Source organism: Haliotis cracherodii, unplaced genomic scaffold (genome assembly GCF_022045235.1).
Source record: "Haliotis cracherodii isolate W230 unplaced genomic scaffold, xgHalCrac1.p SCAF_10, whole genome shotgun sequence".
Lineage (NCBI taxonomy): Eukaryota > Metazoa > Mollusca > Gastropoda > Lepetellida > Haliotidae > Haliotis > Haliotis cracherodii.
Genome location: NW_027266265.1, coordinates 58,413,323 through 58,473,617, shown reverse-complemented (window position 1 = coordinate 58,473,617; position 60,295 = coordinate 58,413,323). Strand labels below are relative to the sequence as shown.

The 60,295-nt window shown below is 46.4% G+C and overlaps 2 protein-coding genes across 2 annotated transcripts; both read right to left on the bottom strand.

Annotated features, from left to right (window-relative positions):
• Positions 1-1,601: 1,601 nt before the first annotated feature.
• On the bottom strand, positions 1,602-2,162 carry LOC139453938 (uncharacterized). Its single transcript, XM_071235379.1, has one exon. The coding sequence runs from the start codon at positions 2,160-2,162 to the stop codon at positions 1,602-1,604; it is 561 nt and encodes a 186-aa protein (XP_071091480.1).
• A 16,535-nt stretch (positions 2,163-18,697) lies between these two features.
• Positions 18,698-59,989, bottom strand: LOC139454583 (GTP-binding protein RAD-like). The gene is made up of 4 exons (XM_071236384.1): positions 58,943-59,989; positions 45,739-45,821; positions 34,811-34,994; positions 18,698-22,267 (listed from the first exon to the last, which is right to left on the bottom strand). The coding sequence occupies exons 1-4, from the start codon at positions 59,535-59,537 to the stop codon at positions 22,002-22,004; spliced, it is 1,128 nt and encodes a 375-aa protein (XP_071092485.1). The 5' UTR covers positions 59,538-59,989; the 3' UTR covers positions 18,698-22,001.
• Positions 59,990-60,295: the final 306 nt, after the last annotated feature.

Below are 60,295 nucleotides of genomic sequence, written 5' to 3'. Positions count from 1 at the left end.
TTTAAACCATCTATACGATACAGTTTGTTGTGTATCGTTTATGGTTTAAACCATCTGTGTAACATAGTTAGTGGTGTACACGTGTACAGTTTAAGGTTTAAAAATCTATATAATACAGTTTGTTGTGTAACGTTTATGGTTTAAACCATCTATGTTATATAGTTTGTGGTGTACACGTGTACAGTTTAAGGCTTAAACCATCTGTATAATACAGTTGGTGGTGTCCATGTTTTAACGTTTACGGTTTAAACCATTTCTATAATACAGTTTGTTGTGTAACATTTAAGGTTTAAACCATCTATGTAATATAGCTAGTGGTGTACACGTGTACGGTTTAAGGTTTAAACATCTATACAAAACTAGTTTGTTGTGTAACGTTTATGGTTTAAACCATCTATGTAATATAGCTAGTGGTGTACACGTGTACGGTTTAAGGTTTAAACATCTATATAAAACTAGTTTGTTGTGTAACGTTTATGGTTTAAACCATCTATGTAATATAGCTAGTGGTGTAGACGTGTACAGTTTATGGTTTAAACCATCTATTTAATATAGTTAGTGGTGTACACGTGTACAGTTTAAGGCTTAAACCATCTGTATAATACAGTTGGTTATGTCCATGTGTAACATTTAAGGTTTAAACTATGTCTATAATACAGTTTGTTGTGTAACATTTTAGGTTTAAACCATCTATGTTATACAGTTTGTGGTGTACACGTGTAAAGGTTAAGGTTTAAATGTTTCTGGCATGCGCAGGTTTTTTTCAGTAAGCACAGTTTAGGGTGTGAACAGTTTGAGGTTTATGCAACCAAAGTGGACATTCTTTAGAACACATAGCTGTTTGGAATATTTGGTTTTCGGTATCAACAGTTTTTGGAGCCTATAGTTCCCCTAAACACAGACTGTACAATTTACGAGTGTCTCCGTCGTCGTGCCATTTTCCCAGGCAGCGCTATCATCATGTACACCGATACCTCACCACACATACACGCGGCATGCGTCCAAAATAGACCGGAATACACAAAGCTGTCAAGTCACTTCCGATATCTCTGCTCATGACAGTTTATGACGTCATCAACGTGCTTCAGCTTGGGGCCTGGTTCTGAAATCCATGCACAATCTCTTAACGCGAGATAACAAATCGCCATATGTTTTAACGCTATTGGGAATTTAATCTTCAGATCACTAAAAAGCGACGCAATTGTTTTTTGGGGAACAAAACTATATAAATACCCTTATTAGCGAAAAAAGGCTGTTGACTTCTAGACTCGTGAAACTAAATTATAAGGCCGTCTAGTGTTAAACAGTGTTAGGATGAGTTTGTTGTGTCGACGGAAGATTACTGTGTGGAGTAGATGTTTGTTTAGGTATAACGAAATGATGGCTTCCTAGAAGTGTGAACAGACGTTTATGAAGACATTACATCAACCAGGCGGTCTTATCTTCATGCTTCCCACACTCTATCTACTTTACAAAAGTCAGTTTTGACAAACATACCCGTAGCAGGAAACCAGATTCAATAATCGCAAGGTGAAACGGCTGATCCAGCATCATTTCAGGCTGTTGACGGGAGGCTGTTGACGGGGGCTGGTGACGGGAGGCTAGTGACTGAAGGATGGCGACGGTGGCTGGTGACGGGAGGCTGTTGACGGGTGGCTGGCGACGGGAGGCTGGTGACGCAGGGCTGGTGAAGGGAGGCTGTTGACGGGAGGCTGTTGACGGGAGGCTGGTGACGGGAGGCAGGTGACGCAGGGCTGGTGAAGGGAGGCTGATGACGGGAGGCTGTTGACGGGAGGCTGTTGACGGGAGGCTGGTGACGGGAAGCTGGTGACGGGAGGCTGCTGGCTAGGGGCTGATGAAGAGAGGCTGTGACGGGCGGCTGGTGACGCAGGGCTGGTGACGCAGGGCTGGTGAAGGGAGGCTAGTGACGGGAGGCTGGCGACGGGAGGCTGGTGACGGGAGGCTGGTGACGGGAGGCTGTGACGGTAGGTTGGTAACGGGGGCTGGTGTCTGGAGGCTGGTAGTGGGAGGCTGGTGACGGAGGGCTGGTGAAGGGAGGCTGGTGACGGGAGGCTGGTGATGGGAGGCTGATGACGGGAGGCTGGTGATGGGAGGCTGGTGACGGGAGGCTTGTGGCAGGAGGTTGTTGACGGGAGGCTCATGACGCAGGGCTCATCATCGGGATGTACGTGTTAAAGGTTGGAATTCCGCGGATACTTGTACATGAGCATGGTTATCTGATTCCAACAACAGGAGATTCCATCAGTAATGAAGGGGTGGGCCTTGATGGCAGGGTAGCTGCTGGTAATAACTAACTACATAAGGTTAAGTGAGTGAGTTTGGTTTAACGCCAACAGTACTCCAGTTATATCACGGCGTGTCAGCTTAATGTGGGAGGAAAGCTCGAAGTGATCACAGACGTTTACCACTTTCGTGAAACCAACGAGCACGGTCTTTGTGCTGACAAACCTAGAAACATATTCGGGGCAAACTGGGATTCGAATCCACAATCATAGGTTTCGGGTGTGCCCAAGGGACGCAACTGTACACAGCGAATTGCGGCGCCTTAGACGACTAGGCCACCCGTACCCCCGACTATATGTGTGATATACATTATGTACTAGGTATATAACATCACATATCACCATACATGTGACATACATTTACATAACATCACATATCACCATACATGTGACATACATTTACATAACATCACATATCACCATACATGTGACATCCACCTACATAACACAACATATCACCATACATGTGACATACATCTACATAACATCACAAATCACCATACATGTCACATACAACTACATAATATCACATATCACATACATGTGACATACACCTACATAACATCACATATCACCATACATGTGACATCCACCTACATAACACAACATATATCACCATACATGTGACATCCACCTACATAACATCACATATCTCCATACTTGTGACATACATCTACATAACACAACATATCACCATACTTGATACACACTGCTACATTTACTTAACAATATACGTGACACACACACTAACATCTACACCAGGCATGGGGCTTCTCAAGGTGGAATTACATGACTTTAGATACTTGCCGATGGTGTTATCTATCATTTACTAAAGTAAACACTATCTTGAGGGGAGACGCGTGGGGTAATCATTCGTTCCCTGCCTCACCGATCAATGTGATCCCCGAACATCCTTTCCTTAAAAAAAGGAATAATCAAAGAGGGAATAAGAGATGCATACAAACAGTCAGTGATCCAGTGAGGCTTGGGGAGACACCTCCTCGTCATTAATTGGGTGTGCATGCCACGTCCAGTTATCCGTTGTAAGTGATAGTTCACACCCCCCCCCCCCCCCCCCGCCCCCCCCCCCCCCCCCCCCCCACACACCCCCTGGGTAAACCAAGATGTCACAAGTCAGGGGCTGGAAGTGCTTGTTGATTTGTAGGGCAGCAGGAGACTCCCACCACGGCCCCAGATGAAGACAACAGTAATTGACGTTCCTATATTGATGAGCTGCAAGTATTCATTGAAACTCATTTATTGGAGATAATTCGCATAAACTGAGGGACAAAAGAAAGAATGCTCAGGTCTTTTTAATATAATTGTTTTTATAAGTTTAATTTTTTTAAATCCAATAATTTTTTTTTTCAAGCTTAATAGGAGCATGTGGACTATTCTGTGATGTTTTTGTGACACTGGCCCAGCACTATGTAGAAAGTGCTGGAAGCTAATTAGACTATATAAGTGAAGCGGGGATATGCCTATCTCATCTCACATTTATCTCACATTTCATCTCACATTACATTAAGACCAGTTACATTACATGACATGAAGATCCCTTCTCACCCTAGTGTTCAGCCAAGGCTTATCTCGGAAACATGACCACTATTGCTGCGAGGTGGTTATTATTCCACTGCTCTCACTTTTTATGCTGCCATTGTATTGTCGTTAATTTTGTAATACAATTGTTGATTGTATACTAGTTGTTGGTTTCATACTTAATTCATTTACGTACATATTTGTGGGTTGTCATATTGTTTCAACTTCACGAAAAAATATATTATCGCAAATCAACTGAATGGTAAATTATATTTCCCCCTTTGGTTCACATCAGACAGAATGGAGGTATAACTACAGAAGATATCACAGAATACTTTAGCTTGCGTGCTGTACCGTATACCTCACGCTCCTCACGGCGGCTGTGGTGGGTTTTGGTCAACATGTGTCACAAGAGGTCATGTATCGACCAGGAACAATTCCCTATCAGACACTGCCACCTCTGCAATCTAACCCTAACAGTAAACCTAACCTAACCCTAACCCTAACCCTAAAAATCTAACCTTACGCTAACCCTAACCGAAAAGGTCATGTATCGACCAGGAACAATTCTCTATCAGGCACTGCCACCTCTACCATCACACTTTAGGCTTGTACCTGTTGTACGTAAAGTACTGTGTGAATGCGCGTGTGCAAGACCGCTGTCAACAATATCCAAGCCAATTGACGATGGCCTGTACATAATCAGTGCTGGAGAAATCTATACAGTCAACTACGTGATCGAGTCTGACCACCCGATCCACTTACTCACGAATCAGCACGTGTTGCTGGGGACCTATATGGCCTTCACAACTGCCCACACCTCTCACGACCAGCACGTGTTGCTGGGGACCTATATGACCTTCACAACGGCTCGCACCTCTCACGACCGGCACGTGTTGCTGGGGACCTATATGACCTTCACAACGGCTCGCACCTCTCACGACCAGCACGTGTTGCTGGGGACCTATATGACCTTCACAACGGCTCGCACCTCTCACGACCGGCACGTGTTGCTGGGGACCTATATGACCTTCACAACGGCTCGCACCTCTCACGACCAGCACGTGTTGCTGGGGACCTATATGACCTTCACAACGGCTCGCACCTCTCACGACCAGCACGTTTTGCTGGGGACCTATATGACCTTCACAACGGCTCGCACCTCTCACGACCAGCACGTGTTGCTGGGGACCTATATGACCTTAACAACGGCTCGCACCTCTCACGACCGGCACGTGTTGCTGGGGACCTATATGACCTTAACAACGGCTCGCACCTCTCACGACCGGCACGTGTTGCTGGGGACCTATATGACCTTCACAACGGCTCGCACCTCTCACGACCGGCACGTGTTGCTGGGGACCTATATGACCTTAACAACTGCCCACACCTCTCACGACCAGCACGTGTTGCTGGGGACCTATATGACCTTCACAACGGCTCGCACCTCTCACGACCGGCATGTGTTACTGGGGACCTATATGACCTTCACAACGGCTCGCACCTCTCACGACCGGCACGTGTTGCTGGGGACCTATATGACCTTAACAACTGCCCACACCTCTCACGACCAGCACGTGTTGCTGGGGACCTATATGACCTTCACAACGGCTCGCACCTCTCACGACCGGCATGTGTTACTGGGGACCTATATGACCTTCACAACGGCTCGCACCTCTCACGACCGGCACGTGTTGCTGGGGACCTATATGACCTTAACAACGGCTCGCATCTCTCACGACCGGCATGTGTTACTGGGACTTATATGACCTTCACAACGGCTCGCACCTCTCACGACCAGCACGTTTTGCTGGGGACCTTTACGGCCTTCATAACCGCTCACATCTCTCACGACGGGCACTGAGCTGGACATCTATTGTTTGATTCCACGCGGGCACAAAGTTGGTGTTCAAAGATTTGCAAATAAACTATTGTTAATTTATTAGTAGAGCAACAACAGAAAATTCGTTTGGAATGATGAACCAGAGACCATGGTCTCTTGTTGAACACAGTTTTTGAATCGTGATTGAAAATGTCCAACCAGAAAATCTTAAATATCATCAATTTCTGACTGAAGGTTCCAATAAAAAACAATAAATATTTCGGACATCTTTCAGTGACAACACTCTGCATTCCACAATACCAAGCGTCATTCCCGTGCTTCTTTAATTATTCTGTGTTCACCTTGTCCACTGACACTGCGTGATGTGAAAACATTAATGTAAGAAGGTTTTATATCTTAGATAAAAAATATGTTCGATTACTGGAGATGAGAGCGGAGTGAGTGAGTAAGTGAGTTGGATTTAACGCCGCTTTTAACAGTATTCCAGTTATATCGCGGGGTGTCAGCCTAATGTGGGAGGAACGCCCGAAGTGATGCAGGCCTAAGACGTTTACCACCTCGGTGAAACCCACGAGCATGGGTATGGTGCTGACAAACCTAAAAACATAATCAGGGCGAACCGGGATTCGAACCCACAATCATAGGTTTCTGGCGTGCCCAAGGGACGCGAATCCGCACAGACGACTGGGCCACCCGTGCCCCCAGATGAGAGCGGAATATTATGAATATGATGATGGGCGATGAGAAACAGATGAAGGAGAGCTGCGTGGTTCAGTATCGCGAGATTGACCTTAATGACATTTGAAATAATATAAACAAAACATATACGGCTTTTCCAGTCGACTACCGCTTTAAAACAACAGGTATTCAGTGTTATTACAATCCCTTGGGTGATTTTAAAATGGTAACCATTTAAAATAAAATTAAAAAATAGATGGACGTGATACTATATTAGGAATCGTCATATTGTGAAGCGATTTACATGACATTTGGTTATACTCATTACAAAATATTAAAACAAACATTCGAATATATTCATTTACAATATGTAATGTCATAATATATTTCTGTGCATCGTTGTACTTCAAATACAGCAACACAGTCCACACAACAACTTAGTCCAACTCAATCCAACAGCACAATCCACACATCAACTCAATCCATACAACAGCACGATGCAAATAGCACAATCCATATATACAACAGCACAATTCACACAACAGCACAATGCAAACATCAGGACAATGCATGCAACAGCACAACCCACACAACAGCACACTATATTCAACGTGTAAAGAACACCTCACTGACTCCACCTGTATAGGACACCTCAATCACTGCACCTGTATAGAACACTTCACTGATGGCATCTGTAGAGAATACCTCATTGATGACATCTGTATAGAACACCTCACTGACTGCACCTGTATAGAACATCTGACTGGTTGCACCCATATAGAACACCTAACTGATGGCACCCGTACAGAACACCCGTATAGAACACCTGACTGCACCTGTATGGAACACTTTTCTGATGGCATCTGTAGAGAATACCTCATTGATGACATATGTGTAGAACACCTCACTGGATGCATCTGTATAGAACATATGACTGATGGCATCTGTATAGAACACCTAACTAGTGGCATCTGTATAGAACACCTAACTAGTGGCATCTGTATAGAACACCTAACTAGTGGCACCTGCATAGAACACCTTACTCACTGCACCTGTTAAAAACACCTAATTGGTAGGACCTGTATAGATCACCTGACTGGTGGCACCTGTATAGATCACCTGACTCACTGCACCTGTTAAAAACACCTGATTGGTAGGACCTGTATAGATCACCTGATTGGTAGGACCTGTATAGAACACCTGACTGGTGGCACCCGTATAGATCACCTGACTGATGACACCCGTATAGATAACCTGACTGGTGGCACCTGTATAGAACACCTAACTGATGACACCCGTATAGATCACCTGACTGGTGGCACCCGTATAGATCACCTGACTGGTGGCACCCGTATAGATCACCTGACTGGTGGCACCCGTATAGATCACCTGACTGATGACTTCCGTATAGATCACCTGACTGATGACACCCGTATAGATCACCTGACTGATGACACCCGTATAGATCACCTGACTGATGACACCCGTATAGATCACCTGACTGGTGGCACCCGTATAGATCACCTGACTGATGACACCCGTATAGAACACCTCACTGATGACACCCGTATAGATCACCTGACTGGTGGCACCCGTATAGATCACCTCACTGGTGGTACCTGTATAGATCACCTGACTGGTGGCACCCGTATAGATCACCTCACTGGTGGCACCCGTATAGATCACCTGACTGATGACTTCCGTATAGATCACCCGACTGGAGGCACCCGTATAGATCACCTGACTGATGACACCCGTATAGATCACCTGACGGGTGGCACCCGTATAGAGCACCTCACTGATGACACCCGTATAGATCACCTGACTGGTGGCACCCGTATAGAACACCTAACTGGTGGCACCCGTATAGATCACCTGACTGATGACACCCGTATAGATCACCTGACTGGTGGCACCCGTATAGATCACCTGACTGGTGGCACCCGTATAGATCACCTGACTGGTGGCACCTGTATAGATCATCTGACTGATGGCACCCGTATAGATCACCTGACTGGTGGCACCCGTATAGATCACCTGACTGGTGGCACCCGTATAGATCATCTGACTGATGGCACCCGTATAGATCACCTGACTGGTGGCACCCGTATAGATCACCTGACTGGTGACACCCGTATAGATCACCTGACTGATGACACCCGTATAGATCACCTGACTGATGACACCCGTATAGATCACCTGACTGGTGGTACCTGTATAGATCACCTGACTGGTGGTACCTGTATAGAACACACGTCGCTGATGGCACTTCACGGGTCCGGAATATAATCAATGACTAAATATGTATTTGAATCGACCTGTCGATTTCCTTTAAAGTGGGTGGACCGACATGTGGCTACCATCAGGCTGTAAAGCTGTCAGAGTCATCAGTCGCAAACCATTAGAGATTAGAATTACAAAGTCAGCTGATCTTTAAATACACTAGCTGGAGGCTGCGAAACAGAGCTGTTTGTAGACATGGGTGGCGTTAAATGGGGGATGATTATCAAGGTTCTGTGATCAAAGTAGACACTAACTCAAGCAGAAGTGCTGGTATAAAGCTTTCTGTTGCATACGCAGTGGGATTCCCATCTAGGTAAAGGGGCATTCTGTCTTGAGGAAGCACTGCATCTGTAAGACATCTCGGGGATGCGGGGAGGGGGGAGTGGCCGTAGAGCGTGAATAGATTAACCATGCATTAACGTACACTTGGTTAAACACTTTGTAACAGTCAAGTTGAATGGTTTGCCCTGGCATCAGGTCAAAGAGTGGACCATTGAGTTCATTTAATCTGTCCATAAGGCAAAAATTCACTCACCTCACTGTACTGTTCGCTTATCTAGACTTGCCTAGAATAAGGACAGAATGACTACACATCCATGGACTTATCATTCAGTACAACCTGGAGCAAGGCTACATCTGCTCCAGTTTGCGGGAGACTTTGTGTGTGGTTGTGGTCGTGGGAAAGTGAGCAGTTTTTACTCATGTAGCCTTGCTCCAAGGCTGTACTGAATGATGAGTCAATGGGCGTATAGTAATTCTATCCATATAATAGGCAAGTCTATGAAGTTGGCATTTGGAAGTTGTGAGAACATGAATACATTAGTCTTTTTAATGACTAGCAACTTCTTTATTCATTGTACGACGTTTCAGAACTACCTCTTGCTCCTTCATAAGGAACGTCACAACCTCAACCGTGATGTGACCAGAGCCTGATGAGTCCATCAGCATCACAGAGGCTGACAAGAGCAAATCTGCTGTCACCATGTATACACCCGATTTCATGCAGCCAGTTAACAAATCTATACAAGACCCCATCAGATCAGATGAACATTCGTGGTCTGTTGAGTCATCCTCCAAATTCCACTCCAGAGGACATACCTCTAGATCTGTCACCGGTCAGATCAGCGTCGACTTGCCCATTTTGACGTAAACCACTCGAACATGTCAATCATTGCCTGGGTAAGTAGGCCAACTTGCATGTCGTGACTCTGGTATTACAATGATCACAACATCATTCACTTTGATATTGCGACTGGCTTTTCTCCATTTTTTGTGACTTGTGACTTCTCCAGAAATGCCTGCCAAATTCTTGCATTCTTCTCCATTGCTTTCTTGGGTTGAATGATGTCGTGTCAACATTCTCAGGTGCAAACGTTCCCCCAGCTTGTCCGTGCATAAGATGATTCGGTGTTAAGGGTACATCATCTTGACTGTCAGCACTTTGATACGTACGTGGACGAGAATTGATGAGTGCTTCTGCAGCAGTAAATGCTGTAGTTAGTTCTTCATCCGTGACATCTCCTGTACCTGGACAATGATTCATGCATTCAGTTACACCACCGAAATGTGGTGCATGAGGAGGGTTGAATCTCCAAATGCAAAAAGTCCTTAGCAAATAGGGGAATATTTGCTGAGGACGTTTTAGCAGTCATGTCAAGTTTGTTGACAAGGTCTCGCATTTCCTTCACTTCAAAGATCCTGGCAATTTCTCTGAGAAATATCTTTTCGTCATTCTCACAATGTTCTCAGGAACATGCGGCAAAAACTAAACTCATCATCATTTCCTATCAACAAAAGATCTAGTGTTTTCACTGAAGCCCACTCATTCTTGTTTATGCTGTTGACCTTCTATGCCCTGGATTCTAACGGAATTCCATCAAGGACATCCAACGAATTTGAGAGCCATTTACTGGCGTGCAAGCCTGCCGTACAGAGCTTAGTCAACTGATCATACAACTCTACCCCAGTCATGTCATCTTCCACTGAATCCATACTATCGTCCATATATGTGAAGTTTGCTACAGTCTCAGCAGCAGGTGTGAAATCATGTTGATGTTCTTTTGCATTTTCTTGAGAAATGTATTGTGCTAAGAATGGTGAACAGTTTAATCCAAACACCACTCTGTCAAACTCATACACGTGTATTGTCTCATTTGAATTCATGGATCTTCATAGAAATCTGAGGTATGGACGGTCTTCAGGTTTCACTTCAATTTCGAGATACATTTCGAGATACATTTCGAGATACATCTCAGTGATGTCGAAAACAAGTGCTACAGGCTGCTTCCTGAAACGACGCAAGATTTCAAAGAAATCATTCTGCAATTTTGGTCCTGGATGTATTCTGCCATTGAATAGACAGCATCACACAGTTAACCGCCTCATGTTGCACCACGTCGTACTTCACATGGACTGGCAAGATCTATTAGCACAGCCTCCCAATGGGTTCACCCTTGTTCCCACTAATTTCATAAATCTTGATGACTAGTTTTGAAGAAGCTGCCTTGACATCCTCCCCTTTCAGCCTTCACCATCCTAGACAAAGAACAGGATCGAGAAGCACTACTGGACCACCTCAGCCTACAACACCAAGGAATCAAGTTCACCATCCCAGACAAAGAACAGGATCGAGAAGCACTACTGGACCACCTCAGCCTACAACACCAAGGAATCAAGTTCACCATCCTAGACAAAGAACCGGATCCAGAAGCACTACTGGACCACCTCAGCCTACAACACCAAGGAATCAAGTTCACCATCCTAGACAAAGAACCGGATCCAGAAGCACTACTGGACCACCTCAGCCTACAACACCAAGGAATCAAGTTCACCATGGAAACAGAAACCACCAACAAATACCCCGTTGTTATCAATGGGTATATTTCAAACTTACAACCAGTTATGGCTGGAGTTCCACAAGGGTCAGTTTTAGGAGGCTGCTGTTTTTAATCTTCATAAACGACATTATAGATGATATTGATAGTAATATTAGATTGTTTGCCGATGACACATCCCTATATGATCCACATACATCAGCACATTGTCTGAATAATGATCTTATTAGAATATCCTCTTGGGCAGAAAACTGGCAGGTTGATTTCAACACTAATAAAACAACAGTATCGATTCAGTTTTCACGGAAGATTCTGCCAAATATAAAACCAGTTTTTAAAATGAGTAACACTACTGTTCAGGAAGTTCATTCTCATAAACATCTGGGGCGGTCGGGTAGACTAGTGGTTAAAGCGTTCGCTCGTCACACCGAAGACCCGGGTTCGATTCCCGACATGGGTACAATGTGTGAAGCCCATTTCTGGTGTCCCCCGCCGTGATATTGCTGGAATATTGCTAAAAGCGGTGTAAAACCCTACTCACTCACTCACTCACTCATAAAAATCTCGGACTTACTCTCCAAGAAGATTGTATGTGGAACGATCACATTGATAGCCTAGTTAAAAAGTTTGTCCAATGATTCACTGTCTCAGGAGTTTCAAGAATCGTTTGAATAACAAAAAAAACAAAAAACACTGGAAACTATGTATAAATCTCTCATATTACCGCTATTTGACTATTATTGCCCATTACGGGACAACTGCACAAAAAAACAGGCATTACTACTTGAAAAACTGAATCACCACAGTCCCAGGTGAACACTTCCAACCGCTCCACCACAAAACCAGGTGAACACCTTTTCCCACCGCTACACACTATCAAGTAAACACCACCTCCTACCGCTGCACCACAGACCCAGGAGAATACCTCCCACCGCTACACCAGGCCCAGGTGAACACCCTCTCTTAAGGCTGCACCACAAGTCCAAATGGACACCTCCTCGCATCGCTACACCACAGACCCAGGTGAACACCCCCAACCGCTATAATACAGACCCAGGTAAACACCTTCTCTTAAGGCTGCACCACAAGTCCAAATGGACACCTCCTCGCATCGCTACACCACAGACCCAGGTGAACACCCCCAACCGCTATAATACAGACCCAGGTGAACACCTTCTCTTACACCTCCTCCCACCGCCACACCACAAAACCAGGTGAACACCTTTTCCCACCGCTACACACTATCAAGTAAACACCACCTCCTACCGCTGCACCACAGACCCAGGAGAATACCTCCCACCGCTACACCAGGCCCAGGTGAACATCCTCTCTTAAGGCTGCACCACAAGTCCAGATGGCCACCTCCTCGCATCGCTACACCACAGACCCAGGTGAACACCCCCAACCGCTATAATACAGACCCAGGTGAACACCTTCTCTTACCTCTTACCGAAAGTCCAAATGGACACCTCCTCCCACCGCCACACCACAAAACCAGGTGAACACCTTTTCCCACCGCTACACACTATCAAGTAAACACCACCTCCTACCGCTGCACCACAGACCCAGGAGAATACCTCCCACCGCTACACCAGGCCCAGGTGAACACCCTCTCTTAAGGCTGCACCACAAGTCCAAATGGACACCTCCTCGCATCGCTACACCACAGACCCAGGTGAACACCCCCAACCGCTATAATACAGACCCAGGTGAACACCTTCTCTTACACCTCCTCCCACCGCCACACCACAAAACCAGGTGAACACCTTTTCCCACCGCTACACACTATCAAGTAAACACCACCTCCTACCGCTGCACCACAGACCCAGGAGAATACCTCCCACCGCTACACCAGGCCCAGGTGAACACCCTCTCTTAAGGCTGCACCACAAGTCCAGATGGCCACCTCCTCCCACCGCTACACCACAGACCAAGGTAAAGACCTTTTCCCACCGATGAATCACAGACCCAGGTGATCACCTCCTCCCACCGCTGCACCACACACCCAGGTAAACACCTTCTCTTATCACTGCACCACAAGTCCAGATGTTCACCTCCTCCTACCCCTACACCACAGACCAAAGCAAACACCTCCCTTCGCTTCACCACAGACCCAGATGAACATCTCCTGGCCTCCTACCCCTACACCATAGACCCAAGTGAACATCTTCTTTTACCACTGCACCACAAGCCCAGATGGCCACCTCCTCCCACCCCTACACCACAGACCCAGGTAAACACTTTCTCTTATCACTGCACCACAAGTCCAGATGTTCACCTCCTCCCACCGCTACACCACAGACCCAGGTAAACACCTTCTCTTACCACTGCACAACAAGTCCAGATGATCACCTCCTACCATCGCTGCACCACAGACCCAGGTAAACACCTTCTCTTACAACTGCACAACAAGTCCAGATGATCACCTCCTACCATCGCAGCACCACAGACCCAGGTAAACTTCTTCTCTTACCACTGCAAAACAAGTCTAAATGGACACCTCCTCCCAACGCCAGACCACAGACGCAGGTAAACACCTTCTCTTACCACTGCAGATCGTTACCTCCTATCACAGCTACACCACAGACCCAGGTGAACACCTCCTCCCACCGCTGAACCACAGACCCAGGTGAACACCTCCCACCGCTACACCACAGACCCGGGTGAACACCTCCCACCCCTACACCACAGACCCAGGTGAACACCTCCAACTGCTACACCACAGACCCAGGTGAACACCTCCCACCCCTACACCACAGACCCAGGTGAACACCTCCAACTGCTACACCACAGACCCAGGTGAACACCTCCCACCCCTACACCACAGACCCAGGTGAACACCTCCCACCCCTACACCACAGACCCAGGTGAACACCTCCCAACGCTGCACCACAGACCCAGGCGAACACCTCCAACCCCTACACCACAGACCCAGGTGAACACCTCCCACCCCTACACCACAGACCCAGGTGAACACCTCCCACCCCTACACCACAGACCCAGGTGAACACCTCTCACCGCTGCACCACAAGTCCAGGTGAACACCACCTCCCACCACTACACCACAGACCCAGGTGAACACCTCTCACCGCTGCACCACAAGTCCAGGTGAACACCACCTCCCACCACTACACCACAGACCCAGGTGAACACCTCTCACCGCTGCACCACAAATCCAGGTGAACACCACCTCCCACCACTACACCACAGACCCAGGTGAACACCTCCCACCACTACACCACAGACCAAGGTGAACACCTCTCACTGCTGCACCACAAGTCCAGGTGAACACCTTCTCCCACCACTACACCACAAGTCCAGGTGAACACCTTCTCCCACCACTACACCACAAGTCCAGGTGAACACCTCTCACTGCTGCACCACAAGTCCAGGTGAACACCTTCTCCCACCACTACACCACAAGTCCAGGTGAACACCTTCTCCCACCACTACACCACAAGTCCAGGTGAACACCTTCTCCCACCACTACACCACAAGTCCAGGTGAACACCTCTCACTGCTGCACCACAAGTCCAGGTGAACACCTCTCACTGCTGCACCACAAGTCCAGGTGAACACCACCTCCCATCGCTACACCACAAGTCCAGGTGAACACCTTCTCCCACCACTACACCACAAGTCCAGGTGAACACCTCCCACCGCTACACCACAAGTCCAGGTGAACACCACCTCTCACCACTACACCACAGACCCAGGTGAACACCTTCTCCCAGTACAGTGATGCTTTACTAAAAGGGCTTTGTCATTTAATTTTGTTCAATTTGTGTTTTTAAATGAAACGAAATAATAGACGTCGCTGAATTATTAAACACATTTCCCCTGTGCTTGTGAATAGATACGATGTATACATGTAGATCTATATACCTATCCATCCATCATCCATCCCTAAATCCATCCATCCAACCATCTATATAAATTGGCACATCAGAATTGTCAGCATCCATTTTTAGACGGTGCTTAAAAAACTGTTCCAGTAGGCTGCGTCTGGAACCTTTCTTTGTTTGTCTGACAATGACTCATTGTAGAAGGAACTATAAATATAAATATTTTCTTCAATCATTTAAAACACATGGTTATCTTGCGCGAAGCATCTCCCGAACTATCAGCGTAATCCTAGCCAGGTTGTCTCGGCTTCCTATGACCTTGGCCGGATCTCCTCAGGCCAGGTATGGAAACCACGCGCATCCAACTCCACCTCCGTGCTGGTAGCGACCCCCTATTCCTACCTCAGACGTGTGGCAGCGTACTTGACGTCATCTCAGTATGTGCACATCGAGCCAGCAAGGTTCCTGTTTCTCAAACAGCGGTCATAGGTCACGTGTAGGTCACGCGATGACACGTGATCCGGTGCTGAGGTGGTGTAACATCTGCCACTAATGTTCCACGTTGTACCGCACTGACATGGCTGCCTGGCCTGGGTTGTAAACACACATGGCTTGCTGACACGTGAAACCAATACATCGGCAGAGAGTTAAACATTAGATACCTCTACAGTGCACGTGAGAAATTAAGTGTGCATTTGAATCGAATGTACATTGTATAATGTATTATGTATGCACATGTGTCCTGTATGGGTGAGATCAGAATATTCATATGTTTGCTTGAGACCACGATGTACTTATGTGTCGTCTTTGTTTGTTTGTTGTTTACAACGCACTCAGCAATATTCATATATGACGACGGTCTGTCTGGATCAGACAATCCATTCACTCACCCTCCCCCTCTCCTCCCATTCTCTCCCCCTCACTCTCCCCCTCTCCTCCCATTCTCTCTCCTCTCACTCTCCCCCTCACTCTCCCCTCTCACTCACTCCCCCCTCTCCTCCCCTTCTCTCTCCTCTCACTCTCCCCCTCTCCTCCCATTCTCTCCCCCTCACTCTCCCCCTCACTCTCTCTTTTCTCACTCACTCTCCCCCTCTCCTCCCCTTCTCTCCCCCTCACTCTCTCTTTTCTCACTCACTCTCCCCCTCTTCTCCCGTTCTCTCTCCCCTCACTCTCCCCCTCACTCTCTCTTTTCTCACTCACTCTCCCCCTCTTCTCCCGTTCTCTCTCCCCTCACTCTCCCCCTCACTCTCTCTTTTCTCACTCACTCTCCCCCTCTCCTCCCCTTCTCTCTCCCCTCACTCTCCCCCTCACTCTCTCTTTTCTCACTCACTCTCCCCCTCTCCCCCCCTTCTTTCTCCCCTCACTCTCCCCCTCACTCTCTCTTTTCTCACTCACTCTCCCCCTCTTCTCCCGTTCTCTCTCCCCTCACTCTCCCCCTCACTCTCTCTTTTCTCACTCACTCTCCCCCTCTTCTCCCGTTCTCTCTCCCCTCACTCTCCCCTTCACTCTCTCTTTTCTCACTCACTCTCCCCCTCTCCCCCCTTCTCTCTCCCCTCACTCTCCCCCTCACTCTCTCTTTTCTCACTCACTCTCCCCCTCTCCCCCCCTTCTTTCTCCCCTCACTCTCCCCCTCACTCTCTCTTTTCTCACTCACTCTCCCCCTCTTCTCCCGTTCTCTCTCCCCTCACTCTCCCCCTCACTCTCTCTTTTCTCACTCACTCTCCCCCTCTTCTCCCGTTCTCTCTCCCCTCACTCTCCCCTTCACTCTCTCTTTTCTCACTCACTCTCCCCCTCTCCCCCCCTTCTCTCTCCCCTCACTCTCCCCCTCACTCTCTCTTTTCTCACTCACTCTCCCCCTCTCCTCCCCTTCTCTCTCCCTCTTCCTCTCACTCCCCCGCTCTCTGTGTGTCTGTCTGTCTCTCTCTCTCTGTGCCTTTGTCCCTCTCCGCCTCAGTTTGACCTTTACCTACCCTACACAGTGCTAGAACAGCTTGACGTCACTGTCCCCCTCTCTGTGTGTGTGTGTGTGTCCGTGCCCCTCTCCGCCTCAGTTTGACCTTTACCTACCCTACACAGTGAGAGAACAGCTTGACGTCACTGTCCCCCTCTCTCTGTGTGTCTGTCTGACTGTCTGTGTGTGTGTGTGTCCGTGCCCCTCTCCGCCTCAGTTTGACCTTTACCTACCCTACACAGTGCTAGAACAGCTTGACGTCACTGTCCCCCTCTCTCTCTCTCTCTGTGTCCGTGCCCCTCTCCGCCTCAGTTTGACCTTTACCTACCCTACACAGTGCTCGAACAGCTTGACGTCACTGTCCCCCTCTCTCTGTGTGTGTGTGTGTCCGTGCCCCTCTCCGCCTCAGTTTGACCTTTACCTACCCTACACAGTGAGAGAACAGCTTGACGTCACTGTCCCCCTCTCTCTGTGTGTCTGTCTGACTGTCTGTGTGTGTGTGTGTGTCCGTGCCCCTCTCCGCCTCAGTTTGACCTTTACCTACCCTACACAGTGCTCGAACAGCTTGACGTCACTGTCCCCCTCTCTGTGTGTGTGTGTGTGTCCGTGCCCCTCTCCGCCTCAGTTTGACCTTTACCTACCCTACACAGTGCTAGAACAGCTTGACGTCACTGTCCCCCGCTCTCTCTCTGTGTGTGTGTCCGTGCCCCTCTCCGCCTCAGTTTGACCTTTACCTACCCTACACAGTGCTAGAACAGCCTGACGTCACTGTCCCCCTCTGTCTGTGTGTGTGTGTCCGTGCCCCTCTCCGCCTCAGTTTGACCTTTACCTACCCTACACAGTGCTCGAACAGCTTGACGTCACTGTCCCCCTCTCTCTGTGTGTGTGCGTGTGTCCGTGCCCCTCTCCGCCTCAGTTTGACCTTTACCTACCCTACACAGTGCTAGAACAGCTTGACGTCACTGCCCCCCTCTCTCTGTGTGTGTGTCCGTGCCCCTCTCCGCCTCAGTTTGACCTTTACTTACCCTACACAGTGCGAGAACAGCTTGACGTCACTGTCCCCCTCTCTCTGTGTGTGTGTCCGTGCCCCCTCCGCCTCAGTTTGACCTTTACTTACCCTACACAGTGCTAGAACAGCTTGACGTCACTGTCCCCCTCTCTCTGTGTGTGTGTCCGTGCCCCTCTCCGCCTCAGTTTGACCTTTACTTACCCTACACAGTGCGAGAACAGCTTGACGTCACTGTCCCCCTCTCTCTGTGTGTGTGTCCGTGCCCCTCCGCCTCAGTTTGACCTTTACTTACCCTACACAGTGCTAGAACAGCTTGACGTCACTGTCCCTCACCCTGTTCCTGATTGGGGGGCAGACATTGTTCCCCAGTCGCAGTTTTTCTGTCCCCCTCCGTATTGAGACAAGCACCAAGTAATAAAACCAGCGATTTTATTATCAAAAATATGTACAGTTATGTATATCTAAATAAGATTATTACATGGATATGTGTAAACAATCTGCAATTCAATTCATGTCAGATAACATGGGACACCTAAAACAAATGAACGTACTTGAAACCTGTGTAGTGCCGTTTAAAAACCGAAAGGAAACAAGGGTACTTGTTATTATTGTTTTGCTGAAACTGATTGAGACACACGTGAATTGTGTTGAGACTGAATACAAAACGGGGCATGTGCTTTGCATCGATTAACTTGCATATGTAAATAACCCCTCGTATATTGCATAATTTTTTTCCGATTCCGATATTTTTCTCTGGAAGTAACATTAAATAACATTGTACATGTCACTGTATCTGTCAGTGTCAAATCTAAGGCATATTGAGTAGATATGAAATCAAACTTTCATGGCATATATCAAATATAACAATAACATGTAAATAGTGTATCCGCGAACTTACACTGAAGCTCCCCCATGTCTACGACTCGCAAACATCCTAACTGGCATCAGATGCGAATTTTGCAGTGAACTCTGTGCATTGAATACACCCTACAGTGTGCATTATATTGCATTGGATTCTATCTGCATTAAAATACACCCATGAAGTGTTTGCATTACAAAACATGCACCAATTCTCTGTATGGAACTCTGCTTGCACCTCTAAACCACACCTAACAGCCACGACCACATCAGTGTGCTTTGGTACATGATCAGCTTCACGACACCAACACACAATACAACGCATCTCGTGAATATATGCACATAAGTCTCATGGAATCACTGATATATTGATCTTTATGAATATGACGCAATATTTATCATCATGGAAGACAAAAATAAAGTAATCATTTCAACATTGATGACAATATAGATATATGTTGTACGGTATATACATCACATCGCCTGGGTAGGCTGCACATGCTGCATGAATATAGATAAGCAACAGAGAAGATGCAGGCTACATGGCCACGTGGTAAGTACACGCCCCCGACATAAACTGGTGAAATGTTGTTCCTCGCTCTGGTATAAATTCCTGGATAGAGAGTTATATGTGCATGAAGATTGTGGTCGAACAATTAGTTTAATTTACCAAAGACTGCAATTTTTCAAATTGGTATCGTTACATGGCAGAATTACTTGTGCAGGTGTGACGTGTAAACACATAAGTGTTGGAGATGTAACGGAAGTCCGGATGTGCCAGCAGTTAGTTTTTTGTTGTATCCTGCTAACGCTCCCAACGCGATGTTAGGGATAAACCTTTTCTCACACTGCATGTTCCATTAGCACTGAAATGTGAAACACACCTGCTTCATTAGCTCCAGGTGATAAGTGAGGGAAATTGCAGATAAATAAGTATTGGGTACAAGATGTCTGTCACGTAAGTCCACCCTGACGTGCCGGATGGGGACACACAGTACCAAGCCAGTAACAACCTCTGACGTCACACTAGGCATGCCAGGGAAGATAACTCTGGACTATCTGCAGAGTGAGTGAGTTAGTGTGGTTTTACGCTGCTTTTAGCAATATTCAAGCAATATGACGATGGGGGACACCAGAAATTGGCTTTACACATTGTACCCATGTCGGGAATCGAACCCGGATCTTCGGCGTGACGAGCGAACGCTTAAACCACTAGGCTATCCAACCGCCTCATCTACATAAAGGGCTCGTTTAGAGCTTTACCTCAGTTACACTTAATATCGTAAAATCTGTTTGACATCCATATAAATTAATGTTTATATTCACGAATGAGCAGAAAGGATTCCCACTGCCAGCAGAAAGAAAGTTAATGATGTTTGCAAATCTTCGCGGACACCGAATCACGCGCCATCTGATGGCTGATTCCCTCGTTAGTATCCCAGAACAATCATCACGTCACGTGACCATTCATCTACAAGATATTTTATTACCAGCAACGCCCAACGACACTAATGAAGAACTCATCACCCATAAAGCTAAAAGACTTTAATATCTGTTCCATTGGCATTAACATGTATACTTGATATTCCTTCCCATCCCAAAATAGTTTCCAATTTAAATACCTAATGCCAGTCGTGATTGCTATGGTCATTCCGCGAGGTTTTATAACTTCAAAGAACTGCATTGCCAGGCTGGAATCTAAAGTGAGGTCGTATCTAAATTCCGGCGGTAAACAATGGCGTGTCGGGCTACAGAGCGAGCCGTCCAGCTTGCACATTGCTCATGTTAGGTGTCGTATATAGTGCAATAACCGTCTCCCCGCCAAAGACATTCCAAGAAATATTGCCATAACAGTTTCCAACATCCCGCTGCCATTGAACCATTGGAAGGTCTGCGATGTCAGCATGACGTCATCGCGCGCCTCCCCGACCCACCAGTGACCATAAGTCTTACCTTTATTTATCATCTCGGGAGGCACCCGGCTCGTGGCAAGGTAGATAAATATACCGTGAACCCGCGTCAGTGGGAGAAATCACTCCCAGGTTGGCGTTAGTGGTGCGTTAAAACAACCAGCTGTGTATCTGCCTGTACCTCTCCTCCGGCTGGGTCATGTGTTATTACTTCTGAAGATCCACACCACTGCTGACCAGTAGCTATGTGTAGCAAGGTGTACATATTTTGAATGCTTTAATTCTTACGAAACAAGGTTTGCGGAACAGTCTGCGCCGCTTCATCGTCTTCTGGTGGTAGTGTCGTACCTCTATCTTCATGCACACTATGAGGATACTGCTCCTTCTACACACGGATTTAACAATAGAGATCTCACAAGCTGTCATCCTGTCCCGGAATAAATTGTTATCAAATATCAACTAAACCCAAACTATTGCTAATAAACAGAATACACGTTCAAACGCTCACCTCTGTATTAAACCTATAGTTCAAGAAACATTGAAGTTGCATCCAGTGCATACATGTAATTACATTTCCGCCAATAGAAGCTGAGTTTCTACACGCCTGCGAGAATATTTGGGAGTATAGAATGGTACCTTTGTCGTTACAGCTCTGTGAGTCAGTAGCGCGTGCTTCTCACGCGAAACGGGTTGTCCCCTCCTGGAAATGTTATGTCAACTCTGCCGCCATCTTGTTTAGCATAAAATGGATGTGGCGACTTCCCTGGCGTCCCCACATTGGCCTCAAAGCTGCATAATAATAAGACAGTTAGTTATATGGATCCCAGCTGCAATCCTAGCAACCAGTGACATTGGGAATATATTGCAAACTGTCACCCGCAGGTCTCCCCCATCTCGCTGTCACCAACAGTCGGCATGCACCCGGCAGACGACACCCTCACCAGCCAATCACAAAGCATACAAATTGTCACATGACTGTGTCTTCTTGGCGCTCTTCCGGAACAGCTTATTAAGGATGCTCCGGGCAAAACTGTGATGCTTCTTCTTGTCCTTTTTCTTGTTGTCCTTGACGACGGGAGGCATTACGGTGCTGATGTTCAACTTGAGACGGATCTGGCTGAGACTTCCAACCAGCAGCTCATCCACGTGATGGTTCAAGGCTGCTGACGTCTCCGCATATTTGCAGTCGAAACTCTCCGCACATAGTCGGGCTTCTGGAAGATGTAGAATATAACATATTATTTAGAGTAAGCTTAAATGTTAAGTCATATTTATGTTATATTGGGAAAAACAACTTTGTATTAGACACGAATGAAAAATTCACCAGAACACAGCTTTGCCTGTCTGTACTGCGTATGCATGTGATTCGTTGTCTGAATGGTGCAACTCTGCCTTCAAAATCACCTTTCCTGGTCGGCCATGAAAGCCCCTTGCTGCAAGGCGATCTAAGCACAAAAACAACAGCTTAACTAGCACCCACGTTAACATACACGTCAAACAGTCGGCAAGCTCATCTTAGTAGATCTGAAGTGTGAAACGCTCAGTGTATTTCTGGAACACTGTATATCTGAACAGTGACACGCTCAGTGTATTTCTGGAACACCGTATATCTGAACAGTGACACGCTCAGTGTATTTCTGGGACACTGTATATCTGAATACTGACACGATCAGTGTATTTCTGGAATATCGTATATCTGAATAGTGACACGATCAGTGTATTTCTGGAACACTGTATATTTGAATACTGACACGCTCAGTGTATTTCTGGGACACTGTATATATGAATACTGACACGCTCAGTGTATTTCTGGGACACTTTATATCTGAAAAGTGAAACGCTCAGTGTATTTCTGGAACACTTTATATCTGAACAGTGACACGCTCAGTGTATTTCTGGAACACTTTATATCTGAATAGTGACACGCTCAGTGTATTTCTAGAACACCGTATATATGAATAGTGACACGCTCAGTGTATTTCTGGAACACTTTATATCTGAACAGTGACACGCTCAGTGTATTTCTGGAACACCGTATATCTGAATACTGACACGCTCAGTGTATTTCTGGAACACCGTTTATCTGAATAGTGACACGCTCAGTGTATTTCTGGAACACCGTATATCTGAATAGTGACACGCTCAGTGTATTTCTAGAACACTGTATATCTGAAGAGTGAGACGCTCAGTGTATTTCTGGAACACCGTATATCTTAATACTGACACGCTCAGTGTATTTCTGGAACATTGTATATCTGAATAGTGACACGCTCAGTGTATTTCTGGAGCACTGTATATCTGAAAAGTGACACGCTCAGTGTATTTCTGGAACACCGTATATCTGAACAGTGACACGCTCAGTGTATTTCTGGAACACTTTATATCTGAAAAGTGACACGCTCAGTGTATTTCTGGGACACTGTATATCTGAACAGTGACACGCTCAGTGTATTTCTGGAACACCGTATATCTGAACAGTGACACGCTCAGTGTATTTCTGGAGCACTGTATATCTGAAAAGTGACACGCTCAGTGTATTTCTGGAACACCGTATATCTTAACAGTGACACGCTCAGTGTAGTTCTGGAACACTTTATATCTGAACAGTGACACGCTCAGTGTATTTCTGGAACACTTTATATCTGAACAGTGACACGCTCAGTGTATTTCTGGAACACTTTATATATGAATACTGACACGCTCAGTGTATTTCTGGGACACTTTATATCTGAATAGTGACACGCTCAGTGTATTTCTGGGACACTGTATATCTGAATACTGACACGCTCAGTGTATTTCTGGAACACTGTATATCTGAATAGTGACACGCTCAGTGTATTTCTAGAACACCGTATATCTGAATAGTGACACGCTCAGTGTATTTCTAGAACACCGTATATCTGAATAGTGACACGATCAGTGTATTTCTGGAACACTTTATATCTGAAGTGTGACACGCTCAGTGTATTTCTGGAACACCGTATATCTGAATAGTGACACGCTCAGTGTATTTCTGGAACACCGTATATCTGAATAGTGACACGCTCAGTGTATTTCTAGAACACTGTATATCTGAATACTGACACGCTCAGTGTATTTCTGGAACACTTTATATCTGAACAGTGACACGCTCAGTGTATTTCTGGAACACCGTATATCTGAATAGTGACACGCTCAGTGTATTTCTAGAACACCGTATATCTGAATAGTGACACGCTCAGTGTATTTCTAGAACACCGTATATCTGAATAGTGACACGCTCAGTGTATTTCTGGAACACGTTATATCTGAACAGTGACACGCTCAGTGTATTTCTGGAACACTTTATATCTGAAAAGTGACACGCTCAGTGTATTTCTTGGATATTTTATAGACGAAGTGAGTGATTAAGTATGGTTTTACGCTGCTTTCAGCAATATTCCAGCAATATCGGGGGACACCAGAAATGGGCTTCACACGTTGTACCCATTTGGGGAATCGAACCCGGGTCTTCGGTGTGATGAGCGAATGCTGTAACCACGGGGCTACTGGGTCAGTGACATACGCCTGAACCTGTTTGAATATTCCTTCATATGTACTTTCATCAGACAATTCTGACATTATTGACATTATTGACACCTGTGTATTCCTAGCTTTCGGACCTGGGAACCCTGCCAGCTTACACTTGTCAGAGGAATTTGATCGCTGACTTGTGGTGCCTCACTCTCAGAGTGTGGGTTCTAATCAAGGAAGTACTAGAATTAACTAAGGAAGTGTTATCCCAAAGATAACAACTGATACATTTGGCCTCTTTCCAAGTGGCATGTATTTTCATCACTGACATTATTGACATTATTGACAGTATCTCACGATGACGAGTATTCGGTGACTTCGTCCAATGCTGATATCTGATCATATACACATATTGTGGGTTCGAATCCCGGTTCGTCCCGATCATGATTCTAGGTTTGTCAGCACCAGACCCATGCTCGTGGGTTTCACCGAAGTTGTAAACGCCTGCATCACTTTCCTCCCACATTACGCAGACCCGTCGCGATAAAACTGTCATAATGTTGAACCCAAATCACTCACTCATACACACACCATGCACAAACCATAGTTGTGTCAATAAACATGTCATATTTCAATGCAGTCTGAAACTGTCACATTGTATTTAGATTGATCTACGCCATCACCTTCTAAATCTCCCCACCACTACACCCGACACAGTTTGAGATACAGGCATGTGAGACGAGATGATGATTTTACTCCTGGCTGTGATCTCACTTACGTCACGTGACTTTATTGTCAACATTTCAAGGTGTTTATGTATTTATAATTTAATATGAAGGGCGTGCAGTTGTTTAACATACGCCACTGGAGATAAACATGCAATGTCAAAACACAATTTCCTTCAACTCATGTGCAATATCAAAGTGCGATTCCTGAGTGGCCCATCTGCCCATCTGTTAACATACTCCTGGAGTAGTCACGTGGCACTTCCGTATACCACCGACTGTACACTTGGATATACCTTTGAAGAAGATGAAAGAAGATGAAAACCCATAATACATGCATGCAGTAAGCCCTCGAGAGAGAGAGGGGGGGGGGGGGGGGGGGGGGGGGGTTACAGCATGCCGCGCTCGGTCAACAAGAACACCGTTGTGTTGCTTGGTCATTCCAACATTCTACGTCATTTGATTCAGGTAGAGGAGAGTCTAGGTTGGGACGATGCCACAGGAGAAGTCATGTGACTCAGGGAAAGTCATTTGGCTCAGGGGAAATCATGTGACTCAGGGTCAGTCATGTCACTCTTGGAAAGTCATGTGACTCAGGGGACGTCATGTGACCCAGGTGAAGTCATTTGACTCAGGGAAAGTCATGTGACTCTGGGTCAGTCATGTGACTCAGGGGACCTCATGTGACCCAGGTGAAGTCATGTGACTCAGGGAAAGTCATATGGCTCAGGGGAAGACATGTGACTCAAGGGACGTCATGTCACTCAGGGGACGTCATGTCACTCAGGGGAAGACATGTGACTCAAGGGAAATCATATCACTCTGGGAAAGTCATGTGACTCAGGGTCAGTCATGTCACTCAGGGGAAGACATGTGACTCAAGGAGAAGTCATGTGACTAGGTTGAAGTCATGTACCTCAGGGGAAAATGCATACTTTGTGGGGAGTCGTGTGATCCAGATGGAATCACTTGCATAAGTGAATTCATGAGAGTCAATGTGAGTTGTGTGCCTGAGGGGAATTGACGAGAGTCAATGTGAGTTGCGTGCCTGAGGGGAATTGACGAGAGTCAATGGGAGTTGTGTGTCTGAGGGGAATTGACGAGAGTCAATGGGAGTTGTGTGCCTGAGGGGAATTCACGAGAGTCAGTGGGAGTTGTGTGTCTGAGGGGAATTGACGAGAGTCAATGTGAGTTGTGTGCCTGAGGGGAATTGACGAGAGTCAATGGGAGTTGTGTGTCTGAGGGGAATTGACGAGAGTCAATGGGAGTTGTGTGCCTGAGGGGAATTCACGAGAGTCAGTGGGAGTTGTGTGTCTGAGGGGAATTCACCAGAGTCAGTGGGAGTTGTGTGTCTGAGGGGAATTGACGAGAGTCAGTGGGAGTTGTGTGCCTGAGGGGAATTCACGAGAGTCAGTGGGAGTTGTGTGCCTGAGGGGAATTCACCAGAGTCAGTGGGAGTTGTGTGTCTGAGGGGAATTGACGAGAGTCAGTGGGAGTTGTGTGTCTGAGGGGAATTCACGAGAGTCAGTGGGAGTTGTGTTCCTGAGGGTAATTCACCAGAGTCAGTGGGAGTTGTGTGTCTGAGGGGAATTGACGAGAGTCAGTGGGAGTTGTGTGTCTGAGGGGAATTGTCGAGAGTCAGTGGGAGTTGTGTGTCTGAGGGGAATTCATGAGAGTCAATGGGAGTTGTGTGTCTGAGGGGAATTGACGAGAGTCAATGGGAGTTGTGTGCCTGAGGGGAATTGACGAGAGTCATTGGGAGTTGTGTGTCTGAGGGGAATTGACGAGAGTCAATGGGAGTTGTGTGCCTGAGGGGAATTGACGAGAGTCAGTGGGAGTTGTGTGTCTGAGGGGAATTGACGAGAGTCAGTGGGAGTTGTGTGTCTAAAGGGAATTCACGAGAGTCAGTGGGAGTTGTGTGTCTGAGGGAAATTGACGAGAGTCAGTGGGAGTTGTGTGTCTGAGGGGAATTGACGAGAGTCAGTGGGAGTTGTGTGTCTGAGGGGAATTGACGAAAGTCAATGGGAGTTGTGTGTCTGAGGGGAATTGACGAGAGTCAGTGGGAGTTGTGTGTCTGAGGGGAATTGACGAGAGTCAGTGGGAGTTGTGTGTCTGAGGGGAATTGACGAGAGTCAGTGGGAGTTGTGTGTCTGAGGGGAATTGACGAGAGTCAGTGGGAGTTGTGTGTCTGAGGGGAATTCATGAGAGTCAATGGGAGTTGTGTGCCTGAGGGGAATTGACGAGAGTCTGTGGGAGTTGTGTGTCTGAAGGGAATTGACGAGAGTCAGTGGGAGTTGTGTGTCTGAGGGGAATTGACGAGAGTCAGTGGGAGTTGTGTGTCTGAGGGGAATTGACGAGAGTCTGTGGGAGTTGTGTGTCTGAAGGGAATTCACGAGAGTCAGTGGGAGTTGTGTGTCTGAGGGGAATTGACGAGAGTCAGTGGGAGTTGTGTGTCTAAAGGGAATTCACGAGAGTCAGTGGGAGTTGTGTGTCTGAGGGAAATTGACGAGAGTCAGTGGGAGTTGTGTGTCTGAGGGGAATTGACGAGAGTCAGTGGGAGTTGTGTGTCTGAGGGGAATTGACGAAAGTCAAGGGGAGTTGTGTGTCTGAGGGGAATTGACGAGAGTCAGTGGGAGTTGTGTGTCTGAGGGGAATTGACGAAAGTCAGTGGGAGTTGTGTGCCTGAGGTGAATTCACGAGAGTCAGTGGGAGTTGTGTGCCTGAGGGGAATTGACGAGAGTCAGTGGGAGTTGTGTGTCTGAGGGGAATTGACGAGAGTCAGTGTGAGTTGTATGTCGGAGGGGAATTGACGAGAGTCAGTGGGAGTTGTGTGTCTGAGGGGAATTGACGAGAGTCAGTGGGAGTTGTGTGTCTGAGGGGAATTGACCAGAGTCAGTGGGAGTTGTGTGTCTGAGGGGAATTGACGAGAGTCAGTGGGAGTTGTGTGTCTGAGGGGAATTGACGAGAGTCAGTGGGAGTTGTGTGTCTGAGGGGAATTGACGAGAGTCAATGGGAGTTGTGTGTCTGAGGGGAATTCACGAGAGTCTGTGGGAGTTGTGTGTCTGAGGGAATTCACGAGAGTCAGTGGGAGTTGTGTGTCTGAGGGGAATTGACGAGAGTCAGTGGGAGTTGTGTGTCTGAGGGGAATTGACGAGAGTCAGTGGGAGTTGTGTGTCTGAGGGGAATTGACGAAAGTCAGTGGGAGTTGTGTGTCTGAGGGGAATTGACGAGAGTCAGTGGGAGTTGTGTGTCTGAGGGGAATTGACGAGAATCAATGCGAGTTTTGTGTCTGAGGGGAATTCATGAGAGTCAATGGGAGTTGTGTGTCTGAGGGGAATTCACGAGAGTCAATGGGAGTTGTGTGTCTGAGGGGAATTCAGCAGAGTCAATGGGAGTTGTGTGTCTGAGGGGAATTGACGAGAGTCAATGCAAGTTTTGTGTCTGAGGGGAATTCACAAGAGTCTATGGGAGTTGTGTGTCTGAGGTGAATTCACGAGAGTCAATGGGAGTTGTGTGTCTGAGGGGAATTGACGGGAGTCAATGGGAGTTGTGTGTCTGAGGGGAATTCAGCAGAGTCAATGGGAGTTGTGTGTCTGAGGGGAATTGACGAGAGTCAATGCAAGTTTTGTGTCTGAGGGGAATTCACGAGAGTCTATGGGAGTTGTGTGTCTGAGGTGAATTCACGAGAGTCAATGGGAGTTGTGTGTCTGAGGTGAATTGACGAGAGTCAATGGGAGTTGTGTGTCTGAGGGGAATTGACGGGAGTCAATGGGAGTTGTGTGTCTGAGGGGAATTGACGAGAGTCAATGGGAGTTGTGTGTCTGAGGGGAATTGACGAGAGTCAATGCAAGTTTTGTGTCTGAGGGGAATTCACGAGAGTCTATGGGAGTTGTGTGTCTGAGGTGAATTCACGAGAGTCAATGGGAGTTGTGTGTCTGAGGGGAATTGACGAGAGTCAGTTGGAGTTGTGTGTCTGAGGGGAATTGACGAGAGTCAGTGGGAGTTGTGTGTCTGAGGGGAATTGACGAGAGTCAATGTGAGTTGTGTGTCTGAGGGGAATTCACGAGAGTCAATGTGAGTTGTGTGCCCCGTGATTTGAGGTGGGTAGGTTATTTCCTTCAGGGGAGTCATGCAATAATATTTACTGGTTGTTTTTGTATTAAAACAAGCTTTGTCAAATAAGAAAGGCGACCTGTGAATAGTTTATGATTAGAAATCACATATGTACATTCTCTATATGTGAAATTACCACGCGAAAATACGTGAATGCTCGTGAGTTCAGTTAGGTTTGTTTGGTAATTGTGCTTGTCGTGATCACTCTCACTCACTCACTCACTCACTCACTCCACATACAATACTCGCAGTTTATGTCGTTCAAACAGATTAATTCTTTGAAATAAGAGGATCTGGCTACGTAATCACAGATAGTTCAGCCTATGCCACGGAGCAGCTACGCCTGCCAAGTTCGGCACGTGGTTCTGCAGACTGACAGACGCACAGCAAACCAAGATGTCTCCCAAACAGTCTGAAGGCAGATAGTTCTAGCTTTAACGGCAGCCCCCGAGGTGGGCGGTACAGCCACACATGCCACTACTGAGTGATGGGCCTGTTGTTTACACATAGACCACTGAGTGAACAATCTCAGTGAACAATACGAATACAAGTGGCCGTGGTTTATGGTCTTATTTATGTTTCAGTGATTCCGCAATTTGTCTACAATAGGGTTATTTGTGAGTTCCCTGTCGTTTGAATCAGTCCCAACTTGTACTACAGGCACCATAAAACTTCATCTTGTTCTCCAGACACTATCAACTCCATCCTGTTCTCCAGACACTATCAACTCCATCCTGTTCTCCAGACACTATCAACTCCATCTTGTTCTCCAGACACTATCAACTCCATCTTGTTCTCCAGACACTATCAACTCCACCCTGTTCTCCAGACACTATCGCCTCCACCCTGTTCTCCAGACACTATCAACTCCACCCTGTTCTCCAGACACTATCAACTCCATCCTGTTCTCCAGACACTATCGCCTCCACCCTGTTCTCCAGACACTATCAACTCCACCCTGTTCTCCAGACACTATCAACTCCATCCTTTTCTCCAGACACTATCAACTCCATCCTGTTCTCCAGACACTATCAACTCCATCTTGTTCTCCAGACACTATCAACTCCATCCTGTTCTCCAGACACTATCAACTCCACCCTGTTCTCCAGACACTATCGCCTCCACCCTGTTCTCCAGACACTATCAACTCCATGCTGTTCTCCAGACACTATCAACTCCACCCTGTTCTCCAGACACTATCAACTCCACCCTGTTCTCCAGACACTATCAACTCCACCCTGTTCTCCAGACACTATCAACTCCATCCTGTTCTCCAGACACTATCAACTCCATCCTGTTCTCCAGACACTATCAACTCCATCCTGTTCTCCAGACACTATCAACTCCATCCTGTTCTCCAGACACTATCAACTCCACCCTGTTCTCCAGACACTATCAACTCCACCCTGTTCTCCAGACACTATCGCCTCCATCCTGTTCTCCAGACACTATCAACTCTATCCTGTTCTCCAGACACTATCAAGTCCATCCTGTTCTCCAGACACTATCAACTCCATCCTGTTCTCCAGACACTATCAAATCAATCCTGTTCTCCAGACACTATCAACTCCATCCTGTTCTCCAGACACTATCAACTCCACCCTGTTCTCCAGACACTATCGCCTCCACCCTGTTCTCCAGACACTATCGCCTCCACCCTGTTCTCCAGACACTATCAACTCCATCCTGTTCTCCAGACACCATCAGCCCGATCATGTTTTCAAGGCAATATAAAAACCTAGCCAAGACAACGTTCTACTGCTACTCGGAGCTTGTAAACCTAATCTCAAGACAAGAATATGTTAAACGTTTGCCAGGCGAGATCTAATCATCATAGGGAGCTGCCTCGTTGTCCCGTCTAGTGCCCAGTTGATGCTGTCTGATCGTACAACGTAATGACTGGCAATGTGTATTCTAATCACAGATATTCAATCAGAATTATTCATCCTGAAACTATTACACTTTGTCTCGACCGCGAGTCAGGAATATACATACACAACCCCAAACAGCAGTATTCGAGTACTGTGCGGTCATTCTCATCTCTGTTTGAAATATCCACACGTATCCACTGAAGCGCAGTATGTCATAGACAATACTCGGCAAGAATTCCACGTTCATAATGTACAAGCATAATTGGGTCCAATTCGAACCACAAGAAGCGCATCCTGGGTGACAAGGGTCGCGACTCTGATCAACAGGTTCTGGTGCTCTGACCACAGTAAACCGTGATGATGTAGAGTGCACAAAACTTCATCTTTGACATTTGCGTGAATGAGTTAAAATTTAACGTCTCATCATTATAATTTCAGCTATATAGTAACCTTTGGCATTTGGTGTGGCATACACCGGTCTCCACTGAGCCAGCAGGGGGCACCCACTCTCCCGACTTGGCCACGCAGCCCAATCGACTTGTCTTGTAAATTACTTAATCTCTGCTGAAGCAGATGGCAAATCTCAAACGCCAATGAAATTTGTATTTGCTGTCAAAATGCCGGTCATATAGTACTCGACTGATTTGATAATGGGGACATGTTTTCTCGGGGGAGTTATTCCGTTTCTGAGATTGACAATCGAACGCTTACTCACTCCTGTCTACTTCAGTACAAAGACCCATTGATACTGAAGCGCAAAAGAAACGTCACCATGGATAGATATACGAGAAACCTTATTTGTCCAAACACTGTAAACATACTTTGAGACGAAACTTGGCAAAAGTGATCTTCGAGGTTGAAATTAAAGTGTCAAATCTTCCTAAAGTGAAACACAACACTAGTCTCTGAGAAAATGGCGTCACAAAGCATTATCTCGTGTGTCCGCCATGTGCATTGATGACTGCCGTGCAACGTCGATACATGGAAAGGATGATGCGGTTAATGAAGGCCATAGGCACTTGAGCCCACACTCTGAGGAACTCCTGGAGCAGTTCAGCTGCAGTGGTCGGCCTTGGTCGGACGTCCCACAGGCGCTCAATGGGATTTAATTCGGGACTAAGGGCAGGCCACTGCATGGTTCTGATGCCATTCTGCTGAAGGAAGTCTCTTGTTGCTCTCGCAGTGTGGGCACGGGCGTTATTATGCTGAAACTCGTGGTTGCGGCGACGTGACAAATGTGGCATGGCGTGTGGTCTCAAGACTTGATCATTGTACCGAGCTTCTGGAAGACCACAGGGCCGACCCTCTGTGCAAGACCAATTCAACCCCACACCATGATGCTCGGACCACCCGGCGATTCTCTCTCAACAACACAAGCATCCGAATAACGTTCCCCACGGCGACGCCATATTCTCTCTTTTGCCATCTGCTGTTGAGACACAGTAACGGCTCTCGTCTGAGAAGAGGTTTCTTCTCCATTGCTGGTTGCGCCAATGCTGATGCTGTGTTGCCCACTGAAGACGGTCCTGGCAATGACATTGTGTCAGAATGGGTCCTCGGTGTGGCCTGTGACAGCGGAGGTGTCTGCTCGTCAATCGTCGACGCACGGTGTCCGCACTGATGTGTCGCTGGTGTGTCCCCATGGTCTGTCGAGCAGTTTCCGCAGCAGTAACAAAGCGATTTTGCAGATGCTGTCGCACAATCTGACGATCCTGACGTCGGGTGGTGACCCTTGGTCTTCCACTACGTGGTCGGTCATTTGTAGTGTTGGTGGTCTGTTACCATTGCTGGAGCCTGTATATGTTCCTTACGTGGACTTGAAATGTATTGGCTACTTGCCGGGCGGTTTGTCCAGCTTGCAATCGTCCAAGGGCTTGGTGTCGCTGATTTCTTGTAATCTTGGTATGTGGTAGCAATCCAATAACGAATGAATGTTATCCGATCTGTGTGGACTTTTATAGGGCAAGAACTGGGGGAACGCATGTGCATTTCAATGTGCACGGAACTCACGTGCATCGGGTTTTCATGGCCGGGGCCGTAATGCGTTTGGGCGATCGGTTTTATTGTCACCTGCTTTGTTTTTTAACACCAATTTTATTTTTCCGGAAAGGTAATATTAAATTTTAGAAACTTTATGAAAAATTATCAAGATATCTAAATTACAACTTTTCATGCAATTTTACTTGGGGGACGTTTCTTTTGCGGTTCAGTATAGTTTAGAGGCCGGACATTTACCTCAGCTGCAAAACCAGAGAGACTTTTTATTCAAACCAAAGCCTGAAAATCATCTGGCAATAAGGTTATGTTTTCTGGCAGTCAAAGGATCGAATTATAGTTATTTTTTTCAAGAATTTTCAGGGACAATTTATTTTCTTCGATAAAATCACAGGTCACCCCGAATATCAAACGGTCGGCGCTTAGCACGCTTGCGTCCGTCTATCACATGTGTGTGTCATATAGCGGCAGTCAATCACATGTGTGTGTCACATAGCGTCAGTCCATCACACATGTGTCACATAGCGTCAGTCCATCACATGTGTGTGTCACATAGCGTCAGTCAATCACATGTATGTGTCACATAGCGTCAGTCCATCACATGTATGTGTCACATAGCGTCAGTACTACATCATTGTGATCGATCAAGTACATATGTACCTCGCAGTACACTGGGGACACGGAGACAAACTGTCCATCACATCCAAGTTCATTTCATACGCACAACATCTTCACAATGTCACGTGCAGCGGAGCCCTTCGACCCGCGTACGTGCTGTGTGTGCACAGTGCCTTGCATGTACTCGCCAATAAACAAACATACATATATTTTAATGCCTTACACAGGGCGTTGTTTAGGGTGAGTAGGATATACGTGTTCGTATGTGACCCGGCGGTGTAGGAAATACGTATACGTATGTGACCTGACGGTAAAGGAAATACATATACGTATGTGACCTTGCGTTGTAGGAAATACGTATACGTATGTGACCCGGCGGTGTAGGAAATACGTATGCGTATGTGACCTGGCGGTGTAGGAAATACATATACGTACGTGACCCGGCGGTGTAGGAAATACGTATACATATGTGACCTGGCGGTAAAGGAAATACGTATACGTATGTGACCTAGCGGTAAAATAAATACTTATACGTATGTGACCCAGCGGTGTAGGAAATACGTATACCTATGTGACCCGGGGGTGTAGGAAATACGTATACGTATGTGACCTGGGGGTAAAGGAAATACATATACGTATGTGACCTTGCGGTAAAGAAAATATGCATAGTGTTAGCAAAACCATGATCAGTATGAATAAGACCAAATCAGTCTGGATTAGATTTACGTGTTCTTGTTTCCGTATATGATTTTTGTTATCGGGAGTTCACGCCTGTGGTTACATCGCTCCTGCAGCTCGCCTTTGATTGCTATGAGATGACATCCGTACAGTCCAAACCAGTACAGGGGTCTCCATGACAACCACCGGTATTGCATGGGACAATGTTGTAAGTTTTCACAAGGTAATTATTATTGTAAAATAGAATGTAGTTTAGTTCACTCACCGTCTGCAGACACTTTCCTTTTCCGCACAAGATCTATTTTGTTCGCAACCAGGATTATTGCGCGGTCTGTCCCGAAGTCAACCCTCAGGTATCTGACAATGGAGTTGGCCACGCCGAAGGAGGCGTGGTCGGTGATGGAGAAAACAACGATGTATGCATCTACTTGAAGTTGTTCGGAGGATATCTGAAACACAAACATGCAACTGGTGACGACAGTGTGGGCATCTGGCTTCCTTTGTGTCGTGGCGGCCTGAGGGAACCCGTGCGCTTCACCAAGCATACACAGTTACTATACCATTACATGTCCCTTGCTAATCACAACACAGCATACAGATGTTGTGACGAATATCTCCCGGAACATGCATTTGTTATAACATGTTACAAACATTCATATGGTGTCATCATTGAGTACAGTCGGGGAACGTGTGGCTCAGTGGCAATTCCTTGTGTAGATCTTCGTAACCTGGGCACACTAGAAACACATTATCTTGGGTTCGAATGCAGTGTAGTGTATAGCAGTGTAGTGTACAGCAGTGTAGTGTACAGCAGTGTAGTGTATAGCAGTGTAGTGTACAGCAGTGTAGTGTATAGCAGTGTAGTGTATAGCAGTGTAGTGTACAGCAGTGTAGTGTACAGCAGTGTAGTGTATAGCAGTGTAGTGTATAGCAGTGTAGTGTATAACAGTGTAGTGTATAACAGTGTAGTGTATAACAGTGTAGTGTATAACAGTGTAGTGTATAGCAGTGTAGTGTATAGCAGTGTAGTGTATAACAGTGTAGTGTATAACAGTGTAGTGTACAGCAGTGTAGTGTATAACAGTGTAGTGTATAACAGTGTAGTGTACAGCAGTGTAGTGTATAACAGTGTAGTGTATAACAGTGTAGTGTATAACAGTGTAGTGTATAACAGTGTAGTGTATAACAGTGTAGTGTACAGCAGTGTAGTGTATAACAGTGTAGTGTATAACAGTGTAGTGTATAACAGTCTAGTGTTTAACAGTGTAGTGTACAGCAGTGTAGTGTATAACAGTGTAGTGTATAACAGTGTAGTGTATAACAGTGTAGTGTATAACAGTGTAGTGTATAACAGTGTAGTGTACAGCAGTGTAGTGTATAGCAGTGTAGAGTACAGCAGTGTAGTGTATAGCAGTGTAGTGTATAGCAGTGTAGTGTATAACAGTGTAGTGTATAACAGTGTAGTGTATAGCAGTGTAGTGTATAGCAGTGTAGTGTATAACAGTGTAGTGTATAACAGTGTAGTGTATAACAGTGTTGTGTATAACAGTGTAGTGTATAACAGTGTAGTGTATAACAGTGTAGTGTACAGCAGTGTAGTGTATAACAGTGTAGTGTATAGCAGTGTAGTGTATAACAGTGTAGTGTATAACAGTGTAGTGTTTAACAGTGTAGTGTACAGCAGTGTAGTGTATAACAGTGTAGTGTATAACAGTGTAGTGTATAACAGTGTAGTGTATAACAGTGTAGTGTATAACAGTGTAGTGTACAGCAGTGTAGTGTATAACAGTGTAGTGTACAGCAGTGTAGTGTATAGCAGTGTAGTGTATAGCAGTGTAGTGTATAACAGTGTAGTGTATAACAGTGTAGTGTATAACAGTGTAGTGTATAACAGTGTAGTGTACAGCAGTGTTGTGTATAACAGTGTAGTGTATAACAGTGTAGTGTATAGCAGTGTTGTGTATAACAGTGTAGTGTACAGCAGTGTAGTGTATAACAGTGTAGTGTACAGCAGTGTAGTGTATAACAGTGTAGTGTATAACAGTGTATAGCAGTGCAGTGTATAGCAGTGTAGTGTACAGCGGTGTAGTGTATAACAGTGTAGTGTATAACAGTGTGGTGTATAGCAGTGTGATGTATAACAATGTAGTGTATAGCAGTGTAGTGTATGGCAGTGTAGTGTATAACAGTGTATAGCAGTGTAGTGTATAGCAGTGTAGTGTACAGCAGTGTAGTGTACAGCAGTGTAGTGTATAACAGTGTAGTGTACAGCAGTGTAGTGTATAACAGTGTAGTGTATAACAGTGTAGTGTACAGCAGTGTAGTGTACAGCAGTGTAGTGTATAACAGTGTAGTGTACAGCAGTGTAGTGTATAACAGTGTAGTGTATAACAGTGTAGTGTACAGCAGTGTAGTGTATAGCAGTGTAGTGTATAACAGTGTAGTGTACAGCAGTGTAGTGTATAACAGTGCAGTGTATAACAGTGTAGTGTACAGCAGTGTAGTGTACAGCAGTGTAGTGTATAACAGTGTAGTGTACAGCAGTGTAGTGTATAGCAGCGTAGTGTATAGCAGTGTAGTGTATAGCAGTGTAGTGTATAGCAGTGTAGTGTATAACAGTGTAGTGTATAGCAGTGTAGTGTATAACAGTGTAGTGTATAGCAGTGTAGTGTATAGCAGTGTAGTGTATAACAGTGTATAGCAGTGTTGTGTATAGCAGTGTAGTGTACAGCAGTGTAGTGTACAGCAGTGTAGTGTATAACAGTGTAGTGTACAGCAGTGTAGTGTATAACAGTGTAGTGTATAACAGTGTAGTGTACAGCAGTGTAGTGTATAACAGTGTAGTGTACAGCAGTGTAGTGTACAGCAGTGTAGTGTATAACAGTGTAGTGTACAGCAGTGTAGTGTATAGCACTGTAGTGTATAACAGTGTAGTGTACAGCAGTGTAGTGTATAGTAGTGTCTTGTACAGCAGTGTTGTGTTTAAGGGGATAGTATATAGCAGTGTAGTCTATGACAATGTAGTTTATAGCATTGTTGTGTATAACAGTGTAGTGTACAGCAGTGTTGTGTATAAGGGGATAGTATATAGCAGTGTAGTCTATGACAATGTAGTTTATAGCATTGTTGTGTATAACAGTTTGGTGTATAGCAGTGTAGTTAAGAGCAGTGTAGTTACTTGCTTTTTCTTTTTTATGTCTGTGATATATTATTATTGTATAATATGTATTATCAGTTGTGTATTATTGGTTATGTATTTTAACTGGTGTGTTATTGGTTGTATATTACCAGTGGTATATTATTGATAATGTATTATCAGTGGTGTATTATTGGTTGTATATTTCCAGTGGTGTATTATTGTTTGTATATTATCAGTGGTGTATTATTGGTTGTATATTATCAGTGGTGTATTCGTGTTTGTATATTATCAGTGGTCTATTGTTGGTTATGTATTATCAGTTGTGTATTATTGGTTGTAAATTTTCGGTGGTATACTCTAGGTGGTATACTCTAGGTGGTATATTATCGGTGGTATACTCTAGGTGGTATACTCTAGGTGATATATTATCGGTGATATACTCTTGGTGGTATATTATCGGTGGTATACTCTAGGTGGTATATTATCGGTGGTATACTCTAGGTGGTATATCATCGGTGGTATACTCTAGGTGTTATGCTCTTGGTGGTATATTATCGGTGGTATACTCTAGGTGGTATATTATCGGTGGTATACTCTAGGTGGTATATTATCGGTGGTATACTCTAGGTGGTATATCGTCCATGACATATTGTCGCTGGTATGTCAGTGCATTAGTCATCATTACAGACAAAGTCTTGGAGAACAGGGATCTTTCCATAAGATGTTATTTTATTTCCATACCAACATCGATCAAACACTCAAACGTTAACAAGGGCTCCTAAGTTCACTGATGATAATTCCTTGTTAATTCTTTGATGATCCGTGGACGACATAAAGGCGAGAAGTATCACTGACATAAATGTCAAATCTGACAGGACTGATATGCATGTCAGTCTGTGACGTAGGCAAACCTCGCCGGAACTCTTTGTGACATCATAACTGATGTTTATTACATGTTTCCATGACAACAAACATTGTCAGTGACGTCAAGACTCTCTTTGTTAGACCATGTGCAATAGGACGACGGTGTCTACACATTCATCAAAGGGGATGTCAGAGAGGGCGTTGCCAGAACAGCTGATATCTTGCCGTCTATCATCTGTCTATTTCAGCTGTCTCTATCAGCTGTGTCTATCAACCCGTGGCCAGTCATCAGTGTATCAGCCATATCCACGTTCAACTGTTTAACATTAAGACACCGATATCAGTTTCCATTCACTACACTGCCCCTGGTGTAGAACTAAACGCATCAGGCCTGAAGGACTCACCCAGGGTGAGTTTCCATTTCTTGTTACATTTCGGGTCTAATTCGTCAGTGGTTGTCATCTAATGCTTCAGTCAGTGGTTGTCATCTAATGCTTCAGTCAGTGGTTGTCATCTAATGCTTCAGTCAGTGGTTGTCAAATAATGCTTCAGTCAGCGGTTGTCAACTAATGCTTCAGTCAGCGGTTGTCAACTAATGCTTCAGTCAGCGGTTGTCAACTAATGCTTCAGTCAGCGGTTGTCAACTAATGCTTCAGTCAGCGGTTGTCAACTATTGCTTCTGACTCGGCTCGTTATGTGTTGGTTTATTGCCTTCTCTGTGTGAGTTTGAGTTTGTATTGCGATAGACCAGACGATACTGCCCACAGGAGATATCGCTTGGGCTTGTAGATATCGCTGCAATTAAATTACATCAATGCTTTGATGACCATTGTGACGCCACTGGTTATTATGACGTCACAATCAAATGACATCACTAATGGCTCTGCTACTGAAGCTGTAAGCAGTACTGTTTTACACAGAAGACACTGCTAATTACTGTCAACAAATTGAAAAAGCTGGAAGAATGATGTTGGATGATAAAAAAATCTAACCCTTGTGTCTTTTGATATCAAATATATCGTGTTGATATATTTGATATCAAAAGACACTTTGGTGAGATTCTCTATATCCCGATTGTCAAATATATCAAGTCGTGCAAAATATCCCTCCGCAAAATGTTCTTGGCGCGAGAAATGAAACCTGCCGACTGCAGAACAGATTTTCTTTCCATACATGAGATCGAAATCTGTTTTGACAGAAATATTGGCGGTTCTTTCATTGAGGTGGCTATTTCCGACTCTTTCTCATATCGACCTCGACTAATCAGTCGGCCAACGGAATTTATTTATAAGCCTCAACCACCACCTCCGTAGTGTACAAGAAGTTATTCTGAAGGCTGCTAATGGTAGACGTGCCTAGCTCCCCCCCCCCCCCCCCCCCCCCTCCGATCCATTGACGTGTTTAAGGACCCCCTCCCATCTATTGGTGTGTTTAAGGACCCCCTCTCTCATCTATGGATGTGTATAAGCCCCCCCCCACCCCCATCTATGGATGCCCCCACGCCTCCCGTCTTTCAATTGATGTGTTTAAAGAGCCGCGTCCACAATTCCCGCTAACTCCCATCCCCGTCTATCAATAAATGTGTTTAAGGACCCCCGTCTATCAATAAATGTGTTCAAGGACCCCCGTCTATCAATAAATGTGTTTAAGGACACCCGTCTGTCAATAAATGTGTTTAAGGACCCCCGTCTGTCAATAAATGTGTTAAAGGACCCTCGTCTATCAATAAATGCGTTTAAGGACACCCGTCTATCAATAAATGCGTTTAAGGACCCCCGTCTATCAATAAATGTGTTTAAGGACCCCCGTTTATCAATAAATGTGTTTAAGGACCCCCGTCTATCAATAAATGTGTTTAAGGACCCCCGTCTATCAATAAATGTGTTTAACGATCCCCGTCTATCAATAAATGTGTTTAAGGACCCCCGTCTATCAATAAATGTGTTTAAGGACCCCCTTCTGTCAATAAATGTGTTTAAGGACCCCCGTCTATCAATGAATGTGTTTAAGGACCCCCGTCTATCAATAAATGTGTTTAAGGACCCCCGTCTATTCAGTGGCCATACAGGGTGCAGGGACAGGGACAGTAGGCAGATGGTTGTGTGACTGCAGGAACAACGCCAGCAGCTTGAGAGCAGATTACATCATCACCGACATCCGTGAGACTTGTGAAGTGTGATCATGATAATATGGCCATCAGCGCATTCACCAGATTGTTTAAATAAGATGGATTTACAACCAGTCCTTTGATGCTGTATTTACTTCCTCCACGGCTCTGTATAAGTAACACATGCATGTGTACACGGAGTCATTGGTGCCAGGTGTCCGCACATACACACAGTCGTGGCCGATGATTGGGATGGTTAGGAAATCATACAGTTATATATGTAAACAGGTGTCTGAGATTTACTGTTGGCCAGAAATCAGAAGCCCTGCGTTTGGCTTGATGATGGTAAACAGATTGTTTAATTACAGTCTCCCTAATACTGATAAAAACGTAATGTATAGGGAATAACGGTTTGTACTTCCCTCACCGGTTTGCTGGTTTGTTTGAGTGTCACAACTGCAGCGCCATATTGTAAGTTCATTAAAACGGGGCAATGACAGTGAGGCTGATCGTTGAACCAGTCCGGTGCTGCCACCTGGAACAACGTCTCCGAAGCTATTTCGGAGGCCACGGTTCGGAGAAGTTCCTGGCGATACCGGGAGGTGTGGGATAGAGTGTTGTGGGCGGGAGTTTGTTGAGGTGTGTTGGTGGGGGAGATATCGGGAGGTGTGGGATAGAGAGTTGTGGGCGGGAGTTTGTTGGGTGGGGTGCGTTGGTGGGGGAGATAGCGGGTGGTGTGGGATAGAGAGTTGTGGGCGGGAGTTTGTTGGGGTGCGTTGGTGGGGGAGATAGCGGGAGGTGTGGGATAGACTGTTGTGGGCGGGAGTTTGTTGGGGTGTGTTGGTGGGGGAGATAGCGGGAGGTGTGGGATAGAGTGTTGTGGGCGGGAGTTTGTTGGGGTGTGTTGGTGGGGGAGATATCGGGAGGTGTGGGATAGAGTGTTGTGGGCGGGAGTTTGTTGGGGTGTGTTGGTGGGGGAGATAGCGGGAGGTGTGGGATAGAGTGTTGTGGGCGGGAGTTTGTTGAGGTGTGTTGGTGGGGGAGATAGCGGGTGGTGTGGGATAGAGAGTTGTGGGCGGGAGTTTGTTGGGGTGTGTTGGTGGGGGAGATAGCGGGTGGTGTGGGATAGAGAGTTGTGGGCGGGAGTTTGTTGGGTGTTTTGTGTTGGTGGGGGAGATAGCGGGTGGTGTGGGAGAGAGTGTTGTGGGCGGGAGTTTGTTGGGGTGTGTTGGTGGGGGAGATAGCGGGTGGTGTGGGATAGAGTGTTGTGGGCGGGAGTTTGTTGGGGTGTGTTGGTGGGGGAGATAGCGGATGGTGTGGGATAGAGTGTTGTGGGCGGGAGTTTGTTGGGGTGTGTTGGTGGGGGAGATAGCGGGTGGTGTGGGATAGAGAGTTGTGGGCGGGAGTTTGTTGGGGTGTGTTGGTGGGGGAGATAGCGGGAGGTGTGGGATAGAGAGTTGTGGGCGGGAGTTTGTTGGGGTGTGTTGGTGGGGGAGATACCGGGAGGTGTGGGATAGAGAGTTGTGGGCGGGAGTTTGTTGGGGTGTGTTGGTGGGGGAGATAGCGGGTGGTGTGGGATAGAGAGTTGTGGGCGGGAGTTTGTTGGGGTGTGTTGGTGGGGAGATAGCGGGTGGTGTGGGATAGAGTGTTGTGGGCGGGAGTTTGTTGGGGTGTGTTGGTGGGGGAGATAGCGGGTGGTGTGGGATAGAGTGTTGTGGGCGGGAGTTTGTTGGGGTGTGTTGGTGGGGGAGATAGCGGGTGGTGTGGGATAGAGAGTTGTGGGCGGGAGTTTGTTGGGGTGTGTTGGTGGGGGAGATAGCGGGTGGTGTGGGATAGAGAGTTGTGGGCGGGAGTTTGTTGGGGTGTGTTGGTGGGGGAGATAGCGGGTGGTGTGGGATAGAGTGTTGTGGGCGGGAGTTTGTTGGGGTGTGTTGGTGGGGGAGTGAGATAGCGGGTGGTGTGGGATAGAGTGTTGTGGGCGGGAGTTTGTTGGGGTGTGTTGGTGGGGGAGTGAGATAGCGGGTGGTGTGGGATAGAGTGTTGTGGGCGGGAGTTTGTTGGGGTGTGTTGGTGGGGGAGTGAGATAGCGGGTGGTGTGGGATAGAGTGTTGTGGGCGGGAGTTTGTTGGGGTGTGTTGGTGGGGGAGTTAGATAGCGGGAGGTGTGGGATAGACTGTTGTGGGCGGGAGTTTGTTGGGGTGTGTTGGTGGGGGAGATAGCGGGTGGTGTGGGATAGAGAGTTGTGGGCGGGAGTTTGTTGAGGTGTGTTGGTGGGGGAGATAGCGGGTGGTGTGGGATAGAGTGTTGTGGGCGGGAGTTTGTTGGGGTGTGTTGGTGGGGGAGTTAGCGGGAGGTGTGGGATAGAGTGTTGTGGGCGGGAGTTTGTTGGGGTGTGTTGGTGGGGGAGATAGCGGGAGGTGTGGGATAGAGTGTTGTGGGCGGGAGTTTGTTGAGGTGTGTTGGTGGGGGAGTGAGATAGCGGGTGGTGTGGGATAGAGAGTTGTGGGCGGGAGTTTGTTGGGGTGTGTTGGTGGGGGAGATAGCGGGAGGTGTGGGATAGAGTGTTGTGGGCGGGAGTTTGTTGGGGTGTGTTGGTGGGGGAGTTAGCGGGAGGTGTGGGATAGAGTGTTGTGGGCGGGAGTTTGTTGGGGTGTGTTGGTGGGGGAGATAGCGGGAGGTGTGGGATAGAGTGTTGTGGGCGGGAGTTTGTTGAGGTGTGTTGGTGGGGGAGTGAGATAGCGGGTGGTGTGGGATAGAGAGTTGTGGGCGGGAGTTTGTTGGGGTGTGTTGGTGGGGGAGTGAGATAGCGGGAGGTGTGGGATAGAGAGTTGTGGGCGGGAGTTTGTTGAGGTGTGTTGGTGGGGGAGTGAGATAGCGGGTGGTGTGGGATAGAGTGTTGTGGGCGGGAGTTTGTTGAGGTGTGTTGGTGGGGGAGATAGCGGGTGATGTGGGATAGAGAGTTGTGGGCGGGAGTTTGTTGAGGTGTGTTGGTGGGGGAGATAGCGGGAGGTGTGGGATAGAGTGTTGTGGGCGGGAGTTTGTTGAGGTGTGTTGGTGGGGGAGATAGCGGGTGGTGTGGGATAGAGAGTTGTGGGCGGGAGTTTGTTGAGGTGTGTTGGTGGGGGAGATAGCGGGTGGTGTGGGATAGAGTGTTGTGGGCGGGAGTTTGTTGAGGTGTGTTGGTGGGGGAGATAGCGGGTGGTGTGGGATAGAGAGTTGTGGGCGGGAGTTTGTTGGGGTGTGTTGGTGGGGGAGATAGCGGGTGGTGTGGGATAGAGTGTTGTGGGCGGGAGTTTGTTGAGGTGTGTTGGTGGGGGAGATAGCGGGTGGTGTGGGATAGAGAGTTGTGGGCGGGAGTTTGTTGGGGTGTGTTGGTGGGGGAGATAGCGGGAGGTGTGGGATAGAGAGTTGTGGGCGGGAGTTTGTTGGGGTGTGTTGGTGGGGGAGATAGCGGGTGGTGTGGGATAGAGTGTTGTGGGCGGGAGTTTGTTGGGTGGGGTGCGTTGGTGGGGGAGATAGCGGGTGGTGTGGGATAGAGTGTTGTGGGCGGGAGTTTGTTGAGGTGTGTTGGTGGGGGAGATAGCGGGTGGTGTGGGATAGAGTGTTGTGGGCGGGAGTTTGTTGGGTGGGGTGCGTTGGTGGGGGAGATACCGGGAGGTGTGGGATAGTGTGTTGTGGGCGGGAGTTTGTTGAGGTGTGTTGGTGGGGGAGATAGCGGGTGGTGTGGGATAGAGTGTTGTGGGCGGGAGTTTGTTGAGGTGTGTTGGTGGGGGAGATAGCGGGTGGTGTGGGATAGAGAGTTGTGGGCGGGAGTTTGTTGGGGTGTGTTGGTGGGGGAGATAGCGGGAGGTGTGGGATAGAGTGTTGTGGACGGGAGCTTGTTGGGGTGTTTTGGTGGGGGAGATAGCGGGAGGTGTGGGATAGAGAGTTGTGGGCGGGAGTTTGTTGGGGTGTGTTGGTGGGGGAGATAGCGGGTGGTGTGGGATAGAGAGTTGTGGGCGGGAGTTTGTTGGGGTGTGTTGGTGGGGGAGTGAGATAGCGGGTGGTGTGGGATAGAGAGTTGTGGGCGGGAGTTTGTTGGGGTGTGTTGGTGGGGGAGTTAGATAGCGGGAGGTGTGGGATAGAGAGTTGTGGGCGGGAGTTTGTTGGGGTGTGTTGGTGGGGGAGTTAGATAGCGAGTTTTTTGGAATAGAGTGTGGGTGTGTTGGTGGGGGAGTTAGCGGGAGGCGTGGTATAGAGAGTTGTGGGCGGGAGTTTGTTGGGGTGTGTTGGTGGGGGAGATAGCGGGAGGTGTGGGATAGAGTGTTGTGGGCGGGAGTTTGTTGGGGTGTGTTGGTGGGGGAGATAGCGGGAGGTGTGGGATAGAGAGTTGTGGGCGGGAGTTTGTTGGGGTGTGTTGGTGGGGGAGATAGCGGGAGGTGTGGGATAGAGTGTTGTGGGCGGGAGTTTGTTGGGGTGTGTTGGTGGGGGAGATAGCGGGTGGTGTGGGATAGAGAGTTGTGGGCGGGAGTTTGTTGGGGTGTGTTGGTGGGGGAGTGAGATAGCGGGTGGTGTGGGATAGAGAGTTGTGGGCGTGAGTTTGTTGGGGTGTGTTGGTGGGGGAGTTAGATAGCGGGAGGTGTGGGATAGAGAGTTGTGGGCGGGAGTTTGTTGGGGTGTGTTGGTGGGGGAGTTAGATAGCGAGTTTTTTGGAATAGAGTGTGGGTGTGTTGGTGGGGGAGTTAGCGGGAGGCGTGGTATAGAGAGTTGTGGGCGGGAGTTTGTTGGGGTGTGTTGGTGGGGCAGTTGAGGTGGCGATGTAGGGTGGTGGAGATGGAGATGTGTTTTTGTGTTTCTGTGCTGGACTTTACTGTAAATACTGGAGATGTTGGAGGTGGTGGTGGATTTATTTCTGTGTTTCTCAGCTGTGATCATGCCCAGGTGTATATCTGTATCTGTGTGTTTCTCAGCTGTGACCATGCCCAGGTGTATATCTGTATCTGTGTGTTTCTCAGCTGGATGTGGTCTACAGCACCCACCGTGACCGCGCCCAGATGTATGCCTGTATCTGTATCTATAGATGTCTTTGGGCCGAGCTACTTACTGTGCGTTCAACAGGGTCAAAGAACTCGAGTGTGGACTCCACTCCGTCCAACTGCACAGCTACAGTCATCGTGTTGCCCCCCTCTGAAACACAAACACCACCGTCAACATCGTACATCGTACATCGCTACATCGTACATAGCTACATCGTACATTACATCGCCACATCGTAAGTCCTACATCGGTACATCGTACAGTCCTACGTCGTACATCGCTACGTCATACATTCCTACATCGTACATCGCTACATTGCTACATCGTACATCACTACATCGTACACAGCCACATCGCACGGTGTTACCGTCATATCATGTCGACATTGCAACGCTGAATAGAGCTTATAAAAGGGAAATTAATTCGTTAAGGCATTCAAAAATAAATATTTCATAATACGTGTGTCAAAATGTGTGTCATCCTTCAGTTTACCTCAACAGTTGTGGACCGATTCACATGACCTTGAAGCGCCACAAGATCTGGTATTTACTACAAGGGGACGGGGCAAGCATCGATGCTTCAGGGGTAGACAACCCACATGACTACCTGCCTCCTCTGTGAGGCGCCACAGGGCGGGAAGCAGGCACCGCTGTGATAAACATCTTCCGTGCAAGGAAGTGATCGTTTACACTTATGGAGTCCCCATGCAGTGCTAATGACTGGGCGGACGAGGGCTGCACTGGGTAGAAAGAGGAGATACGGGATCGAAACAAAACAAGCAGACTAATAATCAGGCTCATGTAAAGGGAGAGATAATAACCTTTGACCTTGAAGTGTTACAGTTGTAAGGTTGGACGCATCTACCCAAGGCAAAATCGTTAACTGGACTTTCAAAGTAAGTAACCGCCTTTGCCTCTGAAGGATGGGTTGGACGTGGCAGAACACCTGACGGGGCGGGAGAGCCTGGAGAGTGTTCACTGAACTACACAGCGATGTCGTGACGCGACGTGGTGGAGCAGCCAGCGCCTTGGCACCGGACTTACCTCACCCATGTCTACATGCCTTGTACTATAAAAAGTAGTCGGTAACAGTCGCAGGAATACATAAAAACATGGTATTTTGTTTATACTTGACAATACACTAACCTTGTGAAAGATGTGAGGTTTTAGGGTTTTATGAAAGCTATAAGGCAGATATATCAGAGCTAATTATTAGTCAGAAGAGGCAAAGACATCTTTGGACACCCAGGGCGTTCTACACACTTGATATACAGCTACATTGACCCAGGGCGTTCTACACACTTGATATACGGCTACATTGACCAAGGGCGTTTTACACACATAATGTACAGCTACACTGACCCAGGGCGCTCTACACACATAATGTAAATCTACATTGACCCAGGGCGTTCTACACACATAATGTACAGCTACACTGACCAAGGGCGTTCTACACACATAATGTACATCTACACTGACCCAGGGCGCTCTACACACATAATGTAAATCTACATTGACCCACCACGCCCTACAGTTGAATTTTCACTACGTCCTACAGTCTTATATCAAAACGCCCCACAGTTGTATGACATGCCCTACAGTTTTGTTTGACCATACCCCCGAGTTTTATATATCAACGCCCCACAGTTTTATATAACCACGCCCTACAGTTAAATATAACCACGCCCCACAGTTTAAATAACCACGCCCTACAGTTTTATTTTCATTACGTCTTACAGTTTTATATAAAAACGCCCCACAGCTTTATTTATATTACCACGCCTAACAGTTTTATATAACCACGCCCTACAGTTTTATGTAACCACGCCTCACAGTTTATGTAACCACGCCCCAAAGTGTTGTAACTGAAAACAATATGTAGCCATCATTCAAACACCAGGGCCATACATGTAAGTGCTGTAGACCAGTCAGACTACTCACATGTTGGCAAACGTTAGTGGGTGAGCCGGTGCAGGCATGGTTTCTCATCCTTCAGGCTTAGATTTACTCTTCAGTTTTTATAATTATATGCACAACCATACTTTGAAACAAATGCATTTTGTAACAGATTTTGAAATATTTACTTGACTTTTAAGAGCCAACCCACGTCATATTTTTTCAGGAATCCTTATTTGCTGCACTGCACCGCCAGACAGTGTATATCGCCGCAGTGTTCAGCTTCAACGGGTTGTACGTTGTGGCGCTCTTGATTCACGCGCCAGATCAGCGGACGAACACGGAGTCGTGCAGCTTCTCACTCATTTTCAATGTTCAACCGAATTTGTATTTTTAGCGGATTTCTAAAAATTATTCACTTTCCCCCAAAAATTAGGGGCGAAGTAATTTCAGCTTTGAAAAATGAATCACTGATGTACATGTGTAGAAGGGTTTCAAAACCTAACGCCCCAGTACATCCGAAACATGGCATGTGGACAATTCTTTCGTGCTCGTGGTAGGGGTTTGACACTGCAGAGATAGGACGCCGCTCTGAACCATCAGTAGTGTTGAGTTCCACTTTCCATAGTAAAACGCAGGCTCTCTGCTTTTGCTTTAATACAACGTTTGTGATCAGATGGGATAGGCATTGTCTTCAACTTGAGGAATTCCAATAAAGGGCAATTGGGATGCGTCAAACTGGTAGCACTCAGCGAAAGATAGCTAATATGTTCCATGTGTCTCAGTATGTGATATGCAGGCTGCCGACACAAAATTAGAAATCACCTGCTTATCTGCAAGCTCGGCGAACACCGTCCAGCCAGACGCCAATGGTGTTTAGAGTGCAGAACTGAAGGGACTGTGGACTGTCTCACGTAATGTTTTCAGAATCCACATCCGCTCTTGACTTTCTGGATCCGTATGCATGTGTCTGGAGAGGTCCAAACAAACATCATGCGAACATCAACGTAAGGCACCTTGAGATATTCAGGGTAGGGTCTGTAGTTATATGGGGCAGGATCACGATTGACTGCCAGAACGCCCCTATATATTGTCTTTGTAAGGATCACTGGACAGTGTACCGAGACAACCTACTGGCGCAAAGAGTTATGCTGTTGTCGCGCCATGCTGGTCCGCGCTATTTCCTCCAAGACGATAACGCTTGTGCCCACCCGACGTATATTAACTGACTACCTCTTGCAGCAACACATCACCAGAATGCAATGGACAGTATACACCAGTGCTTACGTGCTTGGTCCTGACCTTTTCCCTGTAGAGCACGCCTGCAGAGCTCGATACAGCGACCTGCTACGTTAACCGGGTCAGGCGCTGCCGGGAGCATGGCCCATTATTGATAACGTCATTACAAACATTCATTGTTTGACTACCCCCCATCCACTCCCACACCCCCTTTTTCGTCTTTCATGGTTGTTAGGTCCCTTTACTACATAACACCACCATCACGTTCTGTTGATTGTCATGTTACACTTTCTGCCACAAATACTTATTTTATGCAACTTATGAGTTTCGGGCGCTGTCTGTAGAGTAGGACATGCTTCCCCTCTTGGCGAACACCTGGTGTCCTCACTGAGTTTCAGAGATCCATGTTAACATTAATAGCAGTAGTTGGACTTCAGAAACCGGTTATGTTCTTGGTTTTATTAGTTGTAATTAGTGTAAGCTTTCTAGTTACGTTCACTTACAATGAATAAATTGATGTGAACTAACCTTATGGAAAACTACCAAGATCCATCTGCGCGATACGCTGTTCTGCTGGTGGTGCCTCCACCGATTGCCTGCTGTCAATGTTAAACGTCTTGTCCTGTATGGTTAACGCCGTTCTCAGTGTCATGCGCTAAATGTTGTGAGATCACTGTGTTCAAAACATGCTGGTCACTCAATTATACCCGATCCAGGGCACCTCACATCGGCCAGCTAGCACTGGTATACACAGATCCAGGACACCTCACATCGGCCAGCTAGCACTGGTATACACAGATCCAGGACACCTCACATCGGCCAGCTAGCACTGTTCTAAACAGGCCCAGGACAACTCACATCGCTCAGCGAGCACTGCTATATATAGATCCTGGACACTTCTATCGGTCAGCCAGCACTCGTATATATAGACCCAGGACACTTCCATCAGTCAGGCAACACTCGTATATATAGACCCAGGACACTTCTATCGGTTTCGCAAGCACTGGTATATATAGATCCTGGACACTTCTATCGGTCAGCCAGCACTCGTATATATAGACCCAGGACACTTCTATCGGTCAGCCAGCACTGGTATATATAGACCCAGGACACTTCTATCGGTCAGCCAGCACTGGTATATACACATACAGGACACTTCTATAAGTCAACCGAGGACATTGTGTATCGATCAGCAAACACTGGTATATGGGAATCACTTGAGGACATTGTGTATCGATCTGCAAACACTGGCACATGTGAATCGCCCGAGGACATTGTGTATCGATATGCAAACACTGGCACATGTGAATCGCCCGAGGACATTGTGTATCGATCAGCAAACACTGGTATATGGGAATCGCCCGAGGACATTGTGTATCGATCTGCAAACACTGGTATATGTGAATCGCCCGAGGACATTGTGTATCGATCAGCAAACACTGGTATATATGAATCGCCCGAGGACATTGTGTATGGATCGATCAGCAAACACTGGTATATGTGAATCGCCCGAGGACATTGTGTATCGATCAGCAAACACTGGTATATATGAATCGCCCGAGGACATTGTGTATCGATCTGCAAACACTGGTATATATGAATCGCCCGAGGACATTGTGTATCGATCAGCAAACACTGGTATATGGGAATCGCCCGAGGACATTGTGTATCTATCAGCAAACACTGGTATATGTGAATGGACCGCGGACATTGTATATCGATCAGCAAGTACTGGTATATGTGAATCGTCCGAGGACATTGTGTATCTATCAGCAAACACTGGTATATGGGAATGGACCGCGGACATTGTATATCGATCAGCAAACACTGGTATATGTGAATCGTCCGAGGACATTGTGTATCTATCAGCAAACACTGGTATATGGGAATGGACCGCGGACATTGTATATCGATCAGCAAACACTGGTATATGTGAATCGTCCGAGGACATTGTGTATCTATCAGCAAACACTGGTATATGGGAATGGACCGCGGACATTGTATATCGATCAGCAAGTACTCGTATATGTGAATGGGCCGCGGACATTGTATATCGATCAGCAAGTACTGGTATATGTGAATGGACCGCGGACATTGTATATCGATCAGCAAGCACTGGTATATGTGAATCGACCGCGGAGATTGTATATCGATCAGCAAGTACTGGTATATGTGAATGGACCGCGGACATTGTATATCGATCAGCAAGTACTGGTATATGTGAATCGACCGCGGACATTGTATATCGATCAGCAAGCACTGGTATATGTGAATGGACCGCGGACATTGTATATCGATCAGCAAGCACTGGTATATGTGAATCGACCGCGGACATTGTGTATCGATCAGCAAGCACTGGTATATGTGAATGGACCGCGGACATTGTATATCGATCAGCAAGTACTGGTATATGTGAATCGACCGCGGACATTGTATATCGATCAGCAAGTACTGGTATATTTGAATGGACCGCGGACATTGTATATCGATCAGCAAGCACTGGTGTTTACAGAATCAGGATAAGTCTTACGTGTCAACAATTACTGAATTCTCTATTACCAGGACACTTGTCAGCCGACACCGTGCTATCTAGAACCAGGGTCACTCTACATCACCAGTTCCTGACAATCAACAGGCATTTAGACGAAAATGCTGCGGAACAATCTACTTTCATGACCCCACTTCTGAAGCATCTAACTGCTGTTTTCGCTGGTTGGTTTGGATGATTGATTGCGACCTTGGTACTGATTTATCCGCCATGTCAGACACACAACGCGCCTGCCGCCCCTAGTAACAAGCATCGCAGCGTCACCGAACCAGAAAGTGGTATTGCAGCAACGAAAATAAGTTTGCTTGTTTTCAGATTTTTGTTCTAAAAACGCAAATGATAATTTGCCGTTGTGCTCCCAACCTGACGTTCTGAGAGCATACATAAAGCTGAGAGCATTTATTCACTGAGAGCACACGCCTAGCAGTAAGCACCTGTTCTTTGGGGGCGTACATATAGCTGGGAGCACCTATTCACTGACACGGAAGGTATTCCTGTAGCTTGGCACTGCTGACAACTCTTGGTCTTGTGTACTGAGATCTCCCTCTACCATCATATCACAATCAATTCAAAACTAATAAGAAATATATTTATTCATCCGCTAGTGGACATAGTCATTTATGTTTTAATCAGGTATTTGCCAGTATTTGAAGAAATTGTGAAATATAGGTTAGTTAAAAACACAAGTGATAATGAATCCATGTAGACCCCACCGAGAGCCTGGCGAAGGGTCATGTACTGTATCAATCTCGTTCAAGCATCACTGACTATGTCGCTAAAGCACAAATCACTCTTACGTCCGATGTACATTGTAACCCGACCCGAATCAATCGCTAATATTGCAGAAATATCGATTTGTGTAACAGACTGTTGTGTGTCCCTCTGCGCGGTAACATGGGAGCTAATCAGAGTGTGGAAAAAGGTTTGGAAAAAGACATCATATCACATGTCAACGTTGGTCGTTAACGTTGTCACCTTTCCCTTGAGCTGATAATAACGGATACAAAACACAATGCCATCCGACGTTGGCCACACACACAGGGAGCACATGGACAGCGAGCAGCCATCACGGGGGCGGTTGGCGGGGGGCGGTGGGCGCTGGGTAGGGGTCGGGTGGGTGGTGTGGGTGGGTGGGGGGTCGCTTCCGGGACAACGACATATCGGTAGTTGATTAATCACTTAGTTCCCTAGCAGCATGTCGGGTATTCTGGAGTACCGATTGGACAGAAACAATTGTCTGACCACTGTGTGTTACAGAAACCATTGTCTGGCCATCGTGTGTTACAGAAACCGTTGTCTTACCACTGTGTGTTGGCCGCGGCATGTTTTAACAATAATGTCACATTTATCAAGAATACTGTCACTTCTATCAAGAATGGTGTCTCATCTTTCAACAATAGTGTCACATGTTTCAACAATAGTGTCACATCTATCAACAATAATGTCACATCTATCAACAATAGTGGCACATCTTTCATCAATAGTGGCACAATTGTTAGTGACAGTTATAGAGATCACAAATTGTCATCAGTACAGGAACCCTGTAGAATATACCACAGAGACATGATTTCTCAATGCTATAACAACAATGTATTGCTGGAGAATTGTCATGCCCCGTCGTCGGATTAGGGCCATGTAAGTGTCACCTTACAGAGCGATGAGTTCCTCTGTAACGTGTGTCTACTTGGCCGTACGCAGTGGACAACAAATTCATCTGTAACCGTCTACTTGACTTTAGACAAGACAGATTCATCTGCAACCGTCTATTTGACTTTAGACAAGACAGATTCATCTGCAACCGTCTATTTGACTTTAGACAAGACAGATTCATCTGCAACCGTCTACTTGGCTGTACGCAGTGGACAACATATTCAGCGGCAACCGTCTACTTTGCTGTAGGCAGTGTACGACAGATTCATCTGTAACCGTCTACTTGGCTGTACGCAGTGTACGACAGATTCATCTGTAACCGTCTACTTGACTTTAGACAAGACAGATTCATCTGCAACCGTCTATTTGACTTTAGACAAAACATATTCATCTGCAACCGTCTACTTGGCTGTAGGCAGTGGACAACAGATTCATCTGCAACCGTCTACTTGGCTGTATGCAGTGGACAACAGATTCAGCTGCAACCGTCTACTGGGCTGTACGTGTACGACAGATTCATCTGCAACCGTCTCATGGATATACGCAGTGGACAACAGATTCATCTGCAACCGTCTACTTGGCTGTAGGCAGTGTACGACAGATTCATCTGCAACCGTCTACTTGGATGTACGCAGTGGACAACAGATTCATCTGTAACCGTCTACTTGACTTTAGACAAGACAGATTCATCTGCAACCGTCTACTTGACTTTAGACAAGACAGATTCATCTGCAACCGTCTACTTGGCTGTACGCAGTGGACAACAGATTCATCTGTAACCGTCTACTTGACTTTAGACAAGACAGATTCAGCTGCAACCGTCTACTGGGCTGTACGTGTACGACATATTCAGCTGCAACCGTCTCATGGATTTATTTATTACATTGCTACTTAATCCAACAGATTACCACTCCACTCCCCGATCCTACGCCCTCGTTGTCGGCAGGGTCTTTACCTTACAGCACAGCCCTTCCTTTAACTAGGTACCATTGACTCACGGTAACGTTGTGATCACCACGTACCGGGCATCAGTGGGCTATAAACAGCAACAGAACGACACTACTCCAGCAGGAGTTGAAGACTATTTAACCCACACACTGGCAGGCTAAACGTGTCTCGCAGCTGGGAAACAAGACTTGAAATGACTTCTGATTTATTCTGCTATTTTCGAATATCCGTTATGAGAGAGCTATCTGTGAAGTTTATATTCTACTAAAAGAGGGTCGATTAATGTGTGTTGATATTGCTACGATATGATTACCGCCTGTTAGAGGAGGAGAAAAAGGCTAATGCTGGATTTTTGTTAAGACATTCTCAACCACGAGAAATCCTTGCTGTGAAGCTGCGATTTAAAAACACGGATTAAACACTGTAATGGACATGTATTTATTTGAATTTGGATCCCGAAAATGATGCTGCTTTGATGTGATTAGTACATGTGTAGTGTTGGGACATGTTCGAATTTCATTCACAGAGATTCAACAGGTATTCAACAAAGATTCAAGTAGTGATTCAGTGGAACGTCAGCAGACAAATATTCAACAATGATTGAACAAAAATTAAATAATGATTACACAAAGATTAATCAATGATTCAACAGAAATTCAACAGAGATTGATCATACGATGATATTAACCGTCATGCCCTACCAGCAGGACGTTATGATATGGGACGTTATGATATGGTATATGACAGCGCGACATAAACACAGTATACGCAGTGATCTCTCAGTACACAATACACACGCACCAGTGTTGTGTACAGTCCCTTGTCCTGTGTCGTTCTCTGCATGCATGCCGTCTACTATAGCTTCGATTCTAGTGTTAATATGTTTACAGATAATGTTGTCAAGCCATGCTAGTGCTGATATGTTTACAGATATTCTTGTCAAGCCATTTTAATGTTTATATGTTTATATATATTACGCCTTTTTAATGTTAATATGTTTACATATATTCTTGTCAAGCCATTTAAGTGTTAATATGTTTACATATGTTGTTAAGCCGTTCTAATGTTAATATGTTTACAGATATTGTTGTCAAGCCATTATAGTGTTAAAATGTTAACAGATAGTGTTGCCAAGCCATTGGAGTGTTCAAAACTTTACAGCTTTTGATGTCAATCCATTTCAGTGTTAATATGTTAACATATTTTGTTGTCAAACCATTCTATTGTTAATATGTTTGCAGATATTTTGCCAAGTCATTCTGGTACCCATTTTGAGTTTTGAGTTTTGAGCCCGTTCTGACTACAGCCCAATATACGAAATATAATTTAGTTATTTCTAGATATGTTAGGGTAGCGGATTCGTTATCTATGTAATAAACATGCTCGCCAATACACAGACTCTTCGGGGACGAGTTCACTCAATCATCTGTCGGTCAGTCTTATGTCGTTGACGTTGACACATTGGCTGTGAGTCCCTGGTGTTTCGGTCGATGTTAAAACAAGAGAAGTAAACCATCCCAGAGTGCCTCCCTGTCTGGGCACTGACGGCGAAGAATGAGACGGTATAAAGGCGGTATCAAGGCGGTATAAAGGCGGTATCAATGCGGTCACGGTTCTCAGTGCTCATTTCGTACAGTACCATGGTGGCTACAGACATTACGATAGGTTTGTTTGTTTGTTTGAAGTTTAACGCTGCACTCAGCAATTTCCAACTATATGACGGCGTTCTTTAAATAATCGCGTCTGGACCAGACAATCCAGTGATGTTGGCGCTGGGTGCGTTCGCCTCAATGACTGGGTTCTATTCCCTAGATAACATCCGTTTGTCAAGGTCAAGGTTACCTATTAATGGCGTCCTTCATCCTGAAGTCAGTATCCCCTGATCATCTCTGTACAACCATATTCATGACGTCACTGTCACGTCAGTGATGTCGTACAACCATATTCATGACGTCACTGTCACGTCATTGATGTCGTACAACCATATTCACGATGTCACTGTCACGTCATTGATGTCGTACAACCTATTGATTAATGTCACTGTCACTTCATTGTCGTACAACCTCTTGATCAATGTCACTGTCACGTCGCTATCGATGCATACAAGTCACGATTGGTCTGCATCTACGAGAGTGTCAACTAGTGAGCTTGAATTACCCTGGTACGAAGGAAAACAAGATGTGCCCCAAATGCTCTTCAGTGAGAAACTTTATGATTTATCACATTTATTTGGCTGTTAACACCCCCCTCTTCCCTCATGAAAGTGCAGAGCACTTATCTAACAGAACACAGAGACATAAGGAGGATTGACTACGTGTAACTCGGAGAGACGTCGACAGGTTGCCGCCACCTGCTGCTGCAACAAGCATAGACCAGCTTTATCAACTGAAACAACATTTAGTCCACCCATCAGTCCACCCATCGCTCGCGCCGTTGATCGTGTATTTAATATTTTCAGTTCTAATTAGTATAAATATATAGGGTTTTTACTTGTGCGTGGCCGCTACAGCCGGATAAGCGGGTAAACCCAGGTAGACGGCTAAACCAGTACCTGCAGAAAGGATCGGATATAGACAGGCAGATTGGGTAGGCTGAGCCAGTGTCCGACTAGAGCAGAGTAGAGGTGGCTAGCATGTAACACTGTAAGACGGGTACACGGCTAGATCAGAATATCAACGGGTTGCGCTAAACCTGGTATTCAGATGAAACACGGAATACCTGCATCAACACAGATTGTTGCAAACTGCCTCAACACGGACTGCTTCAACCTGCCTCAACACGGACTGTATGTAACCTACCTCAACACGGACTGCTTCAACCTGCCTCAACACGGACTGTATGTAACCTGCCTCAACACGGACTGTATGTAACCTGCCTCAACACGGACTGTATGTAACCTGCCTAAACACGGACTGTATGTAACCTGCCTGAACACGGACTGTATGTAACCTGCCTCAACACGGACTGTAAGTAACCTGCCTCAACACGGACTGTATGTAACCTGCCTAAACACGGACTGTATGTAACCTGCATCAACACGGACTGTATGTAACCTGCATCAACACGGACTGTATGTAACCTGTATCGACACGGACTGTATGTAAGCTGCATGAACACGGACTGTATGTAACCCGCATCAACACGGACTGTATGTAACCTGCCTCAACACGGACTGTATGTAACCTGCCTAAACACGGACTGTATGTAACCTGCATCAACACGGATTGTATGTAACCTTCATCACGAAGACTGTATGTAACCTGCCTCAACACGGACTCTATGTAACCTGCCTCAACACGGAGTGTATGTAACCTGCATCAACACGGACTCTATGTAAGCCGCATCAACATGTACTGTATGTAACCTGCCTCAACACGGAATGTATGTAACCTGCCTCAACCAGGACTGTATGTAACCTGCCTCAACACGGACTGTATGTAACCTGCCTCAACACGGACTGTATGTAACCTGCCTCAACACGGACTGTATGTAACCTGCCTCAACGCGGACTGTATGTAAGCTGCATCAACACGGACTGTATGTAACCTGCCTGAACACGGACTGTATGTAACCTGCCTCAACACGGACTGTATGTAACCTGCCTCAACACGGACTGTATGTAACCTGTCTCAACACAGACAATATGTAAGCCGCATTAACACGGACTGTATGTAACCTGCCTAAACACGAACTGTATGTAACCTGCCTCAACACGGACTGTATGTAAGCCGCATCAACACAGACTGTATGTAACCTGCCTCAACACGGACTGTATGTAACCTGCCTCAACAGGGAGTGTATGTAACCTGCATCAACACGGACTGTATGTAAGCCGCATTAACACGGACTGTATGTAACCTGCCTCAACATGGACTGTATGTAACCTGCCTCAACACGGACTGTATGTAAGCCGCATCAACACGGACTGTATGTAAGCCGCATTAACACGGACTGTATGTAACCTGCCTCAACACGGACTGTATGTAAGCCGCATCAACACGGACTGTATGTAACCTGCCTCAACACGGACTGTATGTAACCTGCCTCAACACGGACTGTATGTAACCTGCATCAACACAGACAATATATAACCTGCCTCAACACGGACAATATGTAACCTGCATAGACACGGACTGTAGGTAACATGCATTAAAACGGACTGTTCGTAAACGATATCAACACGGACTGTATATGAAGTCGACACCAACAGGAGGTCAGAGTGGTCCGGCTCATGAGCTGAGAAGTCAGATCCATATAACAAACATATGAAGCAACTGTATATATGACTGTGTATATGACACGCCCCTCGTCGTCTCTAAATAGATATGTAAATCTAAACATTTATGCAGCTGATATCCGTCTTGGTGGTCTAATTGAACAATCCAAAACAGCTGTGAGGGAAAGTGTGAAACTGTTTTCAAGCAATGGGACATATTCCTATGTTACAATCATTGAATCTGAGCGTGTTGACATCCGGCAGCAGTAATTTGTGGATGTTTCTCTTCACGATGCCAGATTAAGGCGCGTTAAGTTGAAACCCCATACCAACACCACAATGTATGTTTATGATTGCGCTAATACTGACACGTTAATATGGCGTTTGCTTTAGTGTAAAACAAAACGGATCTCACGTCGTAGTTCGTAAACATTCTTGTGGGGTTATGGGGTTGTAAGGGTTATAGGGTTGTAAGGGTTATAGGGTTGTAAGGGTTATAGGGTTGTAAGGGTTATAGGGTTGTAAGGGTTATAGGGTTGCATGATTGGTAGTCCTGCACCATGACTGTGGAATATATATATTTTAAGAAAAGAAAAGAACATAGTTATGGATAGAAAAGAAAGTCTAGCTTGCTCTATTCCACAGCATCGGGAAAAATATTTGTTTAATCTTAGAGTCTTATAGTATTATGTAATATAAGATTTCATAGACTAAACGTTAGCCTATATGATTTGGTGTTACAAAACGAAACAAAAAAGACATTAAAGCTTCTTACCTTGCCCCTCAAATCCTGTGAATTCTGACGTCATGAACTGCCTGCAAAGAGTAGATTTCCCAACCCCTGTTCCACCAAGGGTGATCACTTTATAATATCCCCCAGCGTTACCGGCTTGTGGGTCCTGCCCCCTGCCCCCACTGTGAGTGCGGTTCCTGTTCCCATCCCCCACGGCCCCCGTGGACATCAGGCTGTGGGTACTCTTCTTCTTGAAGGAGTCCCCTCGGTTGATCACCCCCTTAGAAGTTGTCTTAAAGGATCGAACGCGGGTCAACTTGGTCCCTTTCCCCGGGCTCTGGTCACCTGCCCCCTGGTCCGGCACCTCCAGTAGGTTGGGCTTGACCAGGGGCATACTGTTCCTCCTGACCATCGCGGGCTGGACCTCCAGTTCCTTGCTGGACGGTTTTTGTCTGTTTCTAAAGGAGCAGGATCTTGAATGTGGAGCGGATCCTGCTCCTAGAAGGGTGTCTCTGTGCCCCGTCGCGGATGTGGAGTCCTTGGAGTGAAGACTGGCGGAACTGGTGCCACTGGACGCCATGGAGGCCCGTCGAGTCTTGGGAGGATGATACTCCTCATCCATGGCGTCCTGTGTCATGTCGGACGTGGAATAGTCCCGCTCTTCAATGTTTATCTCGGGGACAACCCTATCCAGCGTTGCGATCAGCTGGTGCTCCCTCACTATGAATGTATAGCACGAAGGCCAGGTTCGCACAAATAAAGTAACTCCCGAACACTGTTAAGAAATCTTGGTGAAAGGACGCTTAGGAAAGTTGGGTTTCGTATATTCTGATATTTTCTTATATGATCTATTTTAATCTAGATTTCACGAGAAGGATTATACTTTCTCAAACAATACATATACACTGGTATCTGTACACAACTTTAACTTCAACATGTGGCGGCTAACCACAACACTGCAGCGAGCTCGCTCTCAACAGGTACTCTCCCGATAGATCCGCCGCAGTTCATGCGCTACCACTCACAACTCCACACAGGGCCAGTAGAATCCGCTACGAACACATCAATATCAGTCACAGCCTATACAGGAATCGCAGAACGTCTGTTCAGTTCCACTGAGGCTGTTCTATATATACCCCGGCAGCGGTCACGTGGCCGAGTTAGTCATGGTGCTGAGATAAAGCAACGGTGATTTGCAGGCTACCTGCAGGTAGAGCGATCTAACGCCTCCCGTCACTCCTGGCAACAACTGTGATTGTGCCACGGGCACTTGGCAGCTGGGTATCCGGGTCACAGACACACAAATCAGTGTTATCAATGCTTTGTTTTCTCGCACCCGGATACAAGAGGTGATGTTTCCTTGCAACAAATGCTGAGTTTATATGTTTCATCACG

Coding starts and splice junctions, on each gene's coding strand:
- LOC139453938 (XM_071235379.1), bottom strand. CDS start 2,162: ATGAGCCTCCCGTCAACAACCTCCTGCCACAAGCCTCCCGTCACCAGC.
- LOC139454583 (XM_071236384.1), bottom strand. CDS start 59,537: ATGACACAGGACGCCATGGATGAGGAGTATCATCCTCCCAAGACTCGA. Junction 45,822..58,942: donor CACAGGATTTGAGGGGCAAG/GTAAGAAGCTTT, acceptor TTTGTGTTTCAG/AGGGGGGCAACACGATGACT. Junction 34,995..45,738: donor TTGACCCTGTTGAACGCACA/GTAAGTAGCTCG, acceptor TTTGTGTTTCAG/ATATCCTCCGAACAACTTCA.